The following is a 72089-nucleotide window of genomic DNA, read 5'->3' on the forward strand; positions in this document are numbered from 1 at the left end:
ATGGCTCAGGTGGTAAAGAATCTGCCTGCAATGCAGAAGACCTGGGTCGATCCTTGGATCTGGAAGATCCGTTGGAGAAAGGAATCGTTACCCACTCCAGTGTTCTTGCCTGGTGAATTCCATGGACAGAGGAGATTGGTGGGCCAAAATTTGGGTCCATGGAGTCCCAAAGAGTTGGACACGACTGAAGTGACTAAGCCCAACACTTTGACTTGTCATTAAGCTTCTATAAAAGGCTTGATGTTAAGCACAATGCTCTGTATGGGGCAGAACAGGAAGGTGGGGGTGGGGGAAGCCCCTTTGAACTGTCATCGGTCAGCATCTGGAGTACCTTAGATTAATCAGTCCTGTGATGGGGTGAGAACGGCCAAGAGGGTCGGCGAGGACAGAAGCAGGGAGAAGGATTGTGGGCTCCATCATGAAGCCAGAAAGACCCGAACGGGAGAGTCGGAAGCCATCTCAGGGAGAGGACGCTGCAATTTCCATCTCACCCAAGTCTCTGGGTAAAAAATTGTTCACAATTCTACTGTCATATGGACCTCAGCTCCCAGTAATAAGAGACTAGCACAGAAGAATATGGCAAGAGAGAAAGATTGAGGCTTTCTCATCTTTCTTTCAAATCAAAGCCAAGAATCCAGAAAACACACTTTTCCTCAGACACAGTCCTGTGTGATGTTACACACAGGGGAGTGAGGCCAGTACCAAGGAGTGGGCCTCTCTGACAATTTTGTGTACTAATAGTTCACCTGTAATCCTAATTGGAGATTATTTTTCTAGCTTCTATTTTTAAAAACCACTGGAAGTTTGACAATATAAACGTTTCAACTTTGACATTTGATGGATCAAACCCACTCTAGATGGGTTGAAATGTCATCATCACTATCTGACTGGACTGAAGTGTGTTAAACAGAGAGGTTTTCACAGGGGCAGGCGGGGGGTGGCAGCAATGTGCAATACATGCATCAACAACTGGCTTCTTTTAAGGAAACATAAAAGCTATTTCCAGCTGAAATTCTCAGAAACACTATAGGAAATTAGTATAACTGATTGATGTGATCTCATCTACTAGAAATGAGAGTTGAAGTTTTATCCCTCTAGAACTGATGATTAGAGGCAAATGAGGGGCAGGTTCCCATGGCAACCATGTGGCTATCTCAGACCTGAAGGAGGCTTCTAAAGGGGAAGCTCTGAGAAGAAATATGCATTTTTAAAGGAAGAGATAGTAGACCTTTGTCTTTTAGGGACATACTGGAGTGCTTAGGGAATTAAAAGTGATGTAGAGATATCTCTAGAATTGTTCTGTGAGTGCTGGGGAAAGAACCTGAATACTGTTTCAGTCTTTTGATGTGGGAGGATCATTCCTACATTGGGTTACTCCTCTCACTCTAACCCCCTTTCATGGGGACGCCTTAACTGGAAGGAAGTCGAGTATTTATGGGCATTACTGCAAACCTGCTTTGGATCATAGTGGGAGTGGGTGTCAAGTGAATCCATCTTGTCCAGACCCTTTCTTTCTCCACATAGATCTGCCCTCTGCTCCCAGTGCAGCATGGGATTGGGACAATCTTTGGGGAGACAGTTGAGGGAAGTGTGGCAGGAAATCACACCTCCTTTTGTCAAAGGGTGTGGCTCAGAGCTTCCTGCTCATTTAGTTTTAATAGATTAAGTTCCTAGTTCATGGAAGCCACCATGGATAAGGGTGTAAGTCAAAGCCAAGAAGCACTGCTTTTCTTATTCTAAGTACTCCTTCAGGTTTCCCTGATCACCCCTCAACTACAGCTGCTGCCATATCACCCTCTTTCTACTGCCTTCCTCTTCCCTATTCTCATAAGCAAAGTTGACAAGGTCTTCTGTTATTCCCTTTCCCCAAATTCCCCTAGTTTTACTTCTCCATGGTTCTACTCCTTCTTCCTTCCTATCCCCCTCTTCCTCCCACATGTATTCCCAAGGCCTTTGCTGACATCTAAAATGTCAGATTTGATAAAAAAAAATGTCTGCCCCTGGAATCTCAGAGGCCGTAAGGGGTTCCTAGGCCAACAGTATCACTGAAGGAAAAGGATAGATGATAGAGTGTAACATTTTCTGAATCTCTGCTTTACTCATTCACCTAGGTTGACTCCCTGTATATGTAAAATAGCCTGGCAGAGCAGACTTTATTAATCATTCCCATTCTACAGATGATGAAACAGAGGCTCTCAAGATTTAAATGACTTCTCCAAGAAATTAGAGCCTATAAATACAGAATCAGGATTTGCATCCTGTCTTTCTGCCTCCAAATCTGGTTCTTCTTCCACTCCATAGGAGAGTATGGGAGCTTGAAGACCACGTGTTCTCATGAAAAGACATTATTGTTGTCTCCTGAAGGCTGCCGGAGCATGGCAGGGAGATTTTTGAAGAGTTATACTGTTTGACTATTGCAGCTCCAGGAGCTTTTCAGCAGTGCTTGGCGTTGAGGCCTTAATCTGTTTTCACTCAGGATGATGGCAAGTAATTCATTCTCAGTGTCCCACATGAGAATATTCTGTTCCCACCATAGGCCTTGGATGACCTGATTGAGGAGTTCGCTCCACTCTGGTTTCTTAATTTCCACTCAGTCAGTCATTCTTTCACTTGCACATTCACTCACTCACTCATTTGTTCAACTCTGCTGAGTATACCTTAGATGCCAGACATTAAGTAAGGAGTTGAGGATCCACTGGTGATGAAGCCATCGTCTCTTTTTCTGTAGCTTGTGGTTTTCTAGCATATTCAGAGACTCCAGTAGATAACGGCAATGTGGTAGGGTAAGAATAGTGATACCACTATGAATTGATTGATAGCATGGAAATTTTGACCAGAGTGAGGGGATGAGGTCAGCTGTGAAGGTTTATCGTTGTAGGAACCAACATTTCCTGGCTCCCAGGTACCCACCTCCCCCTTCTTACTTAAGGTTCCTATGTGTAGCAAATACTCACAGTCACTACTTTATTTTCTAAATAGGATTTTTTTGTTGGGGGAGGTCAGGGTAAGTAGTTCATCATATGAATCATCAATCAGCATCTTTAAACAAAATATAATGCCCAAATGCTCTTTTCATTGAAATTCTGGGAAATATACTAGGGAATTAGCCACAACTGACTAATGCAATCCCCTCTAATAGAAATAGTCCCGTACTAATATATCTGATCAGTTTAGAGAGATTTGATTGCCTTGGTACATAAAAAAGTAAGTGGGACGCATTTTTTATTAACCTGCTTTGTAAATAAATGTCCCTGCATTAGAACGTACTCTTTAAGTGCTGTCTTCTATACAATTCTCTTCCTGTCCTTCTCCCTAGGGGTAGAAGCCCATGTACACAAGAGTGACTTTTTCCTTTCTCTAATTTCCCTAGTTGAAAGCTTGCTTTCTCTGGATGCTTTTCTTGGAACAGACCAGATATAGACATTCACACTGTGGTGTAAAAGGATGAAAACAACTTAATGCTGTACCTTTCATAAGATATTTGCATTTTAATGAAGACCAATTGGTCAATTTAAAGACATAAGTCCTTCTTTTCAGTTTTTCATGCCCACAATCAACTTTTTAGAAACTAGTGCACAAATCCCTAAGTCTCACACATTTCAGAGTTAGAATTCTCATGGAAAAATGTCAGGCACCAGTAAACTTGACCCAAAAATATTTTAGGGTAGAAGTAGCTCTTTCTTTTCCCCATCAAGTCCCAACTCTGGCATGCTGCTTGGGGTGACATCTGTAATTTCTCCTTACTTCTGGAAGTACTTTTGACTCAACCCATCTCTATTTCTTTGCAGTCAGCCACTAAATACTGCTCAGCCAATGCAGAGATGAGTTGAGAACGGAACATAGGCTTCCATAATCTTTGAGGTATGAATGGGGAAGATATTGTGTGTGTTTAATCGCTCAGTTGTGTCCGACTCTTTGCCACCCCATGAACTGTAGCCTGCCAGGCTCCTCTTTCCATGCGGATTCTTCAGGCAAGAATACTGGAGTGGGTTGCCATGCCCTCCTCCAGGGGATCTTCCCAACCCAGGGATCGAACCCAGGTCTTCCTCACTGTAGGAGGATTCTTTACCGTCTGAGCTACAGGGAATTGTTACAGTGCTACTGGACGATTGACCTGATTCTGGTTGGTTGGTTGATTGGTTGAGAATCAACCTTTTCTCACACAAGAGTTCTGTGAATAAGTATGCTCATATGCTAGCTTACATGTTCAAGTGACCACATGTGCTCTTGTACCTCTTGAAGATAAAAGGGTTGTGGGGAGATTGCTGAAAGATGAGTAATGATAATAATGGCTTACCATGCTTTGGACACTGTGCTAAGGGAATTATGTGTTCTCAGAAACTCCATATGAAGTACTGCCATTTTAAAACAAAACTGAAATTCAGATGGATTAAATACATTTCTTCAGATCACACAGTAAATGTAAGAGAGAGCATTTGAACTTCAGTCTTGTACTTTTAAAACTGCCTTACAATGCTGCTGTACTTTTAAAACCATTATAACAGCACTGCTACCCATGGGAGTGGGTAGATGGATATCTGAGTATTCCAAACTGGAAGGAGATGCAGGTTTGAACAATCTCCTTGGGGTAATAATGGACAAGATGTGCCCCATGGACACCAAGTGTCCCAGTCCATTGTGATTCAGCAAGACAAGAATCCCTGCAACAGTTGTCTGGGGCTATGTTGTGCAGGGTCCAGAATGCTGATCCAAAGAAGGTATCCTTTATCCTCTATCTAGTACTTCAATTATTGAAAACCAAGTTTCAGGAGCTAAAGAAGTTTTCAGAAAGTATAAATGAAAATATTTTTGGAATTGTACAGGGGACTTTAGAGATAAATCACACACTAAAGCCAGAACAGAAACATATTTAATCAAAGTAATCATTCAGCTCGACGAAGCATTAGATGAGGTCTACTGTGAATTGTTTTCCCTTTGCACGTCACAGAGAAAACATCCAGTATTGTGATTACCAAGGTAATTTGTCTTAAGGTTAATAGGTGGTAAGAAAAAAAAGTCATGTTTTGTTGTGTTCCATTCTACAGTGGCCAAAAGGTTCTGTTTGGCTTATATAGCATTTACAAAGAAGGTACTGGTCTAATAATCCCCAAATGACAATCCTGGTAACTTCACAAAATGACTTCTATTGTTGGGTGGAACAAGGGAGATTCTAGGTAATAATGGAGATGATTACCTGTGTGACGCTCCTTGGCCTGGAAAACCAGGGGCTTGGATTTCAATTTCAGTTCTCCCACTAATTAATTGTGTGACCTGAAGACAGTCACCCAGTTTCTCTTGAGATCAGTTTTCTCACTTATAAAATATGTGAGTTGCAGTAAAGTTCCTGACTGCCTTCTTTGCCACTTTTTTCGTGTGAGTGTTTATTTTTTAAAAAAGATTTCACTACCAATATGTGGATCTTTGCTCATTGTAAAAATGTTAAACAATACCAAAGTGCCCCTTCAGCCTTCTACTTCATGTCTCTTCCAAGATAGAAATTATATTTGTGGTGTAATCTTCTAAATGATTGTCACGTCTCTATAGACATATGGATACATGTGCATAGTTTTGTGGGGGTTATTTTGAAAATATATACTGTAAAGCTGTATGTGATATTCTGCAAGTGGATTTCTTTTTTGTTCAATAGCGTGTCTTGGGGATATTTTATGTCAGTACATATAAACCTGTCTCAGTTTTTATAACTGATGCATTGTATGAGTATACCATCATTTGCTTAGCTATTTTTCACTAATAGAGGGTGGTTTACAAATAATCACAGTTACAATTCTGCAAAGGACAACATTAAACATCTCCTTGTACAGATGTGCAAGTGTTTCCTTAGAGTTTATTCTCTGACATAGAATTGCTGGGTCTGAATATTTCAGTTTTATTAAATACTGTCAAATTGCTGTCTAAACCAAGTTACACACATGCTAGCAGTTTCATTGCAACATTATCAACACTATTTCATTTGTTGGTCTTATGGGTGAAAATGGCATATCTGCTTACTTGTAAATTTGAACAGTTTTTCTGTGCTAATTGTCTATTTGCATTTCCTTTTTTTTTAAACTTGCTCATTCATATCCCTTTCCCATCTCTTTTAAAGGATTCATTATACTTTGGTGGTATTGACAAGAAGGATAACTTTATGTTCATATAAATGTATATGCTTATAACTTTAAAATCATAACTGGCTTATAGTTACATAATTATAGATTAGAATTTCATCTTAACTTTGCTTACGGTGAATATTTTATTCAGAAGTTAAAAATTCTTGACCATGTTAAATTTATCCATTTTTTTCTTTATGATTTCCAGGTGTTAAGTCTTGCTTAAAAAACCTTTCTCTCTTTTTACATTATTTTTGCTATATTTTTTCCAATATAGTAATACTTTTGTTTTTTCATATAGCTCTTTAATTCATTTGGAATTTGTGTGTATATTGTGAGGTATAAATTTTTCTCTTTGTCTTTAATCTCACTTTCATTCTGTGCATGTGTGTCTACATATATTTTTTTCCCAATCACCAAGTGCCCTAATAACATTTATCGAAGAATTCATCCTCTCCCCACTGATTTGATTCCTTGTTAATCACATACTGAGTTTCCATTTATTTACATGGATCTAGTTTAGGACTCTATGTTATACTTCATTGATCTCTTTGATTATTCCTGTATTGATATTACACTATCTGAATAACTGTAGTTTTTATTAACATGTTTTGATATCTAAGAGAATAAATCTTTTTCTGATTTTCCTTTCTAAAACTGTCTTGGTTATTTTTGTATAATATCTTTTCTGGGTGCATTTTAGAATCAGCTTCACATTCTACAAACATTCCTACATGGAATTTTATTGTAATTGCATTTAATTTATACAATAATCTGAATAGAAATCACATTTCTATAATAGAGATTCATCTCACTCAGGAAAATTGTAATTCTCTTCATTTATTCAGTTCTTCTTTTAAGACCTGAAGTATAGCGTTAGACCTTTATATAGATTTTGGAAATGTATTATTAGATTTCTTCAGGTTTAAATATTTTATTGTATTTCTCCTAAGTACTTCGTTTCTTTCCTATTGCAAATGAAATTTGTTTTCCTATTACATTTTCTGATTGATTGTTTTGTTGCCTTTGTTCATTTAACAAATATTATTTGAGTGCCTACAATGTGCCAAAACGCCCTAGGAATTAAAAAGGAACAAAGCACTTTTTCTTTCGAGTTTCAGTAAGCTTTCATTGATTTATTTGGCTTTTTCAAGGCAAACAGTTATATTTTTGTCTCTTCCTTCCTAATAATAGGATTTCTTACTTATTTTTCTTCCATCCTTGTATTGACTTGAACCTCCAGTACAATGTTGAGTAAGAGTGATGATATTTGCATTATTTTATATTTCTTACTGCCAAAGCCTTTGACTGTGTGGATCACAATAAACTGTGGAAAATTCTGAAAGAGATGGGAATACCAGACCACCTGACATGCCTCTTGAGAAACCTGTAGGCAGGTCAGGAAGCAACAGTTAGAACTGGACATGGAACAACAGACTGGTTCCAAATAGGAAAAGGAGTACGTCAAGGCTGTATATTGTCACCCTGCTTATTTAACTTATATGCAGAGTACATCATGAGAAACCCTGGGCTGGAAGAAGCACAAGCTGGAATCAAGATTGCCAGGAGAAATATCAATAACCTCAGATATGCAGATGACACCACCCTTATGGCAGAAAGTGAAGAGGAACTAAAAAGCCTCATGATGAGAGTGAAAGAGGAGAGCGAAAAAGTTGGCTTAAAGCTCAACATTCAGAAAACGAAGATCATGGCATCTGGTCCCTTCACTTCATGGGAAATAGATGGGGAAACAGTGGAAACAGTGTCAGACTTTATTTTTGGGGGGCTCCAAAATCACTGCAGATGGTGACTGCAGCCATGAAATTAAAAGATGCTTACTCCTTGGAAGGAAAGTTATGACTAACCTAGATACCATATTAATTAGCAGAGACATTACTTTGCCAACAAAGGTCCATCTAGTCAAGGCTATGGTTTTTCCATGGTCATATATGGATGTGAGAGTTGGACTGTGAAGAAGGCTGAGTGCCGAAGAATTGATGCTTTTGAACTGTGGTGTTGGAGAAGACTCTTGAGAGTCCCTTGGACTGCAAGGAGATCCAGCCAGTCCATTCTAAAGGATAGCAGTCCTGGGTGTTCATTGGATGGACTGATGCTGAGGCTGAAACTCCAATACTTTGGCCACCTCATGCTAAGAGTTGACTCATTGGAAAAGACGCTGATGCTGGGAGGGATTGGGGGCAGGAGGAGAAGGGGACGACGGAGGATGAGATGGCTGGATGGCATCACCGACTTGATGGACGTGAGTTTGAGTGAACTCCAGGAGTTGGTGATGGACAGGGAAGCCTGGCATGCTGCGATTCACGGGGTCGCAAAGAGTCGGACACGGCTGAGCAACTGAACTGAACTGAACTGATATTCCTTACTTTTATGAGATGTCTTCAATTTCATTATTAAATGTGATTTTTGTTGTATGTTTGTGGTAGATACTTTTCACAAATTAAGGGTACTTGATTCTCTTCCAAATTTACCTAAACTTTTTTGTTAGGAAAATGTTGGTAGGGCTTCCCAGGTGGTGCTAGTGGTAAAGAACCCATCTGCCAATGCAGGATACATAAGAAACATGGGTTCCATCCCTGGGTTGGGAAGATACCGTGGAGGAGGGCATGGCAATCCACTCAAGTCCTGGAGAATCCCATGGACAGAGGAGCCTGGTGGGCTACGGTCCATAGGGTCGCACAGAGTTGAACACGACTGAAGAGACTTAGCACAGCACATGTACACTAAGGTATATTTCCCAAAATTCAGCAGAACTTACAGTTTTATGGGATGAAGCCAATGAATGAATTTCTAATTTTTCAGTTATCTATTGACACCAATAGAGACTTTTAAAGAAGTTTGTCTTTCAGCAATGACTCTAATTACTCACTAGCATATATACTTGAGTCTTAATTTAAACAAAAATCTAAAAAATTTTAGAGTGTAAATATGGTTGAATCATATATAAGAACTCTGAGGAACCACAGAATAAATACCAATAAAATTTTAGTGGCAAGATCAAATAAGCTATAAAGTAGAAATTAAACCCCAAGATAATATAAACAGAACCTCAGAGAAAGACAAATGAAAGATGTGAAAATTCTTGAGATTAATTAGCCCAAAGAACCACATTCAAATAGTCAGTGAGGTGTAATCAACATGGGTAAGCAAAACTTGAAAATATTTGTTACAATTGTAAGCTCAATGAAGTGAATAAAAGCAACAACATTTTATTAATACTAAAAGAAGATCTGCTAGAATGGTGTGTGTCATATTGAGAATGACTGGATTCATGAAATAATTTGGGGCATCTATTGAGGTGATCATATAATTTTTGCTTCAATCTGTTGATTGCATTAATAAATAACCTAATAGTATGCCATATTTGTTTCTCAATAAAAATCTTATTTATCATGACTCATGATGTATTTTTCTTTTAATACCTTGCTGAATTGGAAGTGCTAATATGCTATTTGGTATTCCACATCTATGTTCATAAGCAAGGTTAGCCTTACACTTCTCTTTTTTCTGCTATATTTGTCCAATTTTTGGCATCAAAGGTATGCTAGTCTTGCAAAATGAATGAGAAATATTCCCTTTTTTTCTGTGCTCCAGAATATTTTATGATGCATGCAAATGTTTTGTTTCTTAAGAATTTTTTATAACTTGCCTATTTAAACTTTGGGGCCCTGTGCTTTTAAGGGTAGATCTATGATTACTTTTCAGATTATTGGTCCATTCAGATTTTCTACATCTTCTTGAGTCAATTTTAGCAATACATTTTTTTTCCTAGAAAATAATTCATTAAGTATTGATTTTCAAAATTTCAGTGTAATAAAATTAAATATAACTACATTTAGTACAATATAAAACATCTTCCATATATTCACTTATTTTAGCTATTGTTTCAAACATTGCTAATTTACGCCTTCTATCTGTTTTACTTCTTCAGACTTTTCCAAAGGTTTATCTAATTTTAGCGGCTTTCTCAAATAAAGCATTTTAGGTTTTATGGATCAACATTACTTATTGACATTTTTGTTTGTTTTTTGTTCTTGTAAAATTTTCTTTGAATTATGTTCTGAAATTTATATTTACTTTTACTCACTCTGATTAAGTTTGTTGTTTTTTAACTAACATCTTGAATTTTCTTTTTGTTTGTCTTTTTTATTAGAGGAAAATTACAATGTTGTGTTGGTTTCTGCCATGCAGCAATGCAAACCAGTCATTATTTTATATATATATATATATAAATTTTATAAATGTTATATATATATATATATATATATATCTTCTCCCTTTGAGCTTCCCTCTCCTCTCCCCCCATATTTAAACTTTGATATCTCCTTTGAGAGTCATTTTGGCTGTGCTCCATGGGTTTTGCTATATGATACTTTCATTCTTGTTCATTTCTAAATAATTTGCAATTTTAATTTTGATATTTTTCTCTTTTTTCACAGTCATTTTAGCTTTATTTATTTATTTTTAATATAAATTTATTTATTTTAATTGTAGGCTAATGACTTTACAATATTGTATTGGTTTTGCCATACATCAACATGAATCCACCACAGGTGTACACGTGTTCCCCAGCCTGAACCTCCCTCCCACCTCCCTCCCCATACCATCCCTCTGGGTCATCCCAGTGCACCAGCCCCAAGCATCCAGTTTCATGCATCGAACCTGGACTGGCGATTCGTTTCATATATGATATTATACATGTTTCAATGCCATTCTCCCAAATCATCCCACCCTCTCCCTCTCCCACAGAGTCCAAAAGCCTGTTCTATACATCTGTGTCTCTTTTGCTGTCTCGCATACAGGATTCTCATTACCATCTTTCTAAATTCCATATATATGTGTTAGTATACTGTATTGGTGTTTTTCTATCTGGCTTACTTCACTCTGTATAATTGGCTCCAGTTTCATCCACCTCATTAGAACTGATTCAAATGTATTCTTTTGAATGGCTGAGTAATACTCCATTGTGTATATGTACCACAGCTTTCTTATCCATTCATCTGCTGATGGGCATCTAGGTTGCTTCCATGTCCTGGCTATTATAAACAGTGCTGCAGTGAACATTGGGGTACACGTGTCTCTTTCAGTTCTGGTTTCCTCGGTGTGTATGCCCAGCAGTGGGATTGCTGGGTCATAAGGCAGTTCTATTTCCAGTTTTTTAAGGAATCTCCACACTGTTCTCCATAGTGGCTGTACTAGGTTGCATTCCCACCAACAGTGTAAGAGGGTTCCCTTTTCTCCACACCCTCTCCAGCATTGATTTTTTTCTTTAACCTGGAGTCATTGAAAAGGATTTCTTAAATTATGTAGAAATTCTTTAAAAAATTATTTTTGTTAACATTGTTACTAATTTCCAATTATATTGATATGTTCTCAGAGTATGTAGCCTTTATGTTCTCTGTTCTTCCTAATCTGTTAAGCTTTTTTGTAACCTTATGTACAGTCAAATCTTGTCCAAGTCTTACATGTGTTCAAGGAATGTCAATTCTCCGCTTATTGCATATGTTCCTGTACATGTCTATTGTATAAAACTAATTGTGTTCTCCAGATTCTCATCTTTATTTATGTTTCCACTTGATTTGTTGCTGGGTTTCTGAAAGAGAGGTATGTAAAAGTTTCCCATTAATGTTGTAGGCTGCCAATTTCTTTTTGTTTTCCTATCAATATTTATTTTGTTTGTTTCAAAGTTATGTTTTTGTGAATAAACTAAAAATTAGTATATCCTCTTGGTGTATGGCAACCCACTCCAGTACTCTTGCCTGGAAAGTCCCATGGATGGAGGAGCATGGTAGGCTATATTCCATGGGGTCACAAAGACTCGGACACGACTGAGCGACTTCACTTCACTTCACTTCATGCCTACTTTATTTTTGTTAGCATTTTCTTCATGTGTCTCAATTTATTTTCAAGTCTCATGTGTCATTTGGCTGAAAATGTGTCTCTTTTAAACAGGCTAATTATCTTTTAGCAAGAAGACTTAGCTCATTAAGATTTACTATGATTATTGATATCTGAGATTACCTTCGCCATCTTGTTTTACCTTTTCTAATTATAATAATTTCTTGTTGTTTCCTTTCCAGAAACTTATTGAAAATAGTATTTCCTGTGTTTATTTTTTGTTGTTCTCAGTAATTTTTTGGAAGTTTTGTGTTTCATGTCCTAGTTGTTACCTTTAATTTCTTCAAAAATATTTAAGCATGTATTTTCTTTACATTTCTAGAATTTATAATTATGTACTCATTCTGAAAATGACAGCCGCCATAGCAATAGTTTATTTTCCTTTTCTCTTTTCTTCTAAACCCCATAATGTTGCATGTAGAGTTCATCTGGGATTTAGTTCCATATTGTTAATATTTTTCAATCAATAATTATTTAGGCTTTATTATAATTTTTACTGGCTTCTTTTTATCACCACTGTTTCTTTTACTCGTATCATCCCCTTGGGTTCATGTTTCATTTTGCTAGAGTACATCCTCCAATAATTCATTCAAATATAAATTATAGTTGGTAAAATACCTGAGTCTGTGCATACTCAGTGAAAAACACCTTCATTTCACACAGCCCTCAACTCTCCAACTTAAATGCTGGTTTTTCTGAGTATAATATCTTTACTTGTAAATTATATTTATTATCCATTTGAAACGAATCCATTACTATTTTGTAATGTTGAGTATTGCTGATGAGTGATCTCATGCTAGCTTGATTTTCATCCCTGTGCAAGTAGCCTATTTATTACTTTGGAACCTTTCACAGATTTTTTTTCTGTCCTTGGAGTTCTGAAATTTCACCATGATGTGATTTAGGTATGGACACTTTATTAAGCTAGCTTTCCCAGCAATTGGTGTATGGTATTTATTTGAAGATTTTTGTCTTTCCTCAACTCTGAAAAACTTTATACTGTTATTGTTTGATAGATCACTTTTTTCCCTTCAATTTTCTTTGTTATTTTTTAACTCCTGTTTACTCTGTTTCTTTTTTTTTGAGTAGGGCATTAGTCCCAATTCTTGAGTTTGATGGGTCTGTTTTGTGGCGACTGTTTCTCCCAAATGTTTGTAGATTTTTACTTTGTGCTTACCTTGGGTTTTGAGAAACCCTGCTTGCCTCTAGGTGATTTTTTTTTTTCCCTACATCCTGAACACTTGTCAAGAGATTGAGAAGGGACAGGACATACTGCTGGATTGAATGTGTAAATCATTCACCTCAGGGCATGGAGGCCTCCTGTTTCTCCTGGCTTTCTCCAGCCACCTGGGTCCTGGCCTTGCTTCACTAACCCAAGCATCCATAATAATTAGGACAAACACTTATTCTACCCACTCCCTGACACAATTGGGCAAAGGAGAATTAAGGAACCAAATCACTTAGCTGCTCAAATGGGATATTATAACAAACGATGGTTTTCCCATGGCTTCCATATACTACTTGTATCTCTTACCTCTGGACTTGGAGATCATTTAGAGTGATCTCCACCTGGTGAAGCCATCATATGTTTTAGCCAATACTTTTCTCCATTAATCTTATTCTTTCCACCTTAACCCTGAAAAGGATTCCTCAAAATTTGTTATGCAAGTTATACTTCTTATTTTACATTTTTGTTGTTGAGATATTAATTTCAAATGTATTTTTTCTGCCATTTATGGGGATTTGGAGAGAAAATCAGACATGTGAGCCTAGTCCATCTTTAGTCACTTTGCACAGGAATAGGCTAGCTGTGGGCCTACTTTCTCTTCTCTCCCAACTATAATCCAAGCTGCAATACACAAACAACTTTCTAAGAAGTGCCTCATGCAGATTTTTAAATTGTGAGCAAAGTTGAACAATCCATAAGATGATGGTTTGTGAAGAATGTTCTGGGCCCAAAGGGAGGGATTCTAATAGACTATAAAACATGACCCGCAATTATTTTTAAAATTTGCTGAACCTAGATACAGGGCAGAATGTACCAAATTTTTAGATGCTTTGTAGGCTGATTGTCCTCATGGAACATTGATTTAAGAGGCCTGTATTTAGAGCTTTTATTTAAAAAGAATAAAGAAAGGCATAATTTTAAAATTCAAACTTGTAAACATCCAAGGCTTAAAAATTCAGCTTTTTCCACAGATCAGAGCTTGTCAATTCAAGATCAGATATGAATCCAATGTGTTAAGTATGTTAAGGCAAGAATTTTTAATGGAGTCATGTCATGTTGGAAATAGTACTGGTCTGGCAGTCTGATGGTGGTGGGAAAAAAGTGTTTGGCAGCATCAGAATGGCTTCATTAAAGACAAAAGGAGACGTGATTTGCAGCTGAAAATTTCAGAGTCACTATAAAATTAACATACACGCCTGATGGGTTCTCACCTAATAAAACTGAGAGTGGGTGTTTGCTTTCCTAAAGGCAAAACAACTTAATAAAATTAATCTATAGTGTGCAAAATGCTTAGGTACTATAAAATTTCAATGATGCATTTTTCATTAAATGAGTGGGTAAATATAATTGTCTATGCAAGAAAGTTTGAGTTCTTATTCTAATTTATTTAAATTAGAATAAAAGAACTTATGTAATGACTCATCAGTGTTGGGGAGGCAGAGGAGGGGGCATTATTTTGTTGTGGTTCCCATGACTGGATGAAGAGGGATGGTTTGAGTTCCATTTGAGCTTGATCTAACAGGAGTCTTCCGGGACTCATTTGTTCTTCTCAGATACCTTAGCCCCAACTTGAAGGGCTAGGTAAACCCTTTACTACCTCCACCTAGGTTTACCAGTATATGTAAAACACTACTGTTGTGTGAAAGCCAACTGAGCCAGGGAAAAGGGAGCTAGTCTAGAGCCTGGCCTTTGAATTACTGTCATGGTTTGCAGAGTAATCCTAACAAGGAAAAGAACAGGCCAGGGGCAGAGCTAGCCTAGCCAGCCCAGTGTTATGTGTATGTGTGTGTTGGGAGAGGCGGGTGGAGGGGTTAAAGAGCAAGCACCTGCTTGGGTTGATGTAAAGAGGACCCAGGCACAGAGGCCTCTTTTCCCAAAATCTGTCTCATCTGCCTGTCCTTTGTATCAGAGATTCCAATGTTCGTCTTTCAGTCCTTTAAGAAGTCTCCTTTTAACCTGCAATTACTCCTGAGAGGTATAAATTATTTATATCTCACCGCTCCTCTCAAACTCTGGACCTGGACAGACTCATATCCAAATTGCAGCTATCTTACCTATCGTCTTAACTTATATTAGTCTTAGTTTACACATCTGTCAAATGGGGATGGTAATCTCTACCTCAAAAGTTGATATATTAAATGAGAAAGCAGATGTAGAAGTACCTGGGAAAATGCTAGACACGTAAGCTGTGTCCTTACTTTGTTGGTGTCAGTCAACTTATGAGGGAGGTGCGAAGGCAGAGTGCATTCAAAGTGTCTAGAGGAATGGGGTTCAGCCAGGGGAAGCAAGATACGTAAAGGCCAATACTGACTCAGAATTATTAGTAGGTTCAGAGAGGCGATATCTGGACCTGGGGCCTGGAGATAACAAGCAGCAGCAGTAGCACAAGCCTGCTATTAACCAGCATGATGGTTCAGAAGAGGGCTTCTTGGCTCAGCCTTAGTTCTCAGCCAGTGGAGGATGACTTTGCTTATTAGGTATATGATATTGGGCACGTTATGAATCTCATTGAGTCTCAATTTCCTCCTCTGTAAAATTGAGAGTATAATAGTGTATTCCAAAGAATTATTGTTAGGCTTAAATGAGTTCTTATGCACACGGTGGTTGGCACAAAGTAAGTGCTCAGTAAATATAACTTGCCATTAATATCATAAGCATCTCTATTATTGTGATTATTACTTTTTAATATCCATGTGCATATCTTTATTTTATGGGATATTTTTAAATATTTATAGTTTTATTATTCTCTTTTTGGCCACATCGTGCAGCATGTGGGATCCTAGTTCCCTGACCAGGGATTGAACCTGTGCCCCCTACCTCGGAAGCGTGGAGTCTTATCCACTGGACTGTGAGGGAAGTCGCATAAAAATATTCATATTTTTCTCCATAAATGATACTTAAATTCAGTTTAATTCTGAGTACTCTGCTTCATCATTATGAATGTTACCTAATATTATTTCTTCTTATTATTATACTCCAGGGTTAATAAATTACTTGAAAGTTCCAGAGCACTCAGTCTTAGGACTAGATTTTGGGTGAATTGAGGAAAATTGAGGATTCTTTTTTGTGTTATCTTATTTCTTATTTCAGGGTCTTTTTAGGGCTGGTGGTACTCTCACCCCAAGTGTGCCTTGTTTGCCTTTTTGTGCTCTGCTGTTTCATATACTGTGCTTCAAAGTTTCTCTAGGGATGATTCCAACACTCATTCATGCTAAGATATGAATGGGTATTAATTCAAATGCTGCACCTTCCATTGAATTTACACTTTTAATAAGGGCTTAATTTCTGAGTCCATTAGTTATTTCATTCCCTTCAAACTCCAGGGAAGGATTAACAATAAACAAGTGGCTCGTGTACAGACTTTTATGGTCAATTTTTCGTACAAACTAGGAAATGAAAAACAGCTTGTGATGGAAGAAGCTTAGAACGACATGACCAGGGCTTGTGAGAAATGACCTGAGCCCAAAGAGAGAGATTCTAATAAACCAGGAAAATGACTTTCTTAACCCCCATTGTTCATTGACGTCAACCCCGAAGGCACAAGCCCAGGTGCTTAACAGGTTTGCAAGTCACACTAATTTAAGATCCTTAAACTTTGGGTTACTTTCCAGCCAGATAAAACGGGGAAGCGAGCGTTTGACAATATGTGTTTTAAAACCCCAAATTAGAAGAATGAAGAGGTTCATCTTGACCTTTTGTTTTTGCCATTTCGTTCCCCATAATACGTTTAATCAGGTAAATGCTAAGTTTAGGGTCAACAGAGGATGAGCAGGTACTTTGGGTACCAGAATCAATTATTACAGTCTTTAAAAGAAAATATAATATCCATATGCTCTTTCAAGATAAAATTCTCAAAAACACTCCAAAGAAATTAGCCCTTAAGTGACTGATGTAATCTTCTCTAATCTAAATAGTCCCTTACAAATACATCCAAAGAACCTAGAGAGTTTAGATTGCTAAGGTTCAGGAACAGATTGAGTGGGATGATGTATTTTGTGATTAAGCAGCTTGGTACATCAAAGTGCCATTATTAGAACATAGACTTTAAGTGCTTTCCTCCATGCATCCTTCTTGCTCCCCCATCCCTTGGTGATCTCTCTCTCTTACCCTCTGTTGGCCTTTACTTCTTTCTGAATTTCCCCTCAAAACTTTAGACTTTTAATTTTTTTTTTTTTGCATTAAATCAGGCAAGAAAAAAATCACACTGTGTTGTGAATGAATAAAGTAGCACAGCTCAACAAGATATTTGCATTGTAATAAAGGACATAAAGTCCCAAAGATAGAATTTCAAGCACTAGTAATTATGGAGTAAGGGGCTTCTTGGCCAGATGGAGCTTTATTATGTTTCCTTTTACTATGCTCCTGCAATATTTAATTAGGCTCTAGTCATGTCAACCTGGACTTTTTAATCCTCTAGCTTGGATAAGAAGTTATAGGTACCAGACAGTAGCTGATGAGAAGAGGCTCCCACTGGGTTCGAGGTGGAGTTAGCAAAATGTGGCACATATAGGCTTCTAATTGTTTTCAAGCAGGCTTTGTTCGCCAACACAGGAAATTGAATAGTATCCGATACTCATTCAACGTGTACTCAGCAAATGCTCTTATGTGCCAGGTACAATGTTAGATGTTGAGTTACAACAATTAATAAGATAGAGTTCTTTTCTTGGAAGAGCTTAGATTCTATCAGGAGAGACAAGTAAACATTAACAAATACAAAGTGATTAAATGGTTAGCCATTTGAATAAAATATCTGAATCCCTACCTGACCTTTTATACCAAAATAACTTCCAGATCACTCAACAAGTTAAAACTCTAAAAAAGAAAAAAACATAAGGTACTAGACAAAAACATAAGTTATTGTTTTTATAACCTTGTAATGAAGGAGACTTTTCTAACGAAGCATGCTACAAAAATTAGACACTATTAAAGAAAAGATTGACACCTTTAACTACACAATATTATTTTTATGGCAATAAATAAGCAAACTAAAAGGCAAATGACCACTAAAGAAAATAATGTTGCACATATAACAAAGGATTTTTAAAATCCTTCTTAAAATAAAAAATAATTAAAAAAATATATATGAAAAGCTTTTACAATGCATGAAGGGCAAAGATCTCACAGAAAAAATGGACAAAATTTTTAATATAAAAATAAATATTCAAAAGACCTAAAAAGTTCTACTCAAACCTGATGATAATTATTTAAAGACAAATCAAAACAACAAGATACGATTTCCCTACTGCACTTAAAGCATGATAAAGTTTTATAAAACCTAATATTTTTGAGAATGTAGGGACTCACAAACTCTTGATCACAATCAATTGGACTATAACTTATGGGTATACTTTTGGAGGGCAATTTGATGCAATAATCAAGATTGTAGAAGGCCATACTCTTTCACCCAATAATTCTACCTCTAAAGAATTATCCTAAGGGTATATGAATATGAACATACAAATGCACATTTGTAAAAAAAGTTCACTGTTAACTCTTTCTAATAGCAAACCAAACCAAACTAAGGTACAGAACAGTATGATCCTGTTTGTGTGTAAATAGAGCATATACAGATATTCTTGTATATGCATCAAACATTTTTTGAAAAATACATAAGAAACTGTTAAAAGAGATTGCCTCGAATTTAAGACTGTTCTGGAAAGGATATAAAAATATTCTACTTTTTATTTCATAATCTGCACTGTTTGTATATTTTAACCCTGGGCATATATTACTACTATTATTATTAGATAAATACTGCTTTATATGTAACTGAAATACAATAACACATGCCAACAATAATTATACATACCATACATATAATTATAAAGATAGATGAAAAGCCAGATAAAAATGCAAGCTGCTTTACTAACACAAGGGCTGGTGACCTAAGCCAGATAACAGAGCTGTGTGCATGGTGGTGGTGGCATCTGTGCTGAATTTTGACAGACAGTGAAAAATTAGGTGAAAGAGAAAGTAGGGGTTATTCCAGGTAGACAGAATATTAACATATTAGAAGTTGTTGGTTTGGGCTGGTGTGTGGTGGGAAATGTTAGGATGGAGGGTGCAGGCGATTGAAACTGGAGATGGAGTTTGAGATGATATTATGAAGGGCTTCGCCGATCAAGCTAACTACATTACTTAAGTCTCCAAGAGTAGTTTTCATGGAAATGATGAACTAAAAGGTTCACACTGTGGTGTAGAGGAATCAAAACAGGTATTTGCATTTTAATAAGGGACAGAATGTTCCAAAGGTCTAATTTTGAGCATTAGAAATTAGGGAAGAAGAGTCTTCTTCATGTCCTTCAATTCACACATTTATGAGAAGATGACACACCTGGTAATCTGGACATTAGTCTGTTCCATTCAGGGAGGCATCTGCCACCCTACTGGAGATGAGGGAAGATTCTATTTTCCAGAAGCCCCCTTCTCTGGGACTGGTTAAAAGAGGTTAGGGGAGAGAGGGAGGCTTCCATGGTAACAAGTCAGTTGTGTTCAGAACCCTGTAGACATGTGTTGCTGAGAGGAAGTGGAAGGCAAATGGGGCTCCTAATCAGCCAGGTCAGCCTAATCAATCAGGTTCCTCTCCATTGACACTACATGGGAAAGGGAAAAGTGCATAGGTTTTGGAGTCAGACAGACCAAGAGTTTATACCGGCTTTGTCACTTGCTAGCCATGAAATTAAAAGACGCTTACTCCTTGGAAGGAAAGTTATGACCAACCTAGATAGCATATTGAAAAGCAGAGACATTACTTTGCCAACAAAGGTCCGTCTAGTCAAGGCTATGGTTTTTCCTGTGGTCATGTATGGATGTGAGAGTTGGACTGTGAAGAAAGCTGAGCGCCGAAGAATTGATGCTTTTGAACTGTGGTGTTGGAGAAGACTCTTGAGAGTTCCTTGGACTGCAAGGAGATCCAACCAGTCCATTCTAAAGGAGATCAGCCCTGGGATTTCTTTGGAAGGAATGATGCTATTTGAAACTCCAGTACTTTGGCCACCTTATGCTAAGAGTTGACTCATTGGAAAAGACTCTGATGCTGGGAGGGATTGGGGGCAGGAGGAGAAGTGGACGACGGAGGATGAGATGGCTGGATGGCATCACCGACTTGATGGACATGAGTTTGGGTGAACTCCAGGAGATGGTGATGGACAGGGAGGTCTGGCTTGCTGCGATTCATGGGGTTGAAGAGTCGGACACGACTGAGCGACTGAACTGAACTGAGCCCTGCGACCATGGGCAAGTTACTTAATCTTTCTGAGGTGCAAGTCCCATGAAGGATGGTGTAAAATTGTACATACAAAGCACTGAGCACTGCTATGTAGGGAGGAATTGATAAGTGTTATCTTTTATAATCATGATTATTCTCTCTTCTTCATGCGCCCACTAAGGATTGCCATGATCTTTGTCATATCATGGAGAAGGAAATGGCAACCCACTCCAGTATTCTTAAGTGGAAAAATCCCATGGACAGAGGAGCGTGGAAAGCTATAGTCCATGGGGTTGCAAAGCATCGGACGTGACTGAGCACATACGCATCTATATCTACGCATTGTCATATTAAGAATAATTATCATTATCCATGCTTACCCATGAATCTTACAGAAGCTCTGTCTTTTTCTCCCAGAAGTCCACCAAATACTACTATTATTGTGTTTGCTCTTACCATTCCTTTTTCCCTATGAGCCTACCATGGGTTATTATTCTTCCTGTTGTCATTATTATTATGGCTGTCCCTAACACTTGGCTTCACTCCATGAGTCTTCCCAGGATTACCCTGTCTCCAACTCATGACTTCTCCAGGCCCCACCACTGGAGGGAGCAGCAGAGCTGAGACACCGTCTCCTTGTGCTCCTTTCCTGAGCTACCTAGCCTACTTTTAGCAGGTGCAGACAAGGGGCCAAGAAGGCAAAAGTGAAAAGATTTTCTCTCTCAGTCTCCCATTCCGCTCGCCAGGGTCTTAGGGTCTTCTGCACTTTAGGTTTGTATCCTCTGCTCCTTTCCTCCTTGATGAAGTGATTGAAATAAGTAAGCTCTACCAGTGGATGGAAATAAGCCAACTTGTTTCACCCACAAAGCCAAAGAGGATCAAGGAGTTAAGAGAAGGTGAAAGAACTTCTCAGACGTGGATGGAATCTATCAGCATAGCCCCAGAAATTCATAGACCCAAGAGGTATAAGCACAAGCTAACGAGAGCAATTTCTTTTTATTGGGCTCTTCTTACATTGTGACAAACACATTACAACCTTACTACACTCAGATGAATTGAGAACTCATTATTCTTCTCCTGCAGATGAGGGAACTGAGGCTGGGAAAAATTAAGGAACTTATGCAAGGTCACGGAGCTAGTAAGGGGCATCACTGGCATGTGATCTTAGGCTTGCCTGATGTCTGGGCCAGGAAAAAAAACAAAAAACCTTGAACCTGAGAAGCCTAGACTAGTTTAAAGAAAAAAAGAAGGGAAAAAAAACCTTGAACTTGAGAGACAGCTCAAGGTTATTTCTCTCTCTCTTTTTAAATAATTAATCTATTTTTTAAATTTTATAAAGGTTATTTCTATTCATATTTCTGTGATTACCTCAGGTTGTGATTTTTATAATTTTCTCTTGTATTTTCCTTGTAGATTATTGTGACTTTGTAACCTTCATTTTTTGTTTGCGATTAGTATCTTTCAAACCTCACTAGTTGTTTTCTCTATAGTTTCAAAGAAAATAATCCATAGGAAACAATAATTAAAGCTATTTATTGACCATTTACCTACTGCATGCTAGGCACTTGACATACATCATAGCTAGTCATCATAACCACTCTCAGAATGGGGCACTATTATTATTCGCTTCCATTTGACAAAAGGAGAGACTGAGGCTTGTAGAGTTTTAGTGTATGTGCAAGGGCATGCTGCTAGTAAGTTGGAAAATGGGAGATTCAAACCCTGGGCTCGCTCACTCCAAAGCTCTTATTCTTCATTACAGCATAAAATGAGCTGTTCACGTTCCATGCCACATCAAAGGGGTTTATGGCTTGCTTTTGGCCAGACAAGGAAAAATAAAAGTATCATTGTGTGTTAACCTTGGGAGGATGAGAGGGGACAGTATAAATGAGCACAGAACAATGCCTAGGGCCCATGAAAGAAAGAAGGTGTGTGGCGAGCTGCTGGCAGACTAATAAGTGTCCCCAGGAGTTTATAACAACAAACCCCTCAGTATGGAGTTGTCTCCTTCAAAAGGGTGACCCTTGAACCACTGATGCCACGCTGAATGGCATCTGGAACTATGATGTGCTACAGGAAAGATTTTTTCTCTTTTAGACTACCACGTTGTTAGAAGGTTTGGAATGAAGTGTTGGAAGAAGTGTGTGAGGTTTGGAGGAGTAGGGGCGAGCTCGATTATTCTGAAGGAAGGGAAGGTAAATGAAATTTCTTCTTTGTCTTTGGGAGGTTCTTCAGGAGGATATGAGTCACTGGAAAATTGTCTGGCAGGGCCCTTGTTAAAAGGTACTCAGGAATCACAAATTTTCCCTACCAGGTCTTCCTTTTTTAGATCCTCTAATGTATGCCTGGTGTGTAAAGAGAGGGGATTTGCTAAATGTTGACTCTCCTGATGTTATAAATTGGTCAGTCGTGTCATAATGGTGATCCTATTAGCAAGCCTCAAAGTGGCCTTTTTCTACGTTGTCCCAAAGGATTGTCAGGTCTGGCGCCGGCAGGGATAGCTGCTGAGGGAGTATTCTTGCCTAGAACTTTTTTTGAGGCCTGCCACCATCCAGCCTGCTCTTTGTTCCCCTTTGAGCCTGGCCTCATTTGGCTCTTCTCCCTCTGGTATGCCCCTAGCTGGAGTGCCAGCCAAGTTGTTGCCCTTCACACACCCCACCGCAGACTGATAGTCCTTCTCTCTTTGCTGGGCTGCCAGGGAGAGGATTTATATCAGGATTGCTCAACTAAGAAATACCCAGTGCTGTAAGATTCCAACGTTCACTCTCTGATACGTTTTTGTCCTTTCGTAATGTTGATCCTTAACCTTTGTTGGAGAACCTTCATGGAAGAGTCTACCTTTGAATGATTTGTCTTATGTTGAATATTCTTTGTGTCAAATTCTTTTAGTTGCTCAGTCTAACCCGCCTCCACTGTCATTGACCCACTATCAATGAAGACAGGGTTTGCTTAACAATAAGGCATATTCTGTTTTATGTGTATACTCACTCTCATCTAAAGAGAGACGTTTACTAGTGGAGTTCTCTATGGAGGTCTGAGCCAAATCACAACCTGGCCGTTTCTGTAGTCCTTTCTCAATTGTTAGACAAGTGGTAATATTGTAATAAAATAACCCACTGAAGAAAAGTGAGTTTTTATTGCTACAAAACTATTTCTAACCTAACCTTCCTCCCACGTATGCCACCCTTCTAGCCCCTCAATTATGGTAGTAGGTGGCAGTAGGAAAGCAAAAGAAATCCTAAAATCACCAACCATGAAATCTTGTCTCTTAAGGCTTATGTTTCTGATACGTGGCTCAGCTGGTAAAGAATCCACCTGCAATGTGGGAGACCTGGGTTCGATCCCTGGGTTGGGAAGATCCCCTGGCGAAGGGAAAGGCTACCCACTCTAGTATTCTGGCCTAGAGAATTTCATGGACTCTATAGTCCCTGGGGTCACAAAGAGTCGGACACAGCTGAGTGACTTTCACTTTCACTTTTCAGGTTAACAATATTTTACTACAAAACTATGTTTTTATGTATGGGCCTATAATAGGCAGATGGGAACCTACCACTTCAACAGTTGCATAAGTCAGGGATAAATTTGAGACCTCCTGAAAACTATTAGCCAAATGATTGAAGATAACTACTTTTACAAGAATGTTCTCAAACTTAGCTGTGCATTGAAATAACCTGAGGAGCTTTAGAAAAACACGTTTCTGGGCCCCAACTCCAGAGATTCTCATTATTTAATGTGGAAAGCAGGATCTTTAAAATCTCTTAAGATGGTTGTAGTGTGTAGCCAAGATCTAGAATAATCATTCTAGATTCTTGTTATACAAAGTGTAGTCTGTATATCCACAGCATGGGCATTACCTGGGCATTTGGCAGCAATGCATAAACTCAAGCCCTGCCTCAGATCTACTGAGTTATAATGTGCATTTTCATAGAATCTGTTGGTAGTTCATATGCACATTAACGTTTGAGAACCACTGTTCTAGAAGAAATGTGAACTCTTGTAAAGCATCACCTGGGAAGAACACTTTTGCATCACCAACCAATTTGCCCGCTTGCGTTCTGGGTTTTCTAAAATATGGCATATAACCTATATGCCATATATAACCTCTGTAACCCTCAACTGAAGATTACATGTCTACATCACTCTAATAAAGACAAATTCTCCTACTTCAGAAAAATGAGGTAAAGGGTAGATAGCTCTGGATCTAGCTTTGTTTCTTCCTGGCCTGTCTTGTAAGCTTGGATACATTTCTTTGTAGTCTTCCAAGACATATCGGTAAGGAGTAAAGTGCCAAAAGACTAAATAGAATAATGATTTTCTTTTCCCCTCAAAGAAAGGTGATACTACATATGCTAGCATGGCGAGTTTGATGTCGATCCCCAGCAAACTTCTAGAATGCATTATTAAGAAGATGTTTTCTGAGCCCTTGGAAAGGGACTTACTAATCACTAGGAACCAGCATGGGTTCATTAAGAGCAAGTCATGCCAGACTAAGCTCATTTCCTTTTGGATGGGCTTACAAAAGGAGGCTGCAAAAATAATTTACCTGGGCTTTGGCCAGGATCTTGACAAACACTTCCTGTGATGTCCTTTCAGGCAGGTGAAGAAATGGTGTGAGCTAATAGTACGGATGGTTGAATGTTTAACTTGTTAAATGTGTGTTAATTGCTCAGTCGTGTCCGACTCTGTGACCCCATGGACTGTAGGCTGCCAGGCTCCTCTCTCCATGGGATTTCCCAGGCAAGAATATTGGAGTGGGTTGCCATGCCCTCCTTGAGGGGATCTTCCAGAGCCAGGGATCGAACCTGCATCTCTTGTGTCTCTTGCACTGGCAGGCAGGTTCTTTACCATCAGAGGCACCAGGGAAGTGGTATATAGCTTGGTATATAGCTTCCCTTGTGGCTGAGAAGATGAAGAATCTGCCTGCCAGTGCAAGAGATGGGAGTTTGAACCCCAGGTTGGGAAGATTCCCCTGGAGAAGGGAAGGGCATCCCACTCCAGTATTTTTGCCTGGAGAATTCCATGGACAGAGGAGCCTGGCAGGCCACAGTTCATGGGGTCACAACGAGTCAGACACTACTAAGCAACTAACTCGTTAAATGATCCCATACAAAATGAATACTTTTAGTACATTATTGTAAACCCAGGAATACAAGTGCTTTCCAACACTTGAGTAAAGGTGAGACATTGACTAAATTGGAGATTAAGACAAAGCTTGTAGGGATATCTGTGTACATTGTACAACAAAAAATAAAAACCCTCATTGTGGTCACCATCAGGTCTTACACTGACACAGTACTTTTCTGTATTGTAGAGCACTTTCACATATATTATTTTATTTCATCCTCAACACAAACCTGCGAAATTAAAATAGTGATTATCTCCATTTTACAGACATGAAAACTGAGATTAAAGATTCAGGAATTTTCCAAGGGGACAATTAGTTGTGAATCTGAACATTAAAAAAGCCCACAACTCTTACAACTTCCTATTTGTCACAATGTGACAAATATGAAGCTGTATATTTCAGCTCTAAAATTCACTACATAAATTCAGAGTGAAGGCAAGGCTTAGCAGTACTTCTATAAAAGGCATAGGGGTTTCCTTTAGCTTCAAACTTAGTATGAGCCCATAGTGTTCTGTGGTTGCTATTGAGATCTGAAGAGTATATTAACGGAAATACGCTGTCCACCACATTGGAGGTGATAGTTTCTTTCTATCCAAAGTTGGTCTGAGTATTTCTAAAGTGTTGTTTTATTCAAGTTTCTGTATTTGAAGAAAATGAGGATGTTTTACTTGTAAAAGAAAGATTTAGGGAATGCTTTTGTGTTATATGGGCTTCCCTGGTAGCTCAGCTGGAAAAGAATCCACCTGCAATGTAGGAGACACCAGTTTGATTCCTGGGTGGGGAAGATCCCCTGGAGAAGGGATAGGCTACCCAGTGCAGTGTTCTTGGGCCTGCCTGGTGGCTCAGATGGTAAAGAATCTGCCTGCAATGCAGGAGACCTGGGTTCGATCCCTGGGTTGGGAAGATCCTCTGGAAGAGGGCAGGGCAACCCATTCCAGTATTCTTGCTTGGAGAATGCTCATGGACAGAGGAGACTGGTCGGCTACAGTCCGTGGGGTCACAAAGACATTTTCTGTGGATTAATGGGTAAGCAAATTGGAAGATGCCAGATCCAGAAAATTAAAAGACTTTCCTCACTATTACAGCTACCTGATAATTGAAGGGAAAATTATTCATTATAGATATTAAGTTTCCTGTGAGCCCCCAAACCCCCTGCACCCCTCCCCTAGAAGGGTTCAAGCAGAGGCTTGGTCAACCTCTTGCTTGGTATGTTATAGAAAGTGTGTGTATTATAGTACATCTAATGGCCCTTCAAATTCTACGATTTTTTGTCTTTCATTCTTTCACTGTGTCCAGATACATATGATCAAGTCCAACTTTGGGACATCAATTGATGAATTCCCAAAATTGACTGCTGGTGTTAAAATGGAACAATTGCTTGAGTAAAAATCCTACAAATAAGGGATCTTTGGCTAGTTTTGAAGTTTCTTATGATTTGCCACCCTTTATGGGATTTGTCTCAAGCTCAAAAACAATTCTAACCCCTGTACATTTTACTAGCCTATGATGTCATATATAATAGATCATCCTTGAATCTTTAGCATCCAGTATGAAAGATGGCCTTCTGAGATGAGAAGGGATTTCTTTACAAAAATATTATAGGCTAATAACTCATGTGAATGATTTGAATTTCTCTGCACCCCCATACCGCAACCTGGTGGCTCAGACGGTAAAGAATCTGCCTGAAATATGGAGACCTGGGTTCAATTCCTGGGTCAAGAAGATCCTCTGGAGAAGGGAATGGGTACTCATTCCAGCATTCTTGCCTGGAGAATTCCATGGACAGAGAAGCCCGGCAGGCTACAGTCCATAGGGTCACAAAGAGTCAGACACGACTGAGTGACTAACACTTTCACCACACCCAGTTTAAAATATGACTCTAGCCAGGGTCTTGTGGAGTTAATTTAACACACAGTCAGATATGATGGTCTGGCCTAGGACCTATTTGAGGGAGTAGGGAGTGGGCCAAGGGAACATCTTTCTTCTCCGGGACTCCATTGACTACCATCTCATCACATTGGCTGCCTCCTTGAGTGACGGAAGTTGAAATGTTGGTCCATAGCAGAACAGAAGAGTGTGGAGTCCTGGGAGGGAAGGGCAGAAATCAAGACTAAGTTTGAGGGCATGAGCAAGTCTTCCTTGTTAATAAGCCTAGAGGCCAGCTTCCATTGATAAGGAAAGGCAATGGAAGAGAATGGGGAGGCTGAAGTAGATTTCACCAGGAGGGCTGCAGGTTTAGCACTGGACAGTGGACAGCGAGTTAGACTGAGGCACCTCCTTCCCTTGAGAGTCAAGGTCAGGATCTCAGAATAGATGAGACAACATAGCTTAGTGCTTATGAACACAAACTCTGGAGTCAGACTGCCTGGGTCCCAATCTTGTCTCTGACACTTGCTGGCTGTGTCACCTATGGAGATTGCTTAATCTCTATGGCTCTGCTTCTTTCTTTGTAAGAAATGCGACTAATGATAGAACCTACCTCACAGGTCTATTGTAAAGATTAAGATGCTTAATAAATGTAAAGCTTTGTAACACAGCCTAACTAAGTGAATGTGAGTGTCTGTTCAACAAAATGAATTTTAAAAGAATGGTGCCAAAGTGGACAATTTAGCAAATATTTATTGTATGCCTACTCTGTTCCAGGTATTGTGCTGCTGCTGCTGCTAAGTCGCTTTAGTCATGTCCGACTCTGTGCAACCCCGTAGACGGCAGCCCACCAGGCTCCCCCGTCCCTGGGATTCTCCAGGCAAGAACAGTGGAGTGGGTTGCCATTTCCTTCTCCAATGCATGAAAGTGAGAAGTGAAAGTGAAGTCACTCAGTCGTGTCTGACTCTTAGCGACCTCATGGACTGCAGCCTATCAGGCTCCTCCGTGCAAAGGATTTTCCAGGCAAGAGTACTGGAGTGGGGTGTCATTGCCTTCTCCAGTACTGTGCTAATCAAAGTTTAGTATGGGAAAATCTGACTTTGCAGTCAGGTGAAATGGGATTCTAATTTCAGTTCTGACCTTGGCTATGAGCTGAATGGCCCTGGGCATGTTCCCTAACCTCTCTGAGCCTCTGTTTCCTCCTGTGTAAAATGAGGATGATAATAGCACAAGGTCACACAGGACTGTTGTTAGGAGTGAATGAGGTAGTACCTATATGTGTGCTGTATATAATGGGGCTCACTAAGTGTTCATACATGACTCCCATAAGCTGGGGACTATAGGATGAAACCTAATGGGAATAAATAGCAAATCTTAAATCTGAGTTTAAGACAATTGCAAAATAACACATCCCTTGTACAGGAGAAGGACAAGAAAGGATGGAATTGGCAAGAGCTTGTGTGAAAAAGAGCTGTGGGTTTTGGCTGACCCCAAGTTTCCTCTGAGGCTACAGTGTAATCTGGTTGTCCGAGAACTAGTGAAAATGTAGATGGCATTAAAAGAAATGGTGAGGTGAGATCCCAGAAAATGATCATTTCACTGTCCTCTGTACCCTGTGCTGGTCAGATCACATTAGACACGTAGGGCTTCATTTTGTTTACACTTCTGGATGAACGATGACAAGCTCACTGACAAACTGCCAGAAGTGGTGACCTGGATTGGGGAGCATTAGAAAACCCTTTCTTGAGGATGAGATTAAAATAACTCCAGAAAGGAAGCAGTAAGGCAATATTTGAAACAGTTTTATTTTTTTTTTTCTAATGAGAATGTTTATAGAACATACACCACATTCAATCTGTCAGCAAATCCCATTGGCTGTTTCCTCAGCTTGTATCAATAGTCCAGCCATTTCTTGTCACCACTCTGCTACTGGGCTGACCTAACCTACCATCTCTTGCCTCATTATTGGAGTAACCTCCTTGTAGATATCTCTGTTTCCATCCTGGCCCCTCAGTCTGTTCTCTATACAGAAGACAGGAGGCATGGATGCATGCTCAGTTGCTTCAGACATGTCCGATTCTTTGCGACCCTATGGGCTATAGGCCGCCAGGCTCCTCTGTCCATGGGATTCTCCAGGAAAGAATACTGGACTGGGTTGCCATGCCCTCCTTCAGGGAATCTTCCCAACCTAGGGACTGAACCCTTGTCTGCCTGTGTCTCCTGCATTGGAGGTGGATTCTTTATCCACTGAACCACCTGGGAAGCCTGAAGACGGGATGAAAGTGAAAGTGAAAGTTGCTCAGTCGTGTCCGACCCTTTGTGACCCCATGGACTATACAGTCCATGGAATTCTCCAGGCCAGAATACTGGAGTGGGTAGCTTTTCCCTTCTCCAACGTAACTTCCCAACCCAGGGATCGAACCCAGGTCTCTGTAAGTCTAATCATGTCAGTGGCTTCCTAGTTCATACAGACTGCAAGCACAAGTCCTTACAAAGATCTACAGAAGTCTTGCTTGTCTTGGTTCCCATTACCTCTTTGACTGCATCTCCTACTTTTCCCCTTGTTCACACTGCTCCAGCCACTGTAGTCTAGTCACCGTTTCTCAAACCAGTCAGGCATTCTCTTGTCTCAGGGCTCTTGTACTTCCTGTTCTCTGACCGGAACTCACTTTGCCTAGATATCTGTATGGCTTACTCTTTCATATCCTTTAATCTTAAGTCAAATATTAACCTTCTCAGTGAGGTATTCTTAGTCACCCTGTTTAAATGGAAACAATTTCCCCCCCAAAACACACACTTCTGTACCTCCTCTCTCTACTTTGTTTTTCATCACATCTTTTATCATTGTTTAATATTCTATATTATTTTTTTATTATTTTTTCTAATTTTTTTTTTACTTTACAATACTGTATTGGGCATATAAAATCAATAAATAATAATATATAATAAATATATAAAAGAGCTGTTCTGGTTGAATCCAGCAGGAGTTGGGTAGGCATGAACTCTGCCTTGTCCAAAACCCAGATAATTAAGAGTTAACTACACATAGATACATTTGCAATTGAATGTTGGCCAAACCCTGGAAACAACACTGAGTGAGATATTCTGGACTCAAAGAAGACAACTCATATCTTCCAAACTTTGTAAGACTACTATGTGTAAGAAGTAGATTTCATCTAGGTTGCAACCTGGGTCAGAACTAGAGCCAATGAGTATGAAGGGAGTGAGTATATACAGATAAGAGATCAATCAAGCAATTTGAAATTCTCAGATTGTCTCATGGAGTGGTGAGCTCTGCATCACTGGAGGTATACAGAAAGAGGCTGTGTACCTACCTGTCAGCTTTGCTATAAAGGAGATTGTGTACTGGGTTGGGGATTGGACCACACCACCTTGACAATCTTTGTAACTCTTAAGATGCTGAGGGCAAAGATGTGGCCCATGGATGGAGGGTAATTTACATTTTTTTCAGAACTGAAGGGAGGATTTTTGGCCTTTGTTTCTGGAGTCCCAGAGGCATGTTCTTCTCTCAAAGGTCCATTCCATCCTAATTGAGATTCCATTTCCCAGAGATTACCTGATGCTGTGCTGATTAGAGGCCAGCCAGGGGTAAAGGGACTGATTCCCATGGCAACCAGGTTGAAAAAAACATACCATGTGGAGCATTGTCAGCAACAAGCTACGTTTGCATTATAAATAGATATTTAATTCATTGAGATAGATTGCTACGACTTCTGCATTATAAATAGATATTTAATTCATTGAAATAGCTCTGACAGTGAGGAGGGAAGTTAAAACCCAAAGCCACTCTTTAAATATTTCAGTTAATTGACAACTATTTTTCCCCTTCTAAATCTTATAAAACTTGGTTCTCTCAGTGAAAGAATGGTATATGTGAATACTTTCAGAAAACCAACTAAAAGTCCAGTGTCACATGTTTATATTTGTTTTTCACTGAAAGGTTGATCAAAATTTTCTGATTGCATGGATATCTCTGTTTGATACAGGAGACCCTGGTTCACAAGATTTCACAAGAGTCTTTTTCTGTCATTTTTGTTTCATCTTTGTCCTGCTTTTCTAACTCAGAGGCTTCTATAAATTTCAGTCCTTGGCCCTCTTCTCTTTTCTTTCCATCTCTCTTTCCCTTGGTGAACAGCTAAAGCAACCAAGTGATCACTTGCTAACTTGCACAGCCCCACTGCTAGCCTTGACAATACATGCTGGAATATCCAATGGTTAGAAAACAAAATCAGATCTGATCAAAGGAATTCCGTCTGAAAAGCAAGGACCGAAAACAGGCCTCCCTCCACTGTTCAAAATGTACAGCTTGATTGAAGGTTAGGGTTGGAGAGTTTGAAGGCAGTGAGTGGTGTTGGGCAAAAAGCAACAATTAGTTCTTGCTAAATTCATATGCAAAAGCACTTTTGAAATGCAATTTTTATAAACACTATAAGAAACTAGTATAAGTGACTAATAGAATCTCATCAAATGAAAATTGGAATGAGACTTTGTACTTCTACATTCCAAACAGCTTAATACAAATTAGTCGATAGTACTCGGAGTATTTCATTCTGCAAGGATTAAGGGAAATGTGATGCATTTTTTTCATTAAGTTGCTGGGTAAATAAGCTTCCTGATATAAGAATATAGGAGTTACTTTCTAAATTTTATAGTAACCAGGGTTAAATAACTCACTGTGTGCAGCACCCCTGGACATTGCTCTATTAAATAGTGATAGCTTAAAATTAAACAGTGTCAGGAGGTAAGGAACTTTAGGGTCAGATTTGAAGGGATTACGACCTCCTCTAGGACCCACAGATCAATCCTTCTGAGGTCTTGAACAGGTTTAAGGAATTAGGGAAGCCCCTTTTCCCAGTCCAAGCCTCCTAACGTGTACTAGATGCTCACCAGTGTGGCAAGTTGCATGCCGATGCAAGGAGAAAGATCAGGGGCTCAGAGTGTGAACAGGACCCTGGGAGGCCCCTGCTTGAAACCAACCACCGCAGCTGCTTACTCACTCCCTGAGATCCACCCCACCCCGCCGCCATCCAGAAAAACACAGGGCTTTCTGTAGGGAGGGGCAAAGTAGTCCATTTTGATCAATCATTTACGTTTGAGAGTGAGTTAATGTACACTTGTGATTGGTAGCAAAGGGCCACAAAGCACGCTTTCCCAATTTCCAAGTTCTGCAGTGGATTAATCCTAATGTTTGAAAGCAGATGTACTACAGACCTAGAAGTTCCACAGTGAAAGTATGTAACTGAAATCTTTGCCGTCCTTAGGCTCAACTTGGAGAGAATATTGCCATTCATTCATTCAGTAATGAAATGGGGAATGAAGGGATGACAGGACATTCTGTTCAGCAACCATGTCTGAAACCAAATTGGACATGGTGAAGCTTTCCCTCCTCCCTGACCCTATCCTCGAGCTCATTTCTCTGTGCTAGCAGCCCCCTGCTCTCTTGCTGTGCCATGGGGGTCAGCTCCAATACACCATTTTTCCGCTAGATCCTAAATAACAAACCAATGGAAAACAGCTGCCATAGTTTTTGCAGTTAAATAGAGAATACTCTTTTTATTCAGAAGAATACATTTTTAATAGATTTTCATGCACCAGTAAATCAGTACAGTGAGGAATTACAGGGGTGGGAAATCTCTCTTCAGGAAACCTCTCACCCTGGTAGAGCTCTCACTTCCTAAAATCCCCTTGACCCATCTCAGGTGATTAGTGGCCAAGGAACAGTAGGTGGCATGGACTCCTGGGGAAACCAATCAGATTTGCAGGTCTCTGAGGATAAAAAAAGAGGAGAGAAAAGCTCTTGTAAAGTAGGAGATGATTATATCGGGACTGGCTGCTCTACTGAAGTGCCCTGAGAGACTGATGAGGGAGAGTTGGTGTTGGTGCCCAGGTCTCCTTCTTGGTTACACTCTTCCAGGGCTATGGTCTGGTCTCTTCCATCTGTCTCTGAGCCCCTGTGTAGAGAAAGAAAAAAAAAAAAACATGACTAAGGGAGGATACAGAGCCATCAACTTGAAAACAGGCTGCGTTATGGGGCTCAGATGCTAGAGGAGCATTTGGATCATTGTTTTCACAGAAGCCCTGGGTTCACAGCAGGAGTGACATGAGGCAATTACCTGGTTCTGAGTCGAGGCCACTTCTTCCACTCTATGGCTAGCACCACCCCCAAAGCTACAACCACCACCACGATCAGGGTACTTCGGACAATGTTCCCCACAGTGCATTCCTGAGCAGCAGGCCCTGTGATGATAAAAGAGCAGAAACCAATGGCATAGAGTTTAGTACACGTGTGTTCTCCTTGCTCTCTTGCTGCCCCTTCATCTGGCCTCCTCTGGGGTTCACTTGGGAACCACATGTTGGGACAAGAGATGGGGTGGTCAGAGGCAGTGCTTCTGCTGAGGCAGAGGCAGCCCTCCCTTGTGGGGTGGAAGATGCATTGAAAATATCCTTGTCACTATCTTTGAGTGAATCTGAGGTTCCACCTCCTTACCATCCCTAGGAGAAAAAGAAAAATGACCGTACTTGAGGTCTCTGACTCCAAACCTCTCCCCTTCCTTGTGTGGCCTGCCTCCATGGAGACTGTCTCCGGGGTCCCAGGTGTGTCAGGCCAGAATCATGAAGGGATTATCATCTCACCTGCTGCCCCCACCAGCTCCAGAGTATCACTAGGCTCTGACCAGATATCGGGGTAGGCCTGCAGACGGTAGCTGCAGCTATAGTTTCCAATGCCCTTTCCTTCGACATTATTGATGACAAAGTCTCCATCCTCTGAGAATTGTTGAGGTGCTTCTTCTCCATCATGTTCCAGGACAAATTCCACACCTGGTAGGGGCCCTCTGCACTGAAGGGTGATGTCCTTTCCGAGCTTGAACACAGTGCCAGGCGAAGCTGATAAGGAGGGTTTAGGGGGCTTGTCTGCAACCAACCAGGATACAGAGTTAGAAATGGCCTCGAACCCAGCCCTTTATCCCCTTAGGGATAACTACTAAAAAAACTACAGTCTTACTGAAATCTCCAAGACCTTACCAGTCACCCAGATCTCCAGGGAGTCACTGTGATTAGAAGCTGCAAGGGGAGCAGAATCCAAATAATACACACAGCTGTACATCCCAGAATCTTCACTGCTCACTGCTGGCATCCAGAAGTCAGCCCTGTACCCATTTGGCCTCTGTTGCTTTAAAGGCTCTTGAATACCCTTCTTCAACAGGACAAATGTTGAGTCTGCCAGTTCCCCCTGACATTGAAGAGTCATGTTTTCTCCAGGGGCCACCAAGGGACCAGGTTGGGCTAATAGGCTGGGTTTGGGGAGCAAACCTAGAAGAAATGAACTCTTGGTTCATAGAGAGGTGGCCACTTACCAGGGCATCACCCCTGAAGTCTCAATAAAGAGGAGAGTTACTGCCTGCCTCTCCTTGAGCCCTTGGAAAACCATTTCCCGTGAACTATCAGCCAGCTCAGTTCCCTCTTTTCTATACTCCCCTGCCCACTCCAGAGCATCTTCCCCTTACCTGTGACTATGAGTTCCAGGGTGTTGCTAGGCTGTATCTTGATAAGGCTGGTCCAGTCAGGGTGGTAGCAGCAGCTGTAACGACCTATGCTAGCACCAGATATGTTGGTGATGGGGAAGGCCCCATCATTACTGGTGGATCCCCAGAGCTGCACTGAAGTGGCTTCTATTTCTTTGTGCAGAATGTACCCTACTCCACGTACTGGCCCTTGGCACCAGAGAGTAACATTCTGCCCCACGGGAACCACAGAACTGGGCTCAGCAAACAACCGTGGCTTGGGGAATGTGTCTAGGAAGAGACCAAAGATGGAAAGTGGTGAGTATGCAAACTTATCACTGAATTAACCCTTTATCTTTCTCCTTCCAGACACAACCGTTCCCCTCCATGTCCTAGCCTAGCCTAGCCTAACCTTCCAAGAGGGATTACCCTCCCTTACTCCTACGTGCTGTGGTTCATGGGGTTGCAAAGAGTCGGACACGACTGAGCGACTGAACTGAACTGAACCCCTACTCCAGCTGCTTCTGTCCCAGCCCCATGTGTTGTCTGTCCTTACCAGTCACCCAGATCATAAGAGGCTTGCTGAGATATGATCCCCTGTTTGACATAGTGGTCTCAAAGTAGACACAGCTGTAGTTCCCAGAGTCCTCTGCTCCAACAGTATGGAGGAGGAAGTCAGCCGAGTTCCCCGAGGCACTCCGGAACTGTAAGGGACCCGGGGTTCCCTCTTGCAGGAGGGCAAACCTCATGCCCTGGAAAGCCCCTTGGCAACGCAGGGTCACATTCTTCCCAGGAAGAACCACGGGACCTGGCTGTGCCAGGAGAGTGGGTTTGGGGTAGAATTCTGAAATTAAAGAGAACACACATGAGAGAATCCTGCCTCATACATTCTGAGCACTGTTTTGTTTTTTTTTTAGTGTTATTATAAGAAACAATATATGCTTATTGTGGAAAACTAGAAAATATAGAAAAAAACTAATGAAGACAGTACAATTCTACCACTCAAAGATGGCTATTTTTTGTACACGTTTCTGTATTACTTCCCATTTATTTTTGTACATGCCTATGTCATTGTAGCTATAACTATTTGTATAATTGCGCTTACTGTATACACAGTTGTATAGTTTAATATTTTTCACTTTATATTGTAAACATTTTCCTATGACATTAACCAGCCTTTGAAAACTATCATTTGTAATGGCTGCATAGGATGCAGTTGACCCTTCAGGGTCTTTGCCCTTTCTCTGAGGGCCATCCAGCCCCCCCATATCTGGTAGCCCAGCTAAAGAAAAAGTGGACCTTGGGCCTAAAGCTCAAGGCCAAGCTACAAAAGACTTCAGAAACAGGGCAACATGTGAAACATCCCCATCTGCCTCATTTCTTTCCCCAGAAGTGGATTATTTTCCTCCTTCTTCTCATCTTCCCATATTAGTGATAATATAAGCATTTGCCTTACATGGACTGTTTACTACATGCAGGCACTGTCCTGAGCACATTCGTGGTGACTTTTAGAAGGGGCGACTCTTCCTCTCCCACTGACATCCCTCTTGCCCATTGTCCCAGGGACAGTACCACCTCCACCTGCATTTCCCCAGTCCTGACCTGTCACCACGAGTTCCACAGGGTCACTGGGCTCCGACCAGATCGCAAAGTCGTAATAGCGGCAGCTGTAATTCCCTCCATCACCAATGCCCGCCGAAATGATCAGAAAGTGGGCTGCACTGGCTCCCAGACTTGCCCAAGAACTGTCACTGGATGCTACTTCACTTCCATCTTTGTAGAGAACAAAGCTCATGTGCTGGTGGGGGGTGGAGCAATTAAAAGTCACCCGGGAACCAGGAGTGACCACAGGACTGGTCCAGGTCTCAAAGAAGGGCTTGGGGTACATTTCTAGAAGGCAAAAACCAAACATAACCAAAAACAAATCAATAGAAAGCAAGCTAGATAATATGGCAAATACTGGTTCCAGAAAGCAGCTTGGCTTCCTGTAGTATTTCATTCAGAAGAAGGTGCATTTAAAAATCCAGCCAAAACCACTTTGCAGACAGACTTTTCACAGGGACCCCCCTCACCCCACCCCTCGCCTCCTCAAGTCTAATCCTCACTGTCAGCAGAAGCTAGCTAAAAGAGTGGATAGTTACTGGGGCTCTACTGATTCCCTGAGCCTCAGTTTGCCCATTGGGACAAGAAGGGGAAATTGCACCTGATCCACCTCCTTTGAGTATTTGCTCTATAGCTAAATGAGATAATTGATATGAAAATAATTAGAAAAATTAAATCACCCTCCACAAACCCCAGCTATTAATAACGATTATGGCTATTAATATCATGCAGCCAGAGGCCCTGGCACTCCCAGCGCCACGCCTGCCTGGCTCTAAGATTGGACACAGGCTCCTAGGACCAACAGCAAAGTTCGCTGTGGGGAAAGGAGCGTCTGACCTGGAGCTTTGCTTCCCCCCTCCTCCCTCACACACCCCTTTCAGCTCTACCTTTTATGACAAGCTCCAGGGGCTCACTAGGCTCGGACCACTTGAAGGGGCGCTTTTCAGTGTGAGTTCGGCAGCTATAATTGCCTTCGTCTTTATCCTCCATTCTCCGGATTGTAAAGAAGCCTTCTCTCCCAACGGCACCAAGTTGCTGGACGGGTTCCTGCATTCCCTCCTTGTACAGAGCAAACCCCATGCCTGCCAGCCATCCTTTGCAGCGGATTTGCAGTTCCTGGCCCCGAATTGGGGGGGAAGCAGAAATGACAGGCTTGGGGAGGATATCTGGAAAACAAAACAGGGAGGACAAGGAGAAGGAATCCGAAGTTAGGAGGTGCCCAGATGGGACACGCAGAGTCACTCAGTCAGCAAAACAGAGATCCATCCTGGCCGGGCCTTGGCTCTTCCTGTCAGTCTCCTCTCAACTCTCCTCCCCACCCCTCCCCCCTTCTCGTGCCCCTCCTCTCCTACAGGCAGCAGAAGTCCCTTGGGCTCTGGATCTCTGAGCATTTCCCCATGCCTCGGAGCACCGCTGGAGTCCCAGCGGCACCAAGGATCATGCCGAGCGGACCCTCGGCCTTTTCTTACCTGTCCCCACCAGCTCAAGTGCCTCACTGGGCTCAGACACAGCCATCTCCTCCCAGGAATGGCAGTGGTAACTCCCGGTGTGAGTCTGGGTCAGGGCTCCAAGGGGGAAGGCAGCCCGGACCTGCTCTGAGGCCGGGCGAGTTGCGATCCACCCGGTGCCATCCTTCAGCAACACAAACTCCTTAGTTGAACCAGACGGGCTTCTGCACCAGAGGGTTAAGTTCTTCCACGGGGCCAGAGGGAAGTTGGTCTCTGCCCACAGCTCAGGCTTAGGGGTTGGCATGATTATTTCTAGAAACAGCAGAGTTAATGAAGGCATCCTCCCTCCCCTCCCCCTCCCCCTTTCCTTGCCCTTGAACCCTCCTCCCCAGATCACACTGCCCACCTCCCCTTTCAGCCCCAATCCAAACTCTTTCCTCCCTTCTGCAGGTGCTGGGGAAAGAAGACGCTGATGTCTCAGCTGAGCCTCAGAAAAATGCAGAAGCTTGGGGGAAATTTTGCAGGCAGAAAAGCGGAGTTGGAGGCTCAATTTTGCCAGCAGCTTCAGCAAAGTGCCCCTTCCTGGCTGCCCTTCCCTCCCAACCAGTCACTCCCTGGCCACTGACACTGACACTCTGTAGTTATTTCGGATCTCCAGGGAGGAATGTCCCAGTCTGGAGCAGGAAAAACTCACCAGTCTCTTCTGTCAATACCCCAGTGCACAGTCCTGCAAAAGAAATTGCTGCCAGGGCTTTGCCCCCTCCCCCACGGGACTTCACCCCGGCCTTCTGCCCAGGCCCCTTCCCCACCCCCTTGTACTCACCACAGCAGAGAAGAGCTGTGAGTATGAAGAGCATGGTGACCCCTTGAGCTGTTCCCAGCAACCAGGCTTCTCTAGCAAGACCAGAAAAGAGATGAGAGGAGTTGCTGGGATTAGGGGGAGGGCGGAGAGAAGGGGGCGGCAATTTATGTCATTGGCTTACTTGCCACCCAATAGGGATTGGATATGGCCAGAATAATGGGATATCATCTTTTCTGACATTGATGACTTTTCTCTTTGAGGGCCTCACTACCTACAAACCTCTTGTCTTTCATGACCCACGGGCCCCCGCCCCTCCCCCCTCCCCAGACAATATCAAATGTCAGCTCCCCAAGGCCCCTGATTAGGCCGTTGCTGGAATTGAGATGTCAGATGTGAAAATACCTTTGTAACTCCAGCTCTCAGAACCCCTGGAGCTCAGTGTGATCAGAAGCTCTGGGTGGTGGGTGAGGGGCTGGAGGGAGAAATCTTGGGTGTTTCTCAATCATCAAGTTTAAGTTTGGAAGCAGTGTTTATTATGGCACTATTGGTCCTCCAACTGACCTGCCTCACCTGCCTTTGTCGTGGAAGGGTTGCTTAGGCAGCAGCAGTGGGATCTCTCTACCCCCACCCAGATCATGACTAGATATGTGCTGCAGCTTCAGGTCCTATAGATTCAGATCCTATAGATTTAGCTTCTATTAGGTCAATGTCTACCTGACAATTTTGACTTAGAAAACACTGACCTTCCTTCCTGGTCAGGACAACATGCTTTTCAAACTGCCTTCTCCAATATCTGGTTTCTGAACTCATTCTTTGATGCAGTGGTCCTGGGCTGAGGTGGGGGGGCACTTGAAGCTACATTTTTTTCTAACCCCTGGCTTGAAGGCTACCGGTGTATGTGGAACTCAGAACAGATTCTGTGAACCTGACCCCCACTGAAACGTTTTGAAAGCTCAAAGGGGTAGTGGTTTTTCAGAAGGTTTAGGTGGCTCCCTTCCCATTACCCAAGCACTCTGTCCCTCAGATCTCAGAGGAGAACACAGACACACACAATCATAGTCATCATCCATTGTGTATTGAATACTCCCAGGCACACAAAGGCCTCTGCTCATGGTGGGGGAGGGGTACAGCCAGGATCAGAGAGTGGGGAAAAGTGGCATTCAGGAGCAGAAGCCCCCACCGAGCTAGGAGCTGTCATTTCTCATTTTGGGGCAGAATAGCCTGAGCACAAGGATACAGGGATAAGGGAGAGAAGGGGATGACCCAGGAGACACAAAATAATAAAAGTAAAGAGCAGGAGAACCTGTTTGACTTGACACTTTATGGATCAGGGGAAGCAGTCTGATTCCCTGACCCAATCCATTCTCTCATCAGCTGCACACCCAGGCTAAGGCTCGATTCTCAGAAGGCTCTGCACAGTGGTTGGGGGCCAGAGTGGCAGAGACACTGGCTTCCATAGCAGTGAGGGTGGACTACAAGGCTTGCTAGCCCTTAAGAGCTGAGGTAAGGCTGAATAGTTGGGATGGGAGTTGGATAATATCCTGGGAGACAGGACAGTGTTGATTCTTAAAAAAAAAAGTTCAGATGAAGTTAATGTGGAAGACATTGATCATCTGTGAGAGGCAAGGTGGCTTGGGAGGGAGATTTGGGCACCCTCCTGGGGGGGATCAGTGAAGGAGGTTCTGAGGACTTCTTCCAGCCTCTGAGAAATGTTCATTTTTCTACCTTCTGGTAGGGGTGCTGACCCCTCCATGAAATGAAAGAGAAATGGCTGGAATGAGAAAGCCTTGTATCTTCATCCCTGAAGGTGGAGGATACAAAGGGTGTGCCCATGGGGCTTGTCTCAGCTGCAGCACACCCCATTCCTGAACCTCTGGGGAGCCTGAACTCAGCTAGGTTTAGGAGCAGGGGATTGGGATAAGACAGTTACCTGATTCTGAGTCTCCGACACTTCCACCTTATCCACAGCACTACAAACAGCAAGGCAACAAGCTGAATGACTAGAAACAACCTGACAGTTTCATTCAGAACGTGATTCCAGGTGAGAAAGCCTGTGACCAGAGAAGATCAGAAACATGGAGCTTGATGGGGACAGGGACAGACGGACACAGTCATGGGGGGAGGGGAATCTGGTTCCTGCAGGCAAAGGGAAGTTGAAGCAAAAGTGACCTTCCTTTACATGAAGAAAGGGACCCTTGGAAGTATCCTGCTCACTGCCTTTGAGTGATCGTGAGACCACCCCAGGAGAAAGATGCCCAAACCAGCCCCCGACTACCACTTCCATATCCTGCTGGGCATTGCTTTGGGATCCCAGGGGTATCACGGCCAAAGGCATGGTGGGGGCACCTCTGTGAAGAGTTTTCCTCTCACCTGCTGGCCCCATCAGTTTCAGAGGCTCACTGCGATGTGACCAGATGTTAGGGTGTGCCTCTATGCGATAGCTGCAGCTGTAGGTCCCTGCGCCTTTCCCTTCAACATTACTGATGATGAAGTCTCCATCCACTGAGAATTTTGGGGATGTTGCTCTTTCTTCCCATTCCAGACAAAACTCAAGAACTGGATGAGGTACTCGGCACTGAAGGGTGATGGCCTTTCCTAGCTTGAACACGGTGCTGGGCCAGGCTGACAGGGAGGGTTTGGGGGGCTTATCTGCAACCAATCCAGAGACCAGAGTTAGAACAAGTGACTTTGACCTCATTGCCTCCTCTCAACAAATGTTTCTCATCTCCTTATTTGGTCTTCTCTTTTTTTTTTTTCTGCTCTACTAGCTCAAGCGGCTTCAGAATTTGACTGTGCATCAGAATTCCTTGGCCCATTACTTGATCCTCTAAAGACTCCTAGGCTCCTACCTTCAATCAGAAACTTAACAATACCTGTAGGTTTCCCTGGGTCTTAAGTAAAGTGAGTTTTCTAGGAGTCCCATCAGGGCTTGTCCATGCCTAGAGGTAAGGTTTGAGTAAAAATACTGGGAGAGAAGTTCCCTAAGTTTTGGAGAAAACCACCCTCCTAGTCTGGTTTTCTTTGGCTCATAAATCCAAAAGGGTATAGCAACACTAGCTCCTTGTAATAACACTGGAATGAAGATAAAAATAAAGAATAGTTGCTAGCACTTGCCTACAACCACAAGCTCCACGGTATTGTGTGATGTCATTCTGATGGAGGTCTTCCAGGAGAGGAGATAGTGGCAGCTATAGATGCCAGCATCACTAGAAGTCACATTGTTGAGGAAGAATGACGTGTCATCATAGATACTGGTGGAATCCAAGAGTTGAAGTGGTTTGTCTTCTCCTTTCTTATAGAGTGCAAGCCCCACTCCATCCACTGGCCCTCGACACCACAGACTCACATTCTGACCCATTTGGACCACAGGACTGGGCTGAGCAAGTAGCCAGGTCTTGGGGAAAGTGTCTAGGATGAGACCCAAAATATCAAAGGCTAGTAAGTCTGACTTACCCCTCCCACTAGTTAAGGTTCTTTTCCTTTTCTTCCAGTCCACCCTTGGCAAATCCCAGCCTAAGCCCAGTTATACAAATTCTGCTCCTTCCCCCACCATTAACCCTGGCTGCATGATGAAGTTCTCCAGTGGGCCCAAAGAGAGCCGAACACCCTTACCCCCTAACAGAGGTCCCACAGCAGCCCCCTCTCTTACCAGTTACCCAGATTTTCAGGATATCACTGAGGAGTGAACCCCTGTATGATCCATCATAGTAAAAACAGAGGTAATGGCCAGCATCGTGGATTTTCAATGCCCGGAAGAAGAAATATGCCTCATTTTTTACTGGCCTCTTGAGGTAAAAGGACTTCTCCAAGTCTTCAAGCCTTATTAATGCAAAGGTCATTCCATAGATTGGCCCTTGGCACCTGAGATTAAGGCTTTCTCCCGGTGCCATGATGGGCCCAGGGTAGGCTGTCAGAGTTGGTTTGGGATAGAGTCCTAGAAAGTGAAGAGACCCTGAGTTAGAAGTAGGGTGATTCTTCCTCATCATATTCTGGTTTTATTTTCCTACTTTCTTTAGATAGCAAGTGGTAGCTGAAGTATACCCTCTGCTCCCTCACTCTTCCCTGAATCTCTGCCTCTTCTAGAAGGTAACCAAGGGGAAGTTCACTTCCATTCCTTCCCTCTCACCAGACTCTATCACTGCACTGAGCTCTAACTATGTATAGGGGTATGTCTCAGTGGAGTATCTACATTTGTAATTCCCTGTATCTTTAGGTCTCTGAAACGCCAAATGTGGTTCTTCCAATCACCCAAGAAACCAAGCTTCTGAAAATTACTTTGATTCCTTCTTCATAAAGCATGAATGTTACTGCAGTATTAAGGATGGCTTTTGAACACATTCAGTTCACAGAAAACCCTACTTCCCAGAGGAGACTGAAAGAGGCCAATGAGTCAGGATTGGCCAGTAAGTCTGCAAATCAAAGAAACATTTGTTAATGGGACCACACCCTCATTTTCACATATTGTTTCTCCAAAGAGATGAAACTGCAAAACAGAAGGTAAACCTCACTCCCAAAGCACTCCTTCCTACCCACCCCAATCCCAGGTAGGCCCACCCACCCATTATTGGAAGGATCAGCTCTATCATAGGTTCAGTAAGCACTGAGGATACATCAGGCATCATGGTCTAGGGGGAAACAAGTAAAGGAGACAGACACAGTCCCTGTTCGCCAAGTGCTCAGGGCCTAGTGGGGGACACCTGCGAACAGGTAACTGCAGAAGTGTGTGTTAGTGGCATGTATACCAGAAAGACATTCGTACAACAAGCATCCATAACACGCAGTTCAAACAGACAGGCTTTTGTTCTTTGATCCTCAATAAAAAGCTATACTAATAAAATTAATATCTACCATTTATTGAGACCTTATATGCCAGGCACTGTACACATATTAGGCAAATCCTCACAACAACCCTGTGAGGTAGGTATTACGATTATACCAGTTTTGCAAATGAGAAAACTGAGGCACAGAGAGGCATCATACAGTGGATCAGGTAGATACTGTTATCCCGTTTTAGAGTGGGGGAACCGAAACACAGAGTTGAAGTAACTTGCTCAATATCACACAGGGAGGTGGTGTCAGAGGTGGAACTAGAAACTAGGATTACAACTTCTAAGTCCAGGATATTTTCTGCAGCACCACAGCTTTCCCCAAGCCTATTTAACTTGATGAAGGAGCTAAAGCAAGTGTGGCCAATTCTGTCTAGAAGCATCTGGGCTATGGGGTGGAGGAGTTGGGGGTGGGGTGTGGGTCTAACATTAGGGGTTTGGAAGAACCTTCTACTATGTTTAAAGCTTGGTACTGCCTTACTGGATCTGTATATATAAGACTAAATTCATTTATAAAACCATTTCTGAAATATGAACTATCACTTTCCTTGTCATTTTTTCTTTTTATAGCCAGCACAAGCAATTCACTCTGTTTTCCACACTTAAAAATAAAAATCACAAATAGAATAAAAATACATTTAAATAAAAAAAATCAGTTGACATGACTGCAGTGGCAGTGCCTGGCACATATTAAGTGCTCAATAAACATTAGCCAAATGAATGAATGAACACATGATTTTCAACAAATAGAGAACAACAAAGCTGTGATGAGCTGAAGCTGCTGGACATTGGGCTGGACTCACTCACTAGCCAAGTGACTGGCTCCCAGACAGCTGCCTCCTAGCATGTGTGATTCTCATTTGCATTTCAGTAAAATATCAAATGACTCTAGCTCATGGGCCTTGCAGAGAACTGGGCAAGGAAAGTCATATCAGAAACCCTGGCTCACCCAACCATGATCCCGGGGACAATGATCATCAGACCCCAGCAGCCATAGCCACACCCACCTGCTACAATCAGCTTCAGGGGGTTGCTGGGCTCTGACCACAGGGTAGGGAGCATCTGGATATGAGTGCGGCAGATGTAAACCCCTTCACTCTCAGGTGTCATGTTGGCAATGGAGAATATGGCCACTCTCCCAGTTGGGACTTGGTAATCCACGGGTTCCGCATATCCCTCTTTGAACAGCATGAATACCAAATCCTGCAGCCAGCCATGGCAGAGTATGTTAACATTACATCCAGGAAGAGGGGAGGTCTCAGTCTGGATCCAGAAGATGGGCTTGGGCAGCTGGCCTGGAAGGAGAGAATGAACTGGAATTCAGGTAGAGCAAGGGTAGCGTGGCTCAGGGAGCAGCAGAGAGCTCTACTTAAATGAGTCTTTTTGGTATGATCCTTATTTGTCACCCCTCTTTCCCCATCTAGAGTATCCCCTAGGTTGAGGAGCTTGCCCTCTAGATCCATTCCAGAATCTGCAGCCTCACTCTGCATTACCTATAGAGATGAGACACTTATTTACCAACTGGAATATCTGTATTATGTGTGCAAGCGACTGAGGCAAATGAATGAATTAAACAAACCCTGCTCTGGGAAGGCAAGTTTGAGTCCCAGGAGTTGGAGTTAATTCTTGATTATCCCTCTCTGTCTTCTTACCTGGTGCCTCCAACTCTAAAACTTTACTGGGCTCTGACCAGCCGGTCTCCTTCCAGTAGCAGCACCTGTAAAGACCTGTATTTGCCTGAGTAAGGGCACCGATGGGGAATGAAACTTGGAAGGTCTTTCGGGAAGGGCGGATCCAGGTCATCTGTGTCTTATCCTTCAGCAGCAAGAACTTGCTTGAAATCTGAGAGGGGCTTTTGCACCAGAGTGTGATGTTCTCCCAAGGGGCCTGGGGGTAGTTGGACTCTATCCATAGCTCTGGTTGAGATGTCATCACTGCTGTCATTCCCAAAGAAAACAAAGATGTCAGCAGTTCCAACCCTCTCCCTCCCATAACATGCCCCCTGCAACGTCCCCTTTAAATGAGCCCCAATCCCCACCCCTACCCCCATTCCTCCTTTGGTCTTTCCTGGGCACGGGGTGTGTGCTTTTATGGGAGGGGGAGGGTGGGATAGGGACCGTAGGACATTGTTTTAAGGAATTCAAGTGAGTTGGAGTTGGGGAACAAAGTGCAAGAGACAAAGTCTTTACTATTTTGTGGGAAACCAAGTCATGAAGTGAGCAGTCCTGATTCCTAACAAGCTGAGTCTGGAAACTGCCTTTGGCATCTCAAGGCAGTTATGTCCGGGGCCATGGAGGCAGTTCAGTGTCTTGCAGCCTTCAGGAAGGAAGGTAGTTGATGTGGCAGGACTCACTTACCCATTGGTGTCACACCCAGACTCAGTCCTGAAAAGAGAGATTATGGTAAAGGGGAACCCCTCGTTGTCCCAGTCAGCCTCAAACCTCAGTATTCCCCATGCCCTCCCCAAGGGGCCCACTCACAGGGGTGCCTATGACAGGGTCACTTGTCCTGCCACGCCTTCCTTGTACTCACCAGCACAGAAGAGTAAGAGAGCGAATGTCCGCAGCATGGTGGCCCCTTCCCCTGGCTTGTCAAGGGTCATGGAGCCTCCGGAGTCTTGAAGGGCTTTGCCCCTCAGAAGGTGGTAAGATCTAAAAGCAGAAGTATTTTCACTCAGGGGGTTGCTCCTTCTCCTGAAAGTTCAGTTTGGATCACTAAAGTGCACCTGAGCACCTACTTTCCACTCCCCCACAGGCATGCAGGGTTCTCAGCTACTTGTTCTCTTTGTTCCCTTTCCCCACTTCCCCTTCTTCCACTCAAGGTCTTTGCTGGTATATCTACCATATCAGATTCATTGAAATGTCTGTTTGTCCCTAGGGTCTCAGAGGCCCAGAGTGTGACCTAATCCAGGCCAGCAGAAGCCCCAAGCCATGAGGGAGATGGGAGGTGTAGAAACTTTTCGGATTCTTTACTCATATATATATATATTCTGTCAGGGTCCTCCAACAACCTAGCAAAGGAAGAGTCCTACATCCTCATTTTGCTGGCTAGGAAACTGAGGCTTATGCAGGAGATAGAATTTGCCCAAAGTCAAAAGATATTAAAAATCAGAGCCAAAATTCAGATCCATGTTGAACTCCAATGCCTATGCTCTAAAACCAGTAATTAAACTTTCAGAGGTAGCCCTCGCCCACTTTCTCACCCTCCTTCACTTTTACTGTCTCATCCCATCCAGGCTTTCCCTTCTGTAGAATGCTTCAAATTTAGTATTACTTTCATTAGTATTTCGTATCCTCTGTCCAAAGCTCAAAACCTCCATTTTGAGTAGGTGCTGGAGAATCAAATTACTTGAACTAATTGATATAAAATGTACATGATTCATGGGCACCCCAAAACTTATAATCATTTTTGTTCACTGCCCCTAAGGAAAAAAACAAACAAACAAAAAAAAAGAATTGAATTTCGGGGAATGTGGCAAAAATATTTGAGTTCAGGGAGGCTTTCTTATTTTCTTGAAAATCACTATTGACCACAGGCTCTACATGTCCATAAGTAGACCCCTTATGCTTTTCTGTCTCTCCTACCCTACCCACCCTGGGCCCAGAGTATCCTTTGGCCAAAGAAAGATGTATGCTCATCACACAAACTAAGGATGACTCTCCTCTATTGCCTCTCTACTTAGGGTCTGAGGTTGTGTCTGACCCTAGCTGTTTAATTCTATTTCAAAAGAGTGGGATAAAGGCAGCTCCCAGAGCAGAAAGGGGTGCTTTTACTTCACCAAACTGATCCTGATAGCAAAGCCTCTAATATGCTCCAGGACTAGGAGGGATGAAGGAGTAGGAAAAAGGGGGAAGATTCAAATATCTGGGCTGTAGGGAGCAGGTGAACAGTCAGAGATCCAAGGAAGAACAGTTTCCTTTTGCATTTCTTACTTCGTATTGAAGGATGCTCAAATTACCTTCTTTGAACTTTTCTTATCTAATATCTAGCTAGCCTTGTTGTTGTGTTGAATCTGAGATAATACCGGAACAGTGCTAGGCACATAGTGAACATTTCTTTAAGACTGGCTATTTTTCTTCCCAAAGGGGATATTAACCTGGCAAAGGACCCTAAAGATGCTATTTCCATCTCAGCTCCTACAGACTCCCAGGCCAAGGCCCAGTCTTGGTGACACCCTGTTGCTTTGTTCCCCTGAGGCTTTGGGCCAGTTTATTCGGGGAGCGGGGGGGGGGGGGGGGGGGGGGTGCGGTACTTCAGGTTTTACTGCCAAGGGAAAGGTTTAACTGGGATTCCACCCAGGAAGGCCATCTGAGATTCCAGTCCTGTCAGGTGGACCCCTAAACCGGGGTTTCACTTCCTGGGGGCTTGAGGGGAATAAGCGAAGCTGGGCTTCTCAGCATGGCTGACCCCCTCCTCCACCTCCTGAGGAAACTCTACCGTTTATATCAAGCCAAAAGGAATCTTCCGTCCAGGGAACAAGGGAAGGAGTTGCGGGCTTCGGGTTAATTGGCCACGCCCATTTTTGGCCTTTCACACTACGCCCCCACCCCAACACTCCCCCCACCCCCATCTTCGGCAGTCTAGGCTTTTCTCTCTCCCCTTCTACTCCACCCCAAGCACTTCACACACCCTTAGGCAGCGCCGCAGTGCTTTCGAGGGTGAAAGACCCGAAATGTCTAATGGCTCGCCCCCTGCATGGCTTTGAGGGTTCCAGGAATCAAAGGGTTTGGGCTCGGCGGGGTGCCGGGTACATGTTCCGCTAGAGGTTTTGAGGGAAGACTGAGGAGGAAAAGGGAAGATATCTGAGTGCCCAGAGATTCTCAGCGAGGCATGGCTGGGATCCGGGGAGGGAAGGAGAAAAGGAGGACTGAGGCGGTGCGGGGAGGAAAGACCTGGGAGCCTTTAAGTTTACGGCAATTAATTACTTCAGGGAGATTATTTCGGGGTTTTGTTTAGGATCTGATGGGCAGTATTTAATCTTCAGCCACTGGACTGTGCGTGCATTTGCAGGTACTTACGGTAGTTGAAGGCCCGCTCCGCTGTTGGAGATTCTCCAGTGAGCTCCTCCAGATGCCGCAAACTGCCCGGCACGAGAAGAGCAGTCTAAGGACAGCCTCTCAGTCTCAGGGCCCCGCCTCCCTCTCTCCCCCGCCCTCCCGGCCGCTCCAACCTCCTCCCCTCCCTCCGCCAGGCTCTGGGAGTCCACCTACACCAACTCTCTAACACCTGCAGTCCTCTGACGGCGGAGATTTCCACGCCCCTCCTCAGCTCCTGCCTCTCTCTATTCCCTGCAGAGGTTGCTGGAGCCAAATTCAGGCCCCTACCCCCTCGCTCATCGCTCAGAGTTTCACTGGGTCATTGTATTCAGGAGAGGAGAGGGCCAGCTCTCAAGTCGGGCAAAGCTGTAGATCCCTTCTTTCCAGCTCCCCAATGCCTTTAAAGGGATCTCAGATCTTCCTTTCACACCCCCACTGAAGCATAAACACCGCCACCAAAGCTTAAATGCCTACTATGTGCCTCTGAGGCCTTGGGCATCCATTATTTCTAATCTTCATGTGAGTGAAAGTGAAGTCGCTCAGTCGTGTCCGACTCTTTGCGACCCCATGGGCTGTAGCCTATCAGGCTCCTCCGTCCATGGGATTTTCCAGGCAGGAGTGCTGGAGTGGATTGCCATTTCCTTCTCCAGGGGATCTTCCCGACCCAGGAATTGAATCCGGTCTCCCGCATTGCAAGCAGACGCTTTACCGTCTGAGCCTAATAGCCCCTAAAAGACGTGTTACTTCCCTCAGTTTTACCGACGAGGAAACTGAACCTCAGAGAGGACTGAGTAACTTGGACAGCCTTCAAAGTCCAGCACGGGATGAAAGCCCAGGCTAAACATATTAATACAAATTTGGATTTCAGTCTGGTTTCTTCTATTCCAGAGCTGAGTGACCTCAAGAAAGTGTGTTAAACTTTCTGAGTCTCAGTTTCCCCATCTGCAAAATCAAACACCGGAAGTTACTGCACAGGGCTTCGATGGGAGAGTTCAGGTAAATCTGGCAGCACAGTAGGCCTGCTACAGTATAGGTGCTGCTGTTGCCCCGTCTACTACCACTAATAATACTACTATTAATCTGTACAGCTTTCCATGAATACCCCAGAGAAATAGGATTTCAGTGATGCAGACTATTCACAAATTTACTTGACCATCAACGACTTTTTCAAATGATGATGTGTGAGTGAGGCACTAACCAAAGCTCCTGGCATATATTATATGATGGGATTAAAGTAGAGCATTCAGAGATTAAGGGATTATTGTAAGAAAATGACACAGTTTTCTCTGTGTACAAGTTTTACATTCATAGAAGATTAAAACTTATCTAAAGAAAAAATACTGTAATTTGAGAACAAACTACATAAAAATAAAGTAACATCTGTTTTAATAGGAAAACTGAATATCATGTCTTCATGGGGATATCAGTTGTGGCTTCCTGCCATCCTCTATTCCTACATACCATTATAAAGTATTGATTAGAATACAATAGCCAAAAAAAAAAAAAAAGAACAGCCATATCAATATAAATAGGTATTTTGGGGACAAGTTATCTAACCTTTCTAGGCCTTCATTTTCTTATTTGTAAAATGGGGATAATAATTGTACTTAATATCACACAGAGTTTTGGGTGGGACGGAATGAACTCCCCCCACCATAAACTACTACACACTGACTAGGACACAGCAGCCAACCATCCACTAATTCAACATGTTTGTTGAGTATTTTCTTGGCGCCAGGCACTGTTCCAGATGCTGACAATACAGAAAGAATAACAATTTCTGCTCTTAGGGAGTTTGTAGGCTGAGGGTAAACAGTGATAGAGAACAAGTAGAAGACGGTCAAAGAAGGAGGTGCCATGGGAATCAGAGAATTGCAACAGGAACACCCAACGGGGAAGGCACGGAGAACAGCAAGCCATTTACTGTTGCTGGTTAGGCACTAAGTCGTGTCCAACTCTTTTGTAACCCCACGGACTGTAGCCCACCAGGCTCCTCTGTCCATGGGATTTCCTGGACAAGAATATTGGAGTGGGTTGCCATTTCCTTCTCCAGGGAATCTTCCCAACCCAAGGATTTGAACCTGCATCTCCTGCATTGGCAAGCAGATTCTTTACCACTGAGCCACCTATTGTGTGGCTAAACCAGGGCAGTGGGAATAAAGAAGGAGGCCACCCACTTCAGTATTCTTGTCTGGAGAATTCCATGGACAGAGGAGCCTGGTGAGCTACAGTCCATGGGATCACAAAGAGTCGGACATGACTGAGTGACTAACATTTCATTTTTCCTTTCATTATCTGTCAGGGTGGAAATATCCATGTCTATTTTAAAAAGATTTGTATAGAAATCACTATGATAGGGTTTCCCTGGTCGCTCAGTGGTAAAGCCTCAGCCTGCCAATGCTGAGACACAGGAGGCACAGAGTCCATCCTTGATCTGGGGAAATCCCACATGCCACGGCGCTATTGAGCTCCTGTACCACAATGACCGAGCCTGTCCTCTAGAGCCTGGGAGCCGCAACTCCTGAGCCCTCATGCCCCAACTACTGAAGCCTGTGTGCCTTAGAGCCCGTGTGCCGCAACAAGGGAAGCACGTTCGTAGCAACAGGAGAGTAGCCCCTCCTCGACGCAACTAGAGAAAAGCCCGTGCAGTAACAATGACCCAGCACATTCAAAAAAGGAGAAAGAAATCACCGTGACTGTATCAGGTCCTAAGTGCTTTATAAATATGAACTCATTTTATCTCAGTCTCAACACTAGGGAATAGTTATCAGTATCAGTCCCATTTTACAGATGAAGAAGCTGAAACACAGATCCATTAACAAATTGCCCAAGAACAACACAGCCAGCAAGTGGAAGAGCTAGGATTCACATCCAGGTAGTCTGCATATACAGTTCCATGGTTCCATGTTTTTTTTGTTGTTGTTGTTGTTTTTGTTGAGTCGCTCAGTCATGTCCGACTTTTTGCAACCCCATGGACTGCAGCCCGCCAGGCTCCTCCATCCATGAGGATTCTCCAGGCAAGAATACTGGAGTAGGTTGCCATTTCCTTCTCCATTTTTTAAAAATTACTTACTTTATTGGGAGGTGGGAGGGGAGTTCAGGATTGGGAACACGTGTACACCCGTGGGGGATTCAGGTTGATGTGTGGCAAAATTCAATACAATATTGTAAAGTAATAATAATAAATAAATAATAAAATTTTAAAAAGATACATGCACCCCAATGTTCATTGTAGCACTATCTTTAATAGCCAAGACGTGGAAGCAACTTAAATGTCCATCAACAGATGGATGGATAATGAAGATATGGTATATATAGACGATGGAATGTTACTCAACCATAAAAGAGAATGAAATAATGCCATTTGTAGCAACATGAATGGACCTAGAGATTATCATGCCAAGTAAAATAAGTCAGACAGAGAAAAACAAATATGTGATATTGCTTATATATGGAATTAGAAAAAGATACAAAAGTACTTATTTACAAAACAGAAATAGACTCACAGACACAGAAAATAAACTTACGGTTACCAAACAGGAAAGGGGTGGGGGAGGGGTAAATAAGGAAGTTGGAGTTAATATATACACACTAGTATATATAAAATAGGTAAAAAGCATGGACTTACTGTATACTACAGGGAACTATACTCAATATGATGTAATATATTCATAAAAGAATCTTTTATATATGTAAATATATATATCTCATTTAATCACTGTGCTGTACACCTGAAATTAACACATTTTAAATCAACTACATACTTCAATAAAAAATTTTTAATTTAAAAAACAGGTGTGAATGCACTTGAAGTGAAAGGGTTAGTCACTCCATCATGTCCAACTCTTTGCGGCCCCATGGACTGTAACCCACCAGGGTCCTCTGTCCATGGAATTCTTCAGGCAACAGTATTGAAATGGCCAGCCATTTCCCTCTCCAGGGGATCTTCCCAACCCACGACTCTTGCATTGCAAGCAGATTCTTTACAGTCTGAGCCACCAGGGAAGTGAAACAGAAAAGCACCAATCAAATGCTTTGTTAATAATATAGTAAAGAAAGCAGTGATAACATTTTCTTGCTCTCTGCAAGTCCTTAGGCTGAAGCTTGTACTCTTGGACCAAGAACCTGAATCTAGAGTCCAGATTCCCCACTAACACCATGGAAGCCTGTAAAATGTTCTGGGACTGTGTAGGTGAGAATACCACTCATCCTTCTTTTCTTTTTTTAGCTCCAGGTCACTATAGAATCTTGAAGGAACTTACTATTCAGGCTTCATAGAAGCCCCTCATTCAAACTATGTTTGGCAATTGAGATATTAGAAGCTCCATCTCTAGGATACCTCTGTGGTTCTTGGACCTTGTAGCCTGCCTGTAGAAGGAGATACATTCTCTGGCCAAGCTCCCCAGAGGAAACTTGAGTGGCTCAATATTTATAAAACTGGTGATAAAGACCAAAAGGTAGAGTTCTTGACATTAGCTCTTGACATTGGCCTTCCCTATACACACACACACACACACACACACACACACACACACACACACACACATCAAGAAGTCTGAGTTTCTCTCCTTGTTGATTACTCTATATTTGGCTGATATTAAATAACTCCTCTTTCAGGAATATTTTGAGAGTGGTCAGTCTAATTCCTAATGGCTGGGCCCCCTCTAATCCTCCATTCCCTTAAACTGGTGGGATATACAGGAGATGGGGTGGTATGAGAGCTCTCATTGTTGCTGTCTTGGGAGGTGCTAATACCAGAAAATATTCCTGAGCTATACCCCTTTGCACTTTGACACCTTGAGTCTGGGGGACTAGAAAAGGGTTCCTCCTGCAAAAGCTTCAGAATTACCCCTTATGATTTATGAAACAACTGTTAAACACAAGTTTTCCTTGAGTACATATGAAGTAGGGAGTATGATAGAGTGTAGAAAGTGAAAGAAAGTGAAAGTGAAGTTTCTCAGTCGTGTCCAACTCTTTGCGACCCCATGGACACTAGGTTCCTCCATCCATGGGATTTTCTAGGCAAGAGTACTGGAGTGGGTTACCATTTCCTTCTCCAGGGAACTTCCCAACCCAGGGATCAAACCCTGGTCTCCCACATTGTAGGCAGACGCTTTCCATCTGAGCCACCAGGGAAGTCTAGAGTGTAGAGGTGGGACTAATTGATTTATAAGGTCCAAAGACTCTCAACCTAGAGAAAAGAAAAGAGCAGCCGTTTTACAAAACTGTATTTGGGACCAGAGGAATGCTAGAAAAGCTTCGAGAAAGTGGAGCTTGAAGGAAGTGAGACACCAAATGCCATATACATGCACAGGGTGGTCTGAGGAGCCTTTCTCAGTAATTAAGTCCGATCTAATGAAATTTTTTGGTGGGACTGATGTTTAGGCTGAAACTCCAAACTTTGGCTACCTGATGAGAAGAGCTGACTTATCTGAGAAGACCCTGATGCTGGGAAAGATTGAGGGCAGGAAGAGAAGGGGACGACAGAGGATGAGATGGTTAGATGGCATCACCGACTCAATGGACGTGGGTTTGGGTGGACTCTGGGAGTTTGGTGATGGACAGGGAGGCCTGGCATGCTGCGGTTCATGAGGTGGCAAAGAGTTGGACATGACTGAGCGACTGAACTGAACTGAACCGAATGAGATTTTTTAAGCTAAATTGGTATTATAGTAGTCCAACCAGGGGAAGCCCAGGGCAAAGGAGCACTGGCTTCCTCCCAGTGATGTGCTGGCACCGGCTACAGTTAACTGAATGTGTGCATCTCATCCTAACCCAGGGTTCAGTAATATCATGGCTTAAAATTGGCCATGGCCAGAGAATTTACACCAACGAACAGGCAAATGCTACAAATGAGAGCTTTTTTTCCCCCTCAGAAAGCCGTTTGTTAAACATCCACTAGCAAACCGCTTCCAGTTTTAAATGTGAGGACAGTGATTCTCAGTGGTAAACAGGAACTACCAAGAATCTTGGTGATTTTCATACTCTCAAGAGAATTATGATCATTGTAAAGCATCCTCCTGCAGTGCAGGAGACCCGGCTTCTATCCCTAGGTCAGGAAGATCCCCTGGAGAAGGAAATGGCAACCCATTCTAGTATTCTTGCCTGGAGAATTCCATGGACAGAGAAGCCTGGCAGCCTAGTCCATGAGGTTGCAAAGAGTCGGACACAAGTGAGCGACTAACAGATACCACTTCCCAATAAGTCTAAGCCACAATTCTATTTCATGGTAGAATGGGTACATGGAGTAGACAAGTAAGGAAGGGAGGCAGTACTAGGCAAGTGGTGCTCTGGGACAGTGAGAAAGCCCAACTGGACCAATTAGGTTCCAACAGCAAGACCTGGGGTGTGGGGGCAGAGCTTTGGAGGTGGGAAATACCTTCTCTGAGAGGTAGAAAGAGAAGCTGGGCCCCACTCACGGAGCTTGAGTTTCAGCATATCCTTTGTCCAGGATTTCAATCACTAAGGGCACAGTTTGGGGCATTAAGTCACTCCCTGAAGCTATAACTGAGGGTATTTTCAGGACTCTGAAGGAAGATTCCTAGAATAAATCAAATGCAAGTGATGAACCAGAACTGAAACTTCTTTAATCAAAGGATTCATGGTGAGCCATAAGGCATGGAGACCTGCATGATCAGGTTTCTAAATGCCTGTCATAAAGCAAATCAGCAGTGTGATTGCCTAGGTGAATATAACTTAAGGTTAATGGGTGGAGATAAAAAAAGATGTTTTGTGGTGTTCTCATCTCGCAGAAACTTATGGGTTCTGTTTGACCTATATACTATTTACCAGAAAGGTAAACTATTGCCCCACTGTCCCCATGTAATAATTCTCCCAGCATCACAAGATGCCTTTTGTTTATATAAGAAACAATGAGAAGAAAACCTATGTATGTGCTTGTATGTTGTGAGCATCTTGTGTACATGGGGGTGAGGGTTCTGGTATAGACTTATAAAATGAAGGGAACCTCTGAGAGTGGCCTGTGAGGTGTCTCATTGTCTGCTTTTCATATACTGGATGAAGTCGATGGCCCCAGAAGGAAGGAGGTGGGCTCCGTCCCACTGCCTTGGTGGGCAGGCAGCGTGGCTTCAATGAGCAGTTAAGGTCTGACACAGGCAGGATGCTTTAAAGTGCCAGTGCCAGGAAAGTTTGTTTTTCTGCTTCGGAGTCTGACTTGCCTCCAGTGTGTCTAAATTGTAGGGATTTGAGGTGGCGGGTTGGTTGGAGTTTGAGGAGAAAAAGGGAGGTAATGTCAGTCAGGAACTTTTAATCAGTTGTCCAAAGGAAAGTAAAGAAGTCAACAAATGGGTTATTTTAGCTCCCTTTATTGTATGATTAACTAATTATATAATTAGAGTTAAATGGAGACATCTAAACTGCAAGAGCAATACAAATTAGCAGTTTAAAAACACATCACTTCAACATCACCCACTGTTTACAATCTGTTTCTTAAAATGTCAGTTTATAGGCAATCATTTCAATGTACATGCATCTCTGAGTTTTATTTGTTTCGTGCTCTAAGATATGGTCAAATTTTCTAAAAGATCCAAGTACCCTTGACAGAGGGTAGGGAAAAACGTTCTTTTTCTGAACAAGTCTGTTAATTTTGTATAGGTTATTACTTTAACATTCACAACAAAATTATTTTTTCTTATTTTATCTATCATATTCCAATATCTCCCTATCCCACTCACCACTAATTATCTTGCTGTGTTCATAGCCTCTCTCCTATGTATCCCTCCTCCATCCCTTCCATTTTCTGCACTTTTTTCTCTCTTTCTCAGCAGAATAGAGATAGATACAGATATAGATGTACATATACATTCTTAGTAACAAATGTCAACATGACATTTGTACATCATTTCCCCTAACTCCCTTGGCAAAAGCGCGATTAATCATAAAACTAAGATCTGCATTTTTTAAAGAAACAGCTTTGTAAATCAATTTAGTCACTTATCTCCAGAAGTACCCTCTCCCTGGGCTGTGGCTGTCTGCAGTAAAGCCAGGAGTTTTGGAATATTGCTGATAAATGCCTTGAAGTCATCTTGATTGTTAAAGATTTTTCTCTCATCTTCAAATACGGAAGATAGCTTGGCTGGATGGTTCACTGGAGGCTTCAGGCCCAAGGACTTCAGCTGGTAGTAGATCTTGGTTCCAACTCAGTCTTTCTTGCACTGTAACTAAGACACAGTTAGGTGTTAGACCTATATTTGTTGAAAATCAGTTCTCTTCTTTTCTGAGCAGCTTGCAAGATTATTTCTTTTCCTTCCAAATTCAAGAACTGCACAATTATGTGACTTGGATTTTTAGTTTGAGAAGTATATTTGAGTTGGGACCTGTTTGTTCTGTGTGTAAGCTGAGATCTATGTTTAGCTCTGGAAAAGTTTTCAATAATTTCATTAACAGTTTCAAGGTTACTCTCATTTTCCTCACCTTCAGAGATGCCAGGCACACAAATATTATACCTCCCTGATGTGTTTTCAAAATCCATCACCTTTTCTTCTAATGTGAGGGGCTGTTTGCTTAAAATTTTTTTCTTTTGAGACTGAAGCTCAGTTTGCTCTTCATTTGTACTGATTCTCTCTTCCATGGTATTTATTCAATAATTTTCCTCTCTCGGGGTTTCTTTCAGACTTGTGATCTTTGATGAGCTTTTCCTGTGTGCCTTTTAAAATGTCCACATGGTCCTGAATCACCTTCAAGGTGGAAAACAACATCTCCCTCATATTGGCCCTTTCTTTGGGTTCTGCCTGCTGCTTCTCCAGGCCAGCTTTATCTCTTAAAACCTCTGCGGTCCCTTGTTCCTCTGCAGCATCACAGTGCTTCTTGCTTGCTCCTAAGCTTGTCTTAATCATTTTCTTCATTCTCTTTTAAGTTTGAGTAGTGTTTGCTCTCTTTTTGTCCTGCTTTTGTAGCTAAAGCTTCTGTTGGCTTCAAGGTGTTTCTGAAGCTCAGCAATTTGGTTCTGTACACAGCTGATCTCGCCTGTTCCCCAGAAGCTCAAGGGATGGGATCTTTCAATCAAACTCCAATACCTATTTTAATCTATGATATGCTCAGAAAACTATAGGAAATTAAGGTAGAATTAACTAATGTGCTCTCCTCTAATAGCACTGAGAGAAAGAGTTTCATAGCCCTACAGGTAAGATGAAGAAATAGATAAATGCATAAATAAAAAATAAGCACATATATAAAGATATCAGTACACTAAATACCTGAATACATAAATATACAGACACAAAAAACACTATACAAAGGCACAAAAACACAAACACGGAAATATAAATGTACATTAAAATGAGCCTCATGTGTTCAAAATATCCTGACTGAGGGTACACAGAATATGTTTCTGATTAAACAGCTAGGTGCATTAGAATTATAAACTAGAGAGTGAGAGAAGTTCATCTAAACACTTCAGTGTTTGTGGAAAGAAATTTTGACTTTGTGTCGGGGGGCTTGAATTTCAGGCCTGGCGGAGCCACTTATTAGCTGTGTAATTGTGTGACATTTGGCAAGCTACTAAAAGTTATTTGAGTCTCCGTCTCCTCATCAGTCAAATGAGTATTCAATAACTGTGAGTTAAATTTGAATATAAAACTCTTGTTACCCTCAGCCTAATCATGTGGTTTTTTTTTTTTTAATATCTCTTTACAGTGGTATCTTGGATTTAGCTTGGTGATGATGGCAGCGGTAGAGATAGGACAGTGATGGGGAAGGGAAAACTTGAATAGGACTCAAATGGATATCTTCTCAGGTCCCATAGCATCATTTTTCTTTTTGAACATTAAAAAAATATGGATGCAGCTTGATTATATCCAAAGTAGTGTAGAAATGGATGAAAGAGATGAGAAAATAAAGATAAACTCTGCCTTCAAGATTATGACCTAATGGGAGATATAACCGTATCACAGCTAAGTATAATGCAGAGCATGGTAAGTTTTGAAAGACAGACGTCAGATAAAACATTATGGGAGAGTGGCATTCTATCATGTATACTATCATGTAAGAATTGAATCGCTAGTCTATGTCTGATGCAGGATACAGCATGCTTGGGGCTGGTGCATGGGGATGACCCACAGAGATGTTATGGGGAGGGAGGTGGGAGGGGGGTTCATGTTTGGGAACACATGTAAGAATTAAAGATTTTAAAATTAAAAAAAAAATAAAAATAAAAATAAAAAAAAAAAAAAAAAAAAAACATTATGGGACTGTAGAGGAGAAAACAGTTAATTCTGCTTGGCAGCACTTAGGAAGTTCTTCATCTGAGCCCTCCGGACTGAAGCATTCCCATCATCAGGCATGGTGAGGGCACTTACGAGGCTTCCTACTTCAAAACATCTGCTTCACACACCCGATGTGTCCCTGACTTTCCACCATATAATTTCCTTTTTGGGGGGAATAGAAGGGCAAAGAAGTACAAAGTATGGCAGCACAAGGTGTGTGGAAAGTGTCTGGAAATAAGGCTAGGGACATGGACAAGGGCCAGATCATTAAGGGCCATGTGTAAATTTTAGTAAAATTTCTTCCTTGTGCTAAATTGAAAGGCCAGGTCATGGTCTAGGTCCAAGGGGAGGGCTTCTAACCAAGCAGAAAATGACCTTCTGACGTTAGTTATGCTATCCTGGGCACAGATCCTCAGGGACAAGGCTCAGAGGCCGCTTTTTGAGCTGACAGTCCACCTGTCCCTCTAATTCAGTCTCCTAGTAGTTCAGGTTTCTGTTTCAAAAGAAAACAAACAAAAAAAAAATCAGAGACAGGGTAGCTTACAATTACAGTTATGCATATTAAATACCCATATGTGAAAATATTGGCACTTTCAGAGATCTGTAATTTAAAATCAGCGTCTATCACAGTCTGCAATGTGTCCAAGTAGATAACTTTGAATGGGTTTGGAGGAGGACAGTTTAGAGAAGGAGATGTTGTGTAGGGGGAAAAAAATAAAAAATTAAGTGCAGTAAATTCAAAGGCAAAAGGTGATTTCATCTGATTTTCATGTCAATTCTCAGAAACACTGAAAATTACTATTGGAAACTAGTAAAACACTTTATCAGATTCACCCACTAAAGATTAGAACAGCTGCTTCGTACTGCTTCATTCAAAGCAACTTAAAAAATAGTCTTTAGAGTTCATAGTGTTTAGGTACTGTGAGATCTTAGGCAAATGGGGTATTGCACACATACTTTGCTTTCTAGTTTTGAGGATACATGAGCGAACAAAACAGAAAAATTTCCACATGTTAATCAGTGAATATTTTTACTAAGTATATGGATAAACAAACATTCTAATGCTTTAATAGAAGAAGCAATTTTCACAACTTTAAGTTACTAAGGATACAGAACTGACTTTTCTGCAAGCTGTGACAATTGCATTTGCGGATGTCAGTGGCTAGGGTTGGTTAGCAGGTGGATAACTAAAGAGATTTTTTGTATGGCCCTGTCTAATCTACTTTCCCTGCACCCCTTTCTTCAGAACCAAGTGAACAACAGGAAGAGGAAGGGTGGGATTGTAAGAGAAAGATCATCAAAGCCTTATACATGTTTAAAAAGAAGTAGAGGAAAAGGTTTGGCCAGCTGGCATTAAAAATATTTTTGATTAACTGTGTGACCTTTACCTACAGATGATATTTTCTTAATATTTTTAACAAGATCTCCGGAAACTTAGGATGGCATAATCCACTGGGGAAATTGCAGTGCCAGGGAAATTGACAGTACAATTGTCATTGGGCATTATGATGTTAAAAATATATATTAACTAATGGAAATAGTGCTAGACACTAATTAAAGTATCCAAATGACTTGTCATTATTAATAACTTTGTACTTCAACAAGGAGCACTTGCTGTGGAAGTTCTGTGACTATCCTGGGCACAGCATGACAATATTTAAAAAATATGTACACCATGAAAGAATCCCACTTGAAATAGCTGTAAGATGGCGCCAAAAAGTTACCAAGTGGAACTTAGCACAAACTCAGAATGAAGTGGAAGTTTGTTCTTATGATCTCAAGAAGTAGTTTAAATTTTATACTTTTTGAAAATACGTGCACTTTCTTGAATTTCAAATGGTTAACCTCATTGCTTATTTACTTAACCAACCTTTATTGAATGTCCACTATGAACAAGGAACGCTCACATATTTAGTGGGATAAGATGAGTGAAAGATAGAGGGAAGGAAAAAAGAATACAAAACCCTTTGCGTATACTCTGGCAGCTAAAAGATTAATAAAACACATTCACTGCCCTTCTAGTAACTAAAAGTCTAGAAATAGAACAAAGATGTGTAAACAAGTAAAAATAAAAGAAGGATGTGCTAAATTTGATAAGAAAAGTACAGGAAAAAAGGTCATGAAGATTTTAGTAAAAGGCAATATTTTAAATATTCTTTCTAGCGGAAGGGATCAGTGAAAGCCTTGTGGATAAGGCCACATTTGAACTGAACTCTGAAATACGGCTGGACTAGTCTGGTGGCTGTAAATACTGGATGGTTAGTTCTCCAAGAGTAGAGAGGGTGACTTACTCCTCTGTGTACCTCTTCTGCTTAACACAGACATAGTGCTAATAATAATTTCTGTTTATCACATGCTTACTATTTGTGGGGCACCACGTTAAGCATTTTCTATACATTGTCACATTTACCTTGACAGCACTTCTGTGGCAGCAATAGGGACAGTAGCAGCAGCAACAGCAACAACCTTTGTGGAATGCTGACTGGGAGCCAGGTACCTTCCAAGACCCCTGGTGGAGGCCTGAAACCACTAAGAGTACCAAATCCTATATATACTATGTTTTTTTCCTTATACATACATACTTATGCTAAAGTTTAATTGATATATTAGACGTAGTAAGAGATTAATAATAACTACTAATAAAATAAATAATTATAACAGTATACTTTAATAAAGGGCTTCCCTGGTGGCTCAGTGCTAAAGAATCCACCTGCCAATGCAGGAGATGTGGGTTCAATCCCTGGGTCAGAAAGATCCCCTGGAGAAGGAAATGGCAACCCACTCCAATATTTTGGCCTGGGAAATCCAATGGAAAGAGGATCCTGGCAGGCTATAGTCCATGGGGTTGCAAAGAGTTGAACACAATTTAGCGACTAAACAACAACAACTGTAATAAAAGTTGTGTGAATGTGCTCTCTCTCTCTCAAAAATATCTTATTGTGATAAAATGCCTATGTGATGAGATGGAGTGAGGTGAATGATGGAGGCAGTGTGATGTTTCTCAGAAGGAGGATCATCTGCTTCAGGAAATCATGGATCATCCAGCTATGATGATGTCAATGGTTGGTTGTTAGGAGCAGACAATGTCGATGCTTGGGGATCCTGGGTGGGATGGGTTTGGACAGCCTGAGAGTCACCACACTACTTCAGAGTGGTATGTAATTTAAAACTTATGAATTGTTTATCTCTGGAGTTATCCATTTAATATTTTTGGACCACAGTTGACCTTGGGTAATGGAAATGGAAGAAAGCAAAACCATGGATAAGAGGGAGTCGACTACTGTGTATCAGTATTAGTATCCCTGTTTTACGGGAAAAGTGAGGCCCAGAGAGGCTAAGCAACCTGTTTTTAAGATCACACAAGTTAGTCAGAGGGGGAGCTACAATTTGAATCTAGGTCCCATAGAAAGTAGTTAGAAATTTTGAATAAATAGGTGAATGAAAACTGAAAGAGGAAAGAAGAGAGATATTGTGAAGATAAGAACGGGGATGATCCAGAGAGATGATATGGGGTGGGAGGTGGGAGGGGGGTTCATGTTTGGGAACTCATGTACACCTGTGGTGGATTCATGTCAATGTATGGCAAAACCAATACAGTATTGTAAAGTAAAATAAAGTAAAAATTAAAATTAAAAAAAAAAGAACCAATGAATATGCAAACTGTTTGGGGGAGAAAGAGAGGCAAAACTGCCTTGGAATTTTCAGCCTAAGCTAAGAAATGTCAATATTGTTTCTCTGAAAAAGATGAGGGTCAATGTACTAGATTTTTAAAAATAACTTTTATAAAACATTTGAGAAATATTATGATTTTTTAACTTATTATATGAGTGATATGACTCAGTGGGTAAAGAATCCACCTGCCAATGCGGGAGACATAAGAGATGTGGGTTCTATCCCTAGGTTGGGAAGATCCCCTGGAGAAGGAAATAGCAACCCAGTCCAGTATTCTTGCCTGGGAAATCCCATGGACAGAGGAGCCTGGAAGGCTAGTCTTATAGGGTCACAAAGAGTCGGACATGACTGAAGCAACTGAACACAGCATAAGTGATAGGCCATAAAAGTTACATAGAAAACACCTCAAAGACCAGACAAAATGTTCATGCTGGTCATTTCTTTATGTTGCAGAGAATTATTGGTGATGTTCTTTTTTCTTCATCCTTGTATTTTCTACTATGAGAACAAATTTGTGATTACAAAAGGAACTTTTAAAAGGTTGAGTAATATTTTAGGGTATATTTAAAAAATAATCAGCACTCCTTGTTGTAAAGAAATACACACTTAAATATTTAAGTGAAAAATGAAAGTCACTCAGTCGTGTCTGACTCTTTGCCACCCCATGGACAAAAAACTGGAGTGGGTAGCCTTTCCCTTCTCCAGGGGATCTTCCCAACCCAGGGATCGAACCCAGGTCTCCTGCATCGCGGGCAGATTCTTCACAAGGGAAGCCCAAGAATACTGGAGTGGGTAGCCTTTCCTGTCTCTAGTGGATCTTCCTGACCCAGGAATCGAACTGGGGTCTCCTGCATTGCAGGTGGATTCTTTACCAACTGAGCTGTCAGGGAAGTGCACTTATGAGTGATGTGGATATTAAATTTTCAACTTACTCTTAAATTGTTCAGGGAAAGAGGAACCAAATATATTAAAAATGTCAAAATTTAGGGAATCTGAGAATTTTGGAACTGAAATTTTTTTACTGTCCTTGCAACATTTCTCTTAGTCTAAATTTATTCTAAAATTAGGGGAAAAACACATGTTCAACTAGGTAAAGCAAAAAAGCCAGAGGAAATATATATGTATATATAAACTATAAATAATGCACAACTACTATATACTAGATATATATAGTGTGCACATTTATAGTTCATATATTTAGTGATTCATAAATATGAAATATTACAATTTTAAATATAATAAAGAAAAATAATCATCAGAGCATCAAATTTCCACTCTTTCAACAGCACTTATTTCCGTCAGTTTTCCTTCTTTTGGCACTGCCAACTTATTCTTCTTAAAGTTGTCAATTGTACCAGAAAAAACTCATTCCTAGTTTGCACAGTTGGCCATATCACCTACAGTATCATTTCAAAGGCCAACTTCTGTTCAACTTCTTCCAAATTGTCTTGAGATAGTCAAGTCAGTGTTTATTTTGACCATTTTTTTTCTGAACTAATTAGCTGTTTAGTTGAGTTTCTCTGGATATTTGGTTAAATGGAAAATTGGTAAGGTGCTTTTGGAGAGTGAGGTGAAGTTGGACTAATGGGGGCAGTTAATCCAAGTGGTAAGCCTTTCATGCAAATACAGTTCACCATGGAAACCAAAGAAAACAACAACGAAAAAAGAAGAAGATGGTTATATAAGGGTTGTGAAATTGCTTTTACTTTTGCTGTTCAGTTTCCCTTAGGTCAGATCTGACGACCGCTATTATTTTTATTATAATACTCTATCTATGTATTGCACATTGCTCCTTTCCTACAAAGTGCTCATAGATCCGTGTTGTTCATTTTCTTTCAAGACAGTTCTGCTAAATAGGGCCTTGGTACATGGAGGCAATTTTTATTTTTTTTAGCTAGCTTAGTATACAGCACCTAATTGCAGGAAAAATAATCTGTTCAGAGGCAATGTTATCTTTGGACTGAATGTTGACATGCCATATATAATATAGCTATTATAACTGATAATGGTCATAACAGCTTGTGATACTTTTGAAAGATGTTCTTGAATAGTATTGTTAGTAGATACACTAAAGAACTAGACATAAGCTGAGCAGAAATGGAAATATATTAATAAGGCATCCCAGACTGAGAGAGTTTTCTTTAAATTTGTGTTCCCTAGGAGATTAGCAAAAAAAAAAAAAAGTAACAACAACCTGAATTTCCTTTCAAATGAGAAGAACATTCTATGATTTTATTAATCTATCACCTTATAACTTAATGTCATCTGCTGGAAGTCATTCAAATGGAAAATATAAACAGGGAGGCTTTTCTAAAAGTCATGTTTATCACAAGGTAATAAGGTTGTATTGAGTTCTTTTAATGTAATTTAAATTTTGGCTGTAAATAATTTGCATCTCTTCCAAGGTTAAAAACACATTAAGTACACATAAACACAAAGTAAGATCTAAAATATTCCTGAAATATGTTAACAATCACATTTATATAACAAATACTTTGTTTGTGACTGTCTCAACATTAAGCTAGACAAGTAGATGCAAAAATGAAGGGAGTTTGATTTGTGACACTGTCCATTGCCCAGCAATGAGGGACTGTGGCTGTTTTTGCAGCATTGCACCACTTTAGGAGGCTGGGGACAGACTAGGCATATACCACTTTTTTTCCACCTTAGGCTGAAACAGACAGCAAAATGAATTTAAATCTGTTATTTATCAACAGGTTAAATTTGAGAACATTTACATTTAAAAGATGAATTTTGAAAATTTAAATGCCCTTGAATGTCTAATTACACATGCTTTCATTCTGAAAATTAATTGCCAGAATGAAAACAAAACAAAATAGGACATTTACTTGACTGCAGAATTGATGAGAGTTATTTTCAAAATAACTCTGAAATGAGCTTAATAGTACACGCTTCAAAAATGATTCTTAAATATTCACAAACATGAATGTGCAATTCTGCATTTGAATCCAAAACCCCCCGGATGTACAAGCAAAGGATGAGATGTGGCTAAGGAGCAACACACATAAAAAAGACTGAGGGGTTTTCAGGGACTGTAAGCTCAATATTATTCAGTTGTGTGTTGTGGTTGCACCAAAAACTAAATTCATCTTTATCTGCATTAATAGAAAGATAGAGTCAGAAAGAAGGGAGTGATAGCACAGCCCAGCTCTGTGCTTGGCAGACCTGTACTTGAAATGTTCAGTGAAAATAGCAGGATGGGAACAACATTTGGATAGCAGCCACAAACTAAAATGCATCTAAAAGGGCAAGAGGAAGATGCTGAAATCTGAAATGCAGAAGAGGGAATGCTGAATAGGCCAGGGCTACCTTAGCCTAGAAATGAGGAGGAACAGAAGGTAGTTGTTTTTGAATCCTCCTTCGACATTGTCTCCTCCTAACACTCTTCCTCCCTCTCTTTGGTCCCTTGTCTCTCCTTCCACTTTCGTTCACTTATACTTCCTCCCTAAAGCTGTATCCCAAGTTGATGATGTTCCAGTTTGGTTCTATGACACGTGTATAATTTCCCTGCATATCCTAGACACCACGCTTCTCTGCAACCCCTTTTCACTTCCCCCTTACTCTTGTGCTTCCCCACTCATAGCTAGCAGGACTGGACCACAGTAAGCCCCACCTCCTCCACATTTCATTTTTAGAAAAGCCTTCATGACCCTGGGAAAGGAAAGAGAATCTGAGTTAACTAGCACAGATTCTTAAGCCAAAGTCTTGTAGACTAAAAAGGCCTAGGTACAAAAGGAGCAATTCTAATAAAGCTATAAAATGAACTTCTTTATTCTCCTTAATGCTTTCTGGCATTGGACATGAGAATCTGAGCACAGATCCTCATGGGTGGGCTGAAAGTGCTCTTGTAACACTAATCTAGGATGCTTAAATATCAGGTTCTTATTTAACAAGAAGAAGAAAAGAGAGAGTTTGTTAATACAAAAGTTTGAACATAGAACATCACCGCCTGAATGATTAAACCTATTTCAGAGGGCTGAAATACTAATGACTCCAATTTGTCAAAACATAGGAGTTTTAATGGGGGGGCAGGAAGGGTTGGCGTTGGTATGCGGCATAGGAATCAACAACTGCGTACTTTAAAGCAAAACATAAAAGCTCTATCCAGCTGAAATTCTCAGAATCACTATAGGAAATTAGGTGTAATTGACTGATGTGATCTCACGTAATAGGAATGGGACTGAGTGCTTCATATCCTCATAGTTAAAACAAGTAAATAAAATGAATTGACAGTGCACAAAATGCTTATGGTGTGTAACAGCTCATGCAAATTGGCTACTTCCTTGGTTTAAACATTTTGTAAATATAAATTGCTATGTTAGAAGATGACAGGGAAAGAGAGAGGAAATGGAAGGGAAACAAAAGGTAGAAGATAATAAGGAAAGGGACAGATAGAAAAGATAGGAAGAGATGGAAAATGAGAAAAGAGGAAGAAAAGGGCAAAGAGGCACAGAAATAGAGGGAAAATAGACAAAACAGAAGGGAGAGAGAGAAGATGCAAATATTTGAGTGGTTACAATATATCTGTATGCACAAAAGTCTTCAGAAGAGAAGTGAGAAATCAATGTGTTTCAACTTGGAGTCATCAATAACAATACCCTTATAATAATACTTGGAGAAAGCAATGGCAGCCCACTCCAGTACTCTTGCCTGGTAAATCCCATGGACAGAGGAGCCTGGTGGGCTGCGGTCCATGGGGTCGCTAAGAGTCGGACACGACTAAGCGACTTCACTTTCACTATAATAATACTGATGAATTAGATCAGGGGGAGGGAGAGATAAATGTAAGTCCTGATGGATTCTTAGTCCAATCGTCACTTCCAGGGCTATTCAACTCTTGCTAGGAGCCTTTGGTCTGAGTTGAAGGGCTCAACAGGCATATCACCATTGCTATTTGAATGGTCACAGCAAATTTATTTATAGTAGCCTCAAACTATAAACATTCCAAATACCCATCAACTGGTGAGTGGATAAATAAATTGCACTACATATGAATTACAGAATGCTACTCAGCAAGAAAAGGGAACAGACTATTGATAGATGTAGCAAATATTTGTTGTTGTTGTTTTCCAGTCACTAAGTTGTGTCTGACTCTTTGTGACTCCATGGACCGTAGCATGCCAGACTTCACTGTCCTGCACTGTCTCCCACAGTTTACTCAAGCTTATGTCCATTAAGTTGGTGATGCCATCCAACCAACTCATCCCCTGTCATCCCCTCTCCCCCTGCCCTCAGTCTTTCCTAGCATCAGGTCTATTTCAATGAGTTGGCTGTTTGTACCAGGTGGACAAAGTATTGGAGGTTCAGCTACATCATCAGTCCTTCCAGTGAATATTCAGGGTTGCTTTTCCTTAGGATTGACTGGTTTGATCTCCTTGCTGTCCAAGGGACTCTCAAGAGTCTTCTCCAGCATCAAAACATCAATTTTTCGGTGCTCAGCCTTCTTTATGGTCCAACTCTCACATCCATACATGACTACTGGAAAAACCATAGCTTTGAGTATACAGATCTTTGTCGGCAAAGTGTTATCTCTGCTTTTTAATACGCTGTCTAGGTTTGTCATAGCTTTTCTTCGAAGGAGCAAACGTCTTTTAATTTCACGGCTTCAGTCACCGTGCATAGTTATTTTGGAGCCCAAGAAAATAAAATCTGTCACTGTTTCCATTTTTCCCCATCCATTTGCCATAAAGTGATGGGACCAGATACCATGATCTTCATTCTTTGAATGTTGAGTTTTAAGCCAGCTTTTTCACTCTCCTCTTTCACCTTCATCAGGAGGCTCTTTAGTTCCTCTTCACTTTCTGCCATTAGGGTGGTTTCATCTGCATATCTGAGGTTGTTGATATTTCTAGCAAACATAGATGAATCTTGAAGACATATTATGCTAAGTGAAAGAAGCCAGACCTAAAAGGCTGTATATTGTATGATTCCATTTATATGGCATTCTAGAAAAGGCAAACTATAGTAATGGAGAAGAGGAGCTAAAAAGCCTCTTGATGAAAGTAAAAGAGGAGAGTGAAAAAGTTGGCTTAAAGCTCAACATTCAGAAAACGAAGATCATGGCATCTGGTCCCATCACTTCATGGGAAGTAGATGGGGAAACAGTGGAAACAGTGTCAGACTTTCTTTTTTTGGGCTCCAAAATCACTGCAGATGGTGATTGCAGCCATGAAATTAAAAGACGCTTACTCCTTGGAAGAAAAGTTATGACCAACCTAGATATATTCAAAAGCAGAGACATTACTTTGCCGACTAAGGTCCATCTAGTCAAGGCTATGGTTTTTCCAGTGGTCATGTATGGATGTGAGAGTTGGACTGTGAAGAAGGCTGAGCGCCGAAGAATTGATGCTTTTGAACTGTGGTGTTGGAGAAGACTCTTGAGGGTCCCTTGGACTGCAAGGAGATCAGCCCTGGGATTTCTTTGGAAGGAATGATGCTAAAGCTGAAGCTCCAGTACTTTGGACACCTCATGCGAAGAGTTGACTCATTGGAAAAGACTCTGATGCTGGGAGAGATTAGGGGCAGGAGGAGAAGGGGACGACCCAGGATGAGATAGCTGGATGGCATCACGGACTCGATGGACGTGAGTCTGAGTGAACTCCGGGAGATGGTGATGGACAGGGAGGCCTGGCATGCTGCGATTCGTGGGGTTGCAAACAGTCGGACATGACTGAGTGACTGAACTGACTGAACTGAACTGAAGTAATGGAGAATAAATCAGTGGTTGCCAGGGACAAGGGTCGGAAGTACAAGATTTCTGCAAAGCAGAATGAGGGACCTTTTGGGGGTGAAAGAAATGCTATTTATTTTGATTGTAGTGGTATTTGCATGTCTATGTTCATTTGTCACAACTCATAGAACTATCTGCTTACAATTGGTGAATTCTAAATTATACCTAAAAAACGGTTGGTAAAAAAAAAAAAAAAAAATTCACCTAAGATCAACTTACTAATAAATGGTCCTTAATTTTCATGAGGATCAGTATGTAGAAAACAGATATTTATGGGTCTAAAGCAGAGATTTAAAAGTGTTTGTTCACATGATTTCTTGGTGCCTTATTCATTACGTTGAAGTTCTTCACTCTGGCATTCAAGATATTTTGTAATCTGATTCCACTCTGCCTTAGCAGCTTTGAGTATGTATGCATGCTCAGCCGCTCAGTCATCTCTGACTCTTTGCAACCCGGAGGACTGAAGCCCTCCAGATTTTTCTGTCCATGGGATTTCTCAGACAAGAATACTGGAGTGGGTTGCCCTTTCCTTCTCCAGGGGATCTTCCCAACCCAGGGACTGAACCCTTGTCTCCTGTGCCTCCTGCATTGAGGGTGGATTCTTTATGACTCAGCCACCTGGGAAGCTTGATTTTACACACACATATATATATATACACTGTTGACTACTATCAGGCAGTTCTCCTCACTTCATACAACATGCCCTCCCTGCTTAATCTCCTGGCATGCATGTGCCATGCTTATTTCAATCTACTTACCTTTGCTTTTGCATATGTACCCTCTATGTTCTGGTATGCCTTACCCTCATTTGTCCACCCATTTATTGAGTGCCTACTGTGTGCCAAGTTTTAATAATTAGACACATTACTAAGGCTGCTAAAGTCTCTGTCTTCACAGAGCTGGCCATTACTATGCAGTATGGAAAGGGTTATGTATGGTAGTGGAAAATACATGGTATTAGTACTACAGAGGAAAGGAAAAACCGAAATTTAGGAACAGAGTTGTCAAGAATAGTTTCTCAAAAGAAATAACATATACTAATTTCATCTTCAGAGAACTCTGCTTGAATGTTCTTCCTTATATAATCAACCTAATTATGTCTCCCAAAAGTAAAGTGGTTAATTAATGTATTGTTCACTCACATGTTAAAGAGTGGAGATTATAGTCCTTTCAGTTTTCTGTTCTCTAAGCCACTCTGATCAGTTTTTTCAAAGACTCTTTATATGATACAGTTTTGCTTTCCCCACCCATCCTAGTTGCTTATCTAAGTGTATGCTGGTTTATTTATGTCTTCATGAATTCTGGCACCCAAAACTGAGTAAAGAATTCCAGGCATCATCATGAAAGGACGGAAGACAGTAAGATTATCATATCCCTCATTTTGGATATTCTACTCCTGTAAATATAACCTAAACTGACAGCATCTTTTTAAATCTGTGGTTAATAAGGATATACAGAGAAGGAAATGGCAACCCATTCCAGGATTCTTGCCTGGGAAATTCCATGGACAGAGGAGCCTTGTGGGCCACAGTCCGTGGGGCCGCAAGAGTCAGACATGACTTAGCACGCATGGAATCTAGAAAGATGGTACTGATAAGCCTATTTGCAGGGCATTGATGGAGACGCACCAGGACCAAGGGAAAGGAGCAGTGACCCTCACAAGAGACTGAGCCAGACCTGCCCTTGAGTGTTTGAGGGTCTCCTGCAGAGGCATGAGTTGGCAGTGGCCTGCCACAGTGACAGAGGATCTCCTTTTTTTCATTCAAAAAACTAAGATCATGGCATGCGGTCCCATCACTTCATGGCAAATAGATGGGGAAAGAATGGAAACAGTGACAGACTTTATTTTCTTGGGCTCCAAAATCACTGTGGACAGGGACTGCAGCCATGAAATTAAAAGATGCTTGCTCCTTGGATGAAAAGCTACAACAGACAGTGTATTAAAAAGCAGAGAGATTACTTTGCCAACAAAGGTCCGTCTAGTCAAACCTATGGTTTTTCCAGTAGTAATGCATGGATGTGAGAGCTGGACAATAAAAAAGGCTGAGTGCTGAAGAACTGATGCCTTTGAAGTGTGGTATTGGAGAAGACTTGAGAGTCCCTTGGACTACAAGGAGATCAAACCAGTCAATCCTAAAGGAAATTGACCCTGCATATTCACTGGAAGGACTGATGCTGAAGCTGAAGCTCCAATACTTTGGCCACCTGATGCAAAGAGCCGACTCATTGGAAAAGACCCTGATGCTGGGAAAGCTTGAAGGCAGGAGGAGCAGGGGACGATAGAGGATGAGATGGTTGAACGGCATCACCAACTCTATGGACATGAGTTTGAAAAAACTTCGGGAGATGGTGAAGGATAGGGAAGCCTGGCATGCTGTATTCCATGGTGTTACAAAGAGTCAGACACGACTGAGCGACTGAATAACAACAAATGGAGACACAGACATAGAGAACAGACTTGAGGACATGGCGGGGGAAAGAGAGGGTGGGGCGAATTGAGAGAGTAGCATGGAAACATATACATTACCACATGTGAAACAGATAGCCAGTGGAAATTTACTGTATGACACAGGGAGCTCAGATCTGGTGCTCTGTGACAACCTAGAGGGATGGGGTGGAGTGGGAGGAGGGAGGAAGGATCAAGAGGGAGAGGATATATGTGTACCTATGACTGATTCATGTTGATGTATGGCAGACATCAACACAACATTGTAAAGCAATTATCCTCCAATTGAAAAGAAAGAAGGAAAAAAA

General features: G+C 41.6%; 1 protein-coding gene across 1 annotated transcript; it reads right to left on the reverse strand.

Moving 5' to 3' along the window:
• Positions 1–33288: 33288 nt before the first annotated feature.
• On the reverse strand, positions 33289–46255 carry IGSF1 (immunoglobulin superfamily member 1). Its single transcript, XM_052663370.1, has 19 exons — positions 46186–46255; positions 46011–46037; positions 45306–45590; positions 44661–44948; positions 42477–42761; positions 41942–42235; positions 41198–41476; positions 40758–40878; positions 38849–38919; positions 38720–38752; positions 38047–38337; positions 37465–37743; positions 36578–36865; positions 35532–35819; positions 34979–35266; positions 34497–34784; positions 34107–34385; positions 33587–33710; positions 33289–33424 (listed from the first exon to the last, which is right to left on the reverse strand). Exons 1-19 carry the CDS (start codon positions 46253–46255, stop codon positions 33289–33291), a joined length of 4014 nt encoding a protein of 1337 aa, XP_052519330.1.
• Positions 46256–72089: the final 25834 nt, after the last annotated feature.

The sequence above is a fragment of the Budorcas taxicolor genome, chromosome X (genome assembly GCF_023091745.1).
Source record: "Budorcas taxicolor isolate Tak-1 chromosome X, Takin1.1, whole genome shotgun sequence".
Taxonomy (NCBI): Eukaryota; Metazoa; Chordata; class Mammalia; order Artiodactyla; family Bovidae; genus Budorcas; species Budorcas taxicolor.

Coding starts and splice junctions, on each gene's coding strand:
- IGSF1 (XM_052663370.1), bottom strand. CDS start 46,255: ATGACCCTTGACAAGCCAGGGGAAGGGGCCACCATGCTGCGGACATTC. Junction 38,920..40,757: donor TGTCGGAGACTCAGAATCAG/GTAACTGTCTTA, acceptor TGGTCTTGCTAG/AGAAGCCTGGTTGCTGGGAA. Junction 38,753..38,848: donor CACAGCTCTTCTCTGCTGTG/GTGAGTACAAGG, acceptor TTTCTTTTGCAG/GACTGTGCACTGGGGTATTG.